The sequence below is a fragment of the Eucalyptus grandis genome, chromosome 3, assembly GCF_016545825.1.
Source record: "Eucalyptus grandis isolate ANBG69807.140 chromosome 3, ASM1654582v1, whole genome shotgun sequence".
NCBI classification, from domain to species: domain Eukaryota; kingdom Viridiplantae; phylum Streptophyta; class Magnoliopsida; order Myrtales; family Myrtaceae; genus Eucalyptus; species Eucalyptus grandis.
In genome coordinates, this window is record NC_052614.1 from 38,822,910 (window position 1) to 38,886,523 (window position 63,614).

The 63,614-nt window shown below is 39.7% G+C and overlaps 2 protein-coding genes across 2 annotated transcripts; both read right to left on the minus strand.

The window, feature by feature from the left end:
* Window positions 1-15,434: 15,434 nt before the first annotated feature.
* Window positions 15,435-15,911, minus strand: LOC104440014 (cytosolic sulfotransferase 5). Its single transcript, XM_010053007.2, has one exon. It carries the CDS (start codon window positions 15,909-15,911, stop codon window positions 15,435-15,437), a length of 477 nt encoding a protein of 158 aa, XP_010051309.2.
* Window positions 15,912-34,814: 18,903 nt separating this feature from the next.
* LOC104437404 (cytosolic sulfotransferase 5) lies at window positions 34,815-45,513 on the minus strand. Its single transcript, XM_010050344.3, has 2 exons — window positions 45,295-45,513; window positions 34,815-36,297 (listed from the first exon to the last, which is right to left on the minus strand). Exons 1-2 carry the CDS (start codon window positions 45,511-45,513, stop codon window positions 35,167-35,169), a joined length of 1,350 nt encoding a protein of 449 aa, XP_010048646.2. The 3' UTR covers window positions 34,815-35,166.
* Between the last annotated feature and the right edge of the window lie 18,101 nt (window positions 45,514-63,614).

The following is a 63,614-nucleotide window of genomic DNA, read 5'->3' on the forward strand; positions in this document are numbered from 1 at the left end:
ATTTTGGCTTTGTAAAAAGCTTAGAGTTCACTCTTTATGTCAAGAAGGTGAATCACGTGTTATAATTTTGTCACTTTATGTAGATGATCTATTAGTGACGGGGAATGATATTAATTGATAAAGAAGGTGAAGCAAGATCCATTTGCAGTTTTTAGATGTCAAACTTGGGAAAGATGACTTATTTTGGGTCTAAGTCAAACAAGTTTCATAAGAGATCTTCATCATCGAGGAAAAATACATGAAAATTCTAAAAGTTTTAGATGGAAGATTGTCAAAGTGTAAGCACTATATGGCTGTTAAAGAAAGCTGCACAAGAATGATGGAATCACGAGGATGCTTCTATGTATAGAAGTCTCATTGGGTGTCTCATGTATCTTATAGTAACCAACCAGATATTCTATTTCTTTGTGAGTGTTTTATCCAGGTTTATGAGTAGTCCTAGCTCGGTTACATTTGGTTGCAGGCAAAAAGGGTCTTGAGATATCTCAAAGGAACATTGTTCTTTGGTGTGAAGTTTAAGAAAGGGCTGGAAGTTTAATTTATAGGATTTTCTGATAGTGATTGGGCTGGTTTCAGTAGATGACATTAAAGGTATGTATGGGTATTGTTTCAGTCTTGGTTCCTTGTTTCTCTGGTGTTCCAAAAGCAGAGATTGTAGTTCGATCCACAATGAAAGGCTGAGTTTATAGCAGCTCTTGTGGCTGCAAATCAAGCTTTGTGGCTAAAAAAAGATCATGAATGATTTGTGGTTGAATTCTAGTGATTGCATTGAAGTTAATGTGGATAATCAAGTTGCTTTAGCAATATCTCATAATCCATTTTCCATGGCAAAACCAAGCATTTCAAAGTCAATTTTTTCTTTTTGCATGAGGTGCAACAAAGTGGCGAAGTTAAGTTGGTCTATTGCAAATCTGAAGATCAAACTTGCAGATATGTTCACAAAACCAGTTCAAGCTGAAGATTTGAGCTGTTAAGAGAAAATAGGAATTTGCAGAAAGCGATCAAGGAGGAGTTTGTTGGAATTGTCTCGGTGCTGCTATTTTCAGTCGTGCTTTTCCTCTGTTTCCCTCTGTTTAAAAAAAAAAAAACAGTCAAGTTCATTTAGTTATGCAGTTAGTGTTTTTGCTATTTTCTAGGAAGTTAATAGCACGTTTGTGTGCAGTTGTGTGTTTGCCGTATGTGAGCAGTTTCTGCTTTGTATTTAGTTGTGGTACTCGACAGTTTTTCTTCTGCACAAGATGTATGAAGTGCTATGCTCTGTTTTTTTTTTTTTATCCTTTCTCTCCATCAAACAACAGAGATTTTCTGTTTTGATTGTTATTTTATGAACTTTAACAGAATCGCCATTTTCTATAATTATTGAAAGTTGGTTAAAAATCTTATGCTTCTGGTGTCCTAGAAAGTCGTGCGGATGGAAATGCTTTAACATTGTACATAATTTGTCCAGTAACTGAGCTCTTTTTGCATATGGGTTTCCACTCCCTTGGTGTGCTTCAGTAATATTCTCTTTCACCTATAAAAATAAATAAATTTTTGAGAAATATCTGCAACAATCTTATTAATTTATTTCTAATATACACGATAGCTTATATATGAGATTATCAAATGTGCGCATAATACACTGTTAGTCGTCTTTTGCCCATTTTCTTATGAATGGGTCATTGTTGCCTAGGATAACTGGCAAAACCGAGCTAATAAAGTTGTACATATTCTGTATGTCGGTTTGCGTAAGAATCTCTCTCTCCTCCCCCTCTCTCCTCCCTCCTCTCCCTGCTCCTCGCTCCCCTGCTCCCCGCTCGTTTCGTACTCTTATGTGAACATTCTTTTGTGAGTGTTCTCATGTAAATATTGATTGGGACAATTTCTTTTCGTTTTGCTCTCTTTCCAAATGCAGGTTTACTATCTCTGCCAGGTTCTGGCCATAGAAGAAACATAAACTATATATAGTCTCTACTGTGACATCACAGGTGACCTTGGTTTTTTAACAGGGTGATATTCGGAACTGTAGCAACGGGCACTGCATTGAGTACCCAAAGTCATTGCAGTAGATTAGTTAATCCATTGGAGAAAAAAAAAGAATTATTTTCTTATTAGAAAATCTTACAAATAAAACTGACTACTCTAAATCTTGTGCTTGTACTTTGCCACGACATAGTGGACCAATTATTCCTCTCGAGCCCTTGACGACGCACCTATTGTGCCATAGGTGCGAACATGGTATCTCCATCACTTTATATTTCTCATCCATTACCTCTAAACAAATAGAATAGCATTAGAATAAGCTTCCCCAACAGCAGTAGCTCTTCTGCCGAGCTTTTCAATGGTGCCTGCGGAGACGCTCCGCGTGACTTGGTTGGGATATGACTTGTATCCTCAATTGAGGCTTCCTCGATGTCTTCTATTTCAATCATCTCTAGTGGCTAATGCCAAATTTATGTTCATGACAAACCCTCCACGGCCATTACCCAATGCCCAGAAACATCATATGCAAAATAACTCTTGTAATGTTAGCCAGCTGTGATGAACGCCCAAAGTATCGAGGGATTCTCTCTAGGTGCATTTGCATTCTATATCAAATTCACGAGAAGACTAGTATACTAGTATACCAAGTGAACGCCATCTTCAACAAGGATAAAGTAACTTATCATACATAAAAATATGGGAGAAGTACACTATCGGTGCCATAAGTTGTGTACGACGCTCACTTTAGTGCTAAAAGTTTCTATCGGATCACTTAAAGTGCCAAATCGGAGGAAAAGCGATCATTTTGGTGTCACCAACGAGAGATTCCTGCCAAAATGATTACGTGACTTTTATATTTTAAAAAAAAAATGACAAGCCTTTTAAATGACGTCATTTTCCATCTTCCTTAAGAAAACGATGTCGTTTTACCATCATATGTGGATGGCCTCACAAAATGACGCCACACAACTCATTTGGGATTGAAATTAGATTTTTTTTTTGGTTCAATCCCTCGCCGACCAAAGCTTGCTTGGCCACCGTGCTCAGCCACCGTCGCTTGGCCACCGTGCTCGGCCTCCGTCATAGTTGCTCGACTAGGTGAGCAAGGAGACGAGGTTGTTTCGGGGCAGAACCGATGGGAAAATAGGAGGCGAGGCGGAGGAGGAGGAGGAGGAAGGGGGGTCGAAGGTGCGGAGAGAGAGAGAAGATGAGAGTGCGAGGGAAACAATGAGGGCACTGATGGAGATGGTGGATTGGGCTCTGCTCCAGAGAGTGGCTAGTGCTGAGGTTGTTCTTTGGGAAGAAGACAACACGACCATGCCATCTCTCTCTCTCTCTCTCTCTCTCTCTCTCTCTCTCTCTCTCTTGATTTGAGGATTTAGGGTTTTGACTTGGGAGAAAGAAAACGAGATCATTTTGTGGTTTACATGCTGACTATACTCTCCTAGTGAGAGCCACATTAGCATAAAAACATTAATAAAAAAAACATGTCGTTCAGTTTCCGATCAATCTCGATCGAGTTGGCACTAAAATGATCGTTTTCAAACTTTTTGGCATTTAAGTGATTCAACAGAAACTTTTGGCACCAAAGTAAGTGCCGCACACAACTTATGGCACTGATAGTGTACTTCTCCCCAAAAATATGTTTTGTCATCTTGTGAAATGCAAATTATAATTTCTATACAAGTAGCATCCGTATCATGTCAACTTTGAACAGTACATTCGAAGGTTCTTGTTAATCCTTTAATAATAGTTAAAAGGTATCCCACTTAACTCTATTTTCGACTAAAAGCGAAGCAAACTTATTGAAATATTCATTGGTTGGCTCATATCCGTGCGTGGATGAAATTTCATAATATCGATCCAATATTGGATACAACACTAAATCTGAACTGGTGTTTTAAAATGAAGTCAATGATATACATGAGAAGTCGCCAAGCACACAAGGCCAAGTCTTTCAATAATATAAACATTAATCTGCCAATTTTCCCCGTGAAGAGGGATATATATATAGCAAATAAATAAATACTCCCAGCATTATTTGATGCTTTCATACGGCTTTTTTAAAAATAAAAATAAAAATTGATGATACCAAGGTTGGTAAAGACCGATATTTATCAGTGTATATGTCAAAACTATTATTGGATGCTTGAATGTATACGTCCTCCTTAATTTAGATACTCATTGGGATCTATTATTTCATCATGTAAATCAATTTTGTACACCAATCTTTATATTCTCGATATTTACTCATCGAAATTCATACTATATGATATTACATTTTGTATGTATCAAGATGAAAGAAATTAACATCCTACCAAATTCATCTCATGCGAAGAATTATTTCCTCTACGCATATCTCTCAGGTAAAAAAAATGATTTTCACTTTTATTCTCTACTCTAACGACTTATTCTGAGTTTTCTCTTTATTGGTGAGAATTGGTATTACAAGCCAGTTACATATTCTGTTGTTTCTTAACCTATGAACAATTAACATCATAGAAAATCTTTAGCTACCATAGTTAGAGCATCCAATCATAGTTTGACATGGCACACATTTCATTTTTAGTTAAATATGCAAGGGGGTTGTCTAATCCTCTACTTTGAGATTGGCTTTAGCAAGAATAGAGGAAAATATGTCTCTTTAGTTAGATATGCAATTTCAAGTTCATTTGGTGTTACATCTAATGTATGTGAAGATATTTGCATTTTTTTGTCATTTATAGGTATAGCGTAATGACATTTGTATATATAAGCATATCCATTTTTGGCTGTTCAAAAGTAAGTGGTACTTCACTCAAAATGAAGCATTATCATTCAATAGAAAGAATTATGGATAATTATTTAAAAAGTCATGGACCGATTATACGGTGGATTTAATTCGGCCCTAAACTTTTCAATTTGACCAATTTAATCTTAAATTTTTTTCGATGTTTTGTCAATATAGTCATTCAGTTAATTTTAACTAGTAATTACTGACATGAATATCGACAATTTTATGTGGCATTACTAGTTAGAAAAGGCTGGTGCAGATGTGGATGATTTTGGCAATTTTTATTAGTTTTTTTATGTGGACTCCAGATTTCACTCTTTTCACTACATAATGAGCTATTGACTACATGTCTTTGAATTGGATCCTCTCACCATGATGCAATTGGGCCACTACTTTAATTAATTTTTATAACTGAATAAAAATTGCAGGATTCTGTAAAGTTGGAGGGTAATTTTATTATGTGAAGATACCCAAAATGGAATGAGATTCATTACCTCCATCGATAAAATTATTTGGTGTTTCATCCATTAAAACTATTAAGTATCGTTCTAAATCACTTAAATTATAGTTATGATATGTTTTGTATACTTCTAGTCCCCTTTCATTTAAGAAGACCTTTGGAGCTCATCCGTTTGCCCCGATCAAACACCTTTGGAGCTCCATAAACTGAGAAGACGGGCGTTTCAATTTCATATCATTAACGTGTGCATCCCTGATCCATTAATTGCTGACGCTCTTCCACAACTGCCCGTCCATTTCTGTCCAATTGGTTAGGATAAGATATGGCCAAAAGAAACAGTAAGTTGGGCTGAGAGCCGAACTCTGGACCATGGCAGTATTCAGTCCTTTTTTTTTTTTTTTTTGAGCAAGTGGTAGTATTCAGTCCTTAGGCAGACCTTTGGGTTCTCTGTTGGGTCACCGAAGAGAGGGTTGCTTAGTTGCTTCGAGTTGGTAACCCCATATGTCTAAGCGAAATTAGTAAACAAAATAAGCTCCGATGATGAAGGAATCCACCAAAATTGGAAGACTCGACCCCGCCGTATACCTGTCTGCTGTTTTTTTTTTTTGGCGCCTGAGCTCCAATTTTCCGTGAGATGCGCTCAAGCTTTGTCTCTCTCTTCTCCGTTTCCTCTTTTCCTCGTTTTCTATCACCGTTTGCCTGCTTTTCATTTGGTTCGATTCCTTCATGCGCACAATCTATGGAAGGAAAAATTGATGGTAGGCTGAAGTCTAGCATCGAAAGAACGTGGGCTTGGCTAGGCCGTTAACACGCGATCAGCAAAAAGAGGACAAGATTAAAGCCGCGGAAGCTAAAGACATCACTTGGCAAGCAATTGGCAAAATAAATTAAAAGGGCATGACAAAATTAATTTTTGATTCTCATTAACACATTATAAAAAGGGGTCAACCAAACTACAAGCCGGTTTATCAAAACACTTAAAAGAGACATAAACAAGAGGAACAAATGAAAATTAATGAATTCTTAAAAAATAAAATGAAAGAAAGTTAAAAAAAAATAAAAAATAGAAGAAACCGCATGGTATGGCCACAGCCAACCATGGCCAGCTTCGCAAGGATCTATGCTGGTAGGATTGTTCACGAAAAACAGAAAAAAAAAACGATCAACCGAGCCGAACAAAATTGATAAGCTCAGTTTAGCACTTTAGGTTTTAATTTTGGTTTAGGATTTTTTTCTTTTTGGTTATTCGTTTGGTTTTAGTTTATGACTTTGAAAACCGACAATTTAAACCGATAAGCTTAATAACAAATTTATTTTCCATCTAACAAATATAATTTGTAGCTAACCTACGAAAACAACTGCTTTGTATTTAATACCGTATGCCACGAATCTTCACAGCCAAGAGAAAAGAAAAATGGGAATTGAAATAAATAACAGAAGATACATCCACAAGCTCCCAGGGAGCAGCTAGGGCAGCTCTTGTTTAGCCAGCTACGTACTGACCAAATAACTTCTGCCAAACGCCAATAGTACACAACACAGATGAAGACTAGAATCACAACCTTAAAGCATCTCACTATGGAGACAAGCCAGGACTGACAATGCCACTGAAGATCTTTCATCCTATAGCATGAGAAACACGCTTGCATTGGCCAACCAGACATTGACCCCCTAAAGTGCGGAGAGTCGAATCGTTTTTGCTTCTTTTTTCTTCTTTTTACACACATTTTTCTTTTCCACCATCGAACCAAACATCTTCGAGTGGGTCATATGTCTTAAAACTTCAAACCAGAACCATGCAACTTTTCTTCCATGACGCCGTCAATTCTCTCTCCACTGGATCAGGTGTATAAAACCAAATCCTAACCACTCTATCTATAACACAAAATACTCTCACTACCCCACACCTGGTTCACGATTTTCATTACATAATTAAGGCTATATATCAACTAACAAGGATTAATAATGCTAGAGTGGATACGCACACTTTCTCGTGGCATCCGTGATCAAATATACTTTTCAGTCATATTAATAAATAAAAACACACGCATCTCGTTCACGCGATTGACTAAAAAACCCATGCTCAAAAAAGAACATAAAGCATTACTTATAAAAAAAAAAAAAATAAGGGTTAATACCTCAAAAAACTCAAATTATACCAACTATGACACAATTTTTTTTTTTATTAGTAGAAATCCTAAACTTGCCAATTGTGACAAATATACTATGAATAGAACTAAAATAGAGAATAATTATGTCACATGTATAAATTTGGATTTGTTCATGACACGAAAAAAAGTAAGAGGTATTTGTACCACAGTGAGCAAGTTTATAATTTTGTTTGTAATATATATTAAAAAACTTTTCGATATTTGTGCCACAGTGCGAATAGTATGGGATTTTTTTGTGATATTTGCCCAAAAATTGAGCATTAGAAGTGGATGTGTCCACTTAAACAACTCAAAATTGTTTTTGATCAACGAAATCTAGCAAATTGTGCCACTTGACCGAGAAGTTAAAGACAGCGGTCGGCGGGCCAAAAAAATCGGAATTCCTTGTCTTTCGTCTCAAAATGTATCTTCTCCATGTCGTTGCTACCAAGAGTGTGGTTGAACAAGATTTTCACGGGTAACGTTAAAACCCAAGCACGAGAAACCTAGGAAATCTTTCGTGGAATCTTATGGAAGTATATCGAGAAACAGGATACATATAATACACGCCAATGCCTCGGAACTCTAAACTTTGCTTGAAATCTTAGCTAAGGTATTAAAAGTATTTTCTTTTATAAGAATAAAGACATGGTAGAAGGTTATCAATTAACTAGTTGAAGAAAACAAGAACACATGGCTTGAGCTTTGCTCTCTACACCTATGGACCTTCACGAACGATGTTCAGTTAAAAAATGAGTGCCGAACACCTGGAGTGCCAAAACTTAGCATGAAGGGATACTGAAGTGCCAAAAATTAGGAAAGCGACACTTAAGTGCCAAAATCGAAGTAAAATGGATCACTTAAGTGTCAATCCGGCCAAAATGCTAACATGGCAATTTTCCAACAAGGTAAATGCAAAACACACTGATGTGGCTAGAAAATGCAAAAACGATGTCGTTTTTATTTCTAACGTACTAACAAATTAATAAAAATTCAAAATTAAAAAAACTAAATTTATTTAAAACATATAAAAATAAAAATAAAGGAGGGGGAGGGGAGGGAGACGATTGAGGGCAGAGCCCTCACCCCCGTCGCCTCCCCGCCATCGCCGAGAAGGGCCGGCGACAGAGGGAGGAGGGTCGGCCAGGGTCACCGTCTCCCCGTTGTCGTCGGGAAGGGCCGATGACGGAGGGGGAGGATCAACCGAGGTCGCCAACCCCGGCCAATCAGCGGCGAGGGCCCGTGAGCCCTCACCGGATCCGGACGAGATCGCCGGTCAGCCGGGGCCAACAACCCCGGCCGACCCTCCCCCTCCATTGCCGACCCTTCTTGGTGGTGGCGGTGAGGGCTCGGCACCTCGCCGCCTCCCTCCCCCATTTTTTTCTTACTTTTATTTTTATTCTTAAATGTTTTAAATAAATTTAGTTTTAAATTTAATTTAATGAATTTTTATATTAATTTTTTACCATGTCAAAGACAAAACGACGTTTTTGCATTATCTAGCCACATCAGCATGCAAAATGACACCGTTTTGCACTTATTTCACCGGAAAATTGCCACGTCAACATTTTGACCATATTGGTTCTTAAATGATCCATTTTGCTTCGATTTTGGCACTTAATTGTCACGTTCCTAACTTTTGACACTTAAGTGTCTCTCTATGTCACGCCCCGATCCTCGAGCGCGCACCCATCCCTCACTGGTCGATTAAATAACAACGTCCCAGGACGCATCACCGACCCATTAATTTTCATACGCATGCGGAAGCAAATATAAAATCCCCAGACAATAAAACAATTCCCAAAGTATCAAAACTGTGATGAACGCCCAAAGTATCAAGGATTCTCTCCGGGTGCATTTTGCATTCTGTATCGAATTCCGGGATGACTAGTATACCAAGTGAACGTCATCTTCAACAGGGATAAAGTAACTTATCATACGCAAAATATGCTTTGTCATCTTGCGAAATGCAAATTATAATTTCTATACAAGTAGCATCCGTATCATGTCAACTCTGAACAGTACATTCGAAGGTTCCAGTTCATCCTTTAATAATAATTAAAAGGTAGCCCACTTAACTCTATTTTCGACTAAGCGAAGCAAACCTATTGAAATATTCGTTGGTTGGCTCGTATCTGGGGTAGCGTGGATGAAATTTTATAATATCAATCCAGTATTGTATACAACACCAAATATGAACTGGTGTTTTAAAATGAAGTCAATGATATACATGATAAGTCACCAAGCACAGGGCCAAGTCTTTCAACAATATAAACATCAATTTGCCAATTTTCCCTGTGTAGAGGGATATCTTTAAAAAAAAAAAAAAAAAAAAAACCCAAATAAATAAATATTCCCAGCATGATTTGATGCTTTCATACGGCTTTTTAAAAAAAAAGTGATTTTCACTTTTATTCTCTACTCGACGACTTATTCTGAGTTTTTTTTAGAATTGGTATTACAAACCAGTTACATATTCCGTTGTTTCTTAACCTATGAACAATTAACATCATAGAAAATCTTTAGCTACCCTAGTTAGAGCATCCAATCATAGTTTGACATGGCGCACATTTTATTTATAGTTAAATATGCAAGGGGGTTGTCTAATCCTCTACTTTGAGATTGGCTTTAGCAAGAATAGAGGAAAATATGTCTCTTTAGTTAGATATGCAATTTTGAGTTCATTTGGTGTACATCTAATGTAAGTGAACATATTTGCATTTTTTTTTTAGTCATTTATAGCTATAGCGTAATGATGTTTGTATATGTAAGCATCATCCATTTTTTGGCTGTTCAAAAGTAAGTGGTACTTCACTCTGTCAGGATGAAGCATTATCAATCATCATAAAAAATTATGGATAATTATTTAAAAAGTCATAAACATATTATACGGTTTAATTTAGTCCTAAACTTTTCAATTTAACCAATTTAATCTTAAATCATTCAATGTTTTGTCCATATAGTCATTTCAACTAATTTTGGCTGGTAATTACTAACATGAATATCAACCGTCTTATGTGACATAGCTAGTTAGGAAGGCTGGTGCAGATATAGATAATTATGGCAATTTTTATTAAAAAAAATTATGCGGAAGTCCATATGTCACTCTTTTCACTACATAGTGAGCTATTGACTACGTGTCTTTGAATTGGATCCTCTCACCATGATGCTATTGGGCCACTTCAATTAATTTCTGTAATTGAATAAAAATGGCAGGATTCTATAAAGTTAGAGGGCAATTTTATTGTCGCGACCAATTTTTTTCGGGGTGTGAACCACCTACGGTTTGGCTAATGGACTGTTAAGCCTAGACTTAACTCGGGCTCTCCCAAGCCCATACCAATTCGCGACTTAGGTTTGAATTGTTAACATGCAATTGAATTTTAACTAGGAGTCGCCGCTAATCTATTTTTGGTAGGTCAATTAGAAACCCTAGTAAAGTAACCAGAGATTTACTTTACTCCTACGAACCAAAGACTAAGGGTACGGGGACTTGATTACGTTAGATTTCTCTAACGCCCTTTCGGTACCTTTCTTTTTATTTTGAAAAATGTTTGGTAAGCAATTTGGATTGATTTTAAATCTATTTCCTAACATGTGGTGTTCAATGCAGTGCGCAAACCACCAATTTAACACCCAAGAAAGCAATTAAATAATGTAGGACTTACCTCAAAGCAACGAAAGCATCTGCAGTGTTAAATTAAAATCCACATCATTTTTAATTAACAAGCAATTACTCAATTGTTATTTTCTATTTTTCAACAAAAATATAATCCATATGCAATGCAATGCTTTTAATCTAATATGAAATGATATGACATGGCAATATGTTCTAAACTATATGAATGAATAAAAAATTTTGTGATTTCTTAATGAACATGCAATAATTAAATATGCAATCTAAATTAACCAAAATGACTTAATTCTAATGACGTGTGATGCAATGCAATGACGTACAAGATTATTTTAACTAAAATGACATTCGACATATAATTTAATATGCGAGCTATATGTCACGCAACATTTATTAAATGACATAATCTAATGACGGACAATTTCTAATTAGAAATGAACCTAACAATAATCACTAAATAACGTGCATTTCATTAACCTAATTCTGTATGACGTGCAAATGACATTTTTTATTTTTAAAATGCAATCTATCCTAGAAATTGCAACTAATTTATCATAAGACAAATTTTATGAAATTTGAAATGATCTAGCTAGATTAAGATTCTATCTAATTTAAACTAGGGGATTAAGTCATATTAAATCCTAATTTAAACTAAGACATTATCTAAATCAAAAATGCAATTTATCTAAAAAGATTATCTAAATTTAAAATGAAACATGCAATTCTAATCTAATATGCACAATAATTTTTTTTTTTTTTTTGTGTTTTTCTTTAAGAAATTCGAAATTAAAACTTCACATAATTAAACATGCAATTCGAATAAAAAAACTAACAACCTAAATGAATGCACTTTCTTTTTTAGATTTTTTATTTAAAAATTCGAAATAAGATTGCAATCCTAAATATGCAAGATAATAAAAACAAACCTAATCCTTATTCAGATTTTTTTTATTTTCTTATTTAAAAATTCGAAATAAGATTGCGATTTTAAACCTCAGACTAGGAATATTCTAAAACAAACTTAACCCTAATTCAATTTTTTTTTTTTTTTTCCTCTTATGAAAATAAAATTGATCCAAACACACGACATCTAATCAAGCAAGACATATATTGATATCCAAAATTGGCGAACCATATCTCGTGCATGAGATCGGGTTGTAATTTTAAAATTAAATCGCGAATCGAATCTCGAGCAGAGATTGGATTGTCGATTTTGTAAGTTGATTGCGTCGGATTTCGGGTCAAAAAATCGACCGTGTCAATCCCTAAACTTGAGGACTATTTCATATTGGGATATCAATAACATTTTAAGGAACAATTCCACTAAAACAGAATATTAAAGACATAATAATAAAAATGATAAAAAAACAAAACAAAACATAAAAGAAAAACTACCTAATCTGATTTTTTTCTTTTTCTCTTTTCTTTTTTTCTTTCCGCAAAAGTGGGCTTGCTCGTGTGGCTGGTCACCGGGCAGCGAATCTCGATCGTCAGAGGGCGTCGCGGTCGGAGCTCCGGCAAGGGGGATCGGTGGCAAGCAGACTGGCAGGTAGAGGCGCGGCATCGGCGGAAGCAGGAGCACGGTCGTCGGACGCGGGCTGCTGGCTTCGGGCGCTGGGCACTAGCGTCGGGCAGATCTGGCTCGGGTCAATCGGACTCGGGCAGAACAGCGTCGGATCGGAAGTGGTGCGCGGTAGGGCTACCAATCTGGCTCGGGTTGCAGACGAGATGGGCTCGCGGTGTCAGAGCTCCGTTGCGGGGACTCCGGCAGCAGACGGCAGGGCGTTTCGCGGGTCGGTGTGGTGGCACGGTACTCGCTGGGCATCGGAGCAAAGTGGCTTCAGGCGACTCACGAACAGAACAGGGAGGAACCGTCTCGAGATCTACTGGGGCATGAGCAGAACCAGAGCAGAAGTAGCATCACCGACAGCAACTTCGAACGGGCAGAACAGAGTAACGTCGGGTCGTCTGCTAGGGTGTTCGCAGACGGAGGTGCGGTGGGGCAGGACGGCAGATCTCGGCAGTGGGTCGCGCAAGGGAGACGAACCGGCAAGGGAGCAGCTGCGTGCGACGACGGCGGGGCCGGATGTCGTGGCGAGACTGGCGGAACGGCGGTGAAGACTCGTCGAAGGAGGACCACAACGGAGTGGCGGCGGTGTGGGCACGGTGGTGCGGCGTGAGGCTCCGGGTCGCCCGGCGGTGTGGACCTCCGACCGGTGGTGCACGATCGTGAGCAGCGAAGGGAAGGAGACAGTGAACAGTCACTGTCCCCACACTGTTCCTCCTTTTGCTTTTTGCTTTTCCCCTTTCTCCACGCACGGCTCTTCCTTGCTTTTTTCCTTTCTCTTTTGTGTTATTTTTTTACTTTGAAAACCGAGAATAATTCCCCTTTCAACGAAGAGAAACCTCGAAAAGCCCCCTTCTCTTGCCGTCCACGATTGCTTTTATAGGTAAAAATAGATGATCTTCGTAGAATATTTTATCTCGCTTTTTTCAATATACACGAAAATAATCTATAACCTCCCGATCACCCAAAATCCTCTTATTTTCCTTATCTCCTTAATATTCCCAACGATCTTATCACCTAAAGACTAAAGATAAGATTACAACCTGATTCTAAAAATCACCGTAATATCGCAAAAAATCTCAATTTCCCACGAGATAATTAATTTAAAAAATAACGGGCTTTGGCTAATTTGCTCCTTTCGTGGGCCTAGACCGGCCTGCCAAACTAGAGCTCATAAACATAAATTTAAACCCATTCACCACCGGTCCAATAAAATGCAAATAAAAAATAAATGCACCTACAACTAAATACTATGCAGTTAATTAATTAATATTTTTTATGGGTTAAAATTAATCCATAATTTCTTAATGCGATAAATGACTAAACGGGTAACCAAAATTTAGGTGTCAACATTTATTGTGTGAAGATACCCCAAAATGGAATGAGATCCTTTACCTCCACTAGTATAATTATTTGGTGTCTCATCCATTCAAACTATTAAGTATCGTTCTAAATCACTTAAATTATAGTTATGATATATTTTGTATACTGGTAGTCTCCTTTCATTTAATGTTTTAAATTTTATGATTTGGTATTGCTCTATGATATGAGAGCACATGTCAAATCTTGGGCCCCTCTTTCAAACTCATTGATTGTGGTGGGCTCACAACATTGTCGACCATTTCCATATAAATCCATAACTTAATAATTCCTTAATCACAGTTCAAAATTCACTTAAACTTCAAATTTGCGGCCTAATTCCCAAAATTATTTTGATTAGATGAATAACGAGTTCGATTAATTATTGGGCATTACAAAATGATGCTAACCTGGCTTAGCGTGGTTCCTGTGAGATGCGCACGCAAGCTTTGTCTCTCTCTTCTCCGTTTCCTCATTTCCTCGTTTTCTATCACCGTTTGCCTTCTTTTCATTTGGTTCGATTCCTTCATGCGCACAATCTATGGAAGGAAAAATTGATGGTAGGCTGAAGTCTAGCATCGAAAGAACGTGGGCTTGGCTAGGCCGTTAACACGCGATCAGCAAAAAGAGGACAAGATTAAAGCCGCGGAAGCTAAAGACATCACTTGGCAAGCAATTGGCAAAGTAAATTAAAGGGCATGACAAAATTAATTTTTGATTCTCATTAATACATTATAAAAGGGGGTCAACCAAACTACAAGCTGGTTTATCAAAACACTTAAAAGAGCCAAAAACAAGAGGAACAAATGAAAATTAATGAATTCTTAAAAAATAAAATGAAAGAAAGTTAAAAAAAAAAAATAGAATAAACCGCATGGGTATGGCCACAGCCCAACCATGGCCAGCTTCGGCAAGGATCTATGCTGGTAGGATTGTTCACGAAAAACAGAAAAAAAAACAAAAACGATCAACATGAGCCGAACAAAATTGATAAGCTCAGTTTAGCACTTTAGGATTTTAATTTTGGTTTAGGATTTTTTTTTTCTTTGGTTATTCGTTTGGTTTTAGTTTATGACTTTGAAAACCGACAAATTAAACCGATAAGCTTAATAACAAATTTATTTTCCATCTTACAAATATAATTTGTAGCTTAACCTACCAAATAACTGCTTTGTATTTAATATCGTATGCCACGAATCTTCACACAGCCAAGAGAAAAAGAAAAATGGAATTGAAATAAATAACAGAAGATACATCCACAAGCTCCCAGGGAGCAGCTAGGCAGCTCTTGTTTAGCCAGCTACGTACTGGCCAAATAACTTCTGCCAAACGCCAATAGTACACAACACAGACGAAGCCACTGAAGATCTTTCATCCTATAGCATGAGAAACACGCTTGCATTGGCCAACCAGACATTGACCCCCTAAAGTGCGGAGAGTCGAATCGTTTTTGCTTCTTTTTTCTTCTTTTTTACACACATTTTTCTTTTCCACCATCAAACCAAACATCTTCGAGTGGGTCATATGTCCTAAAACTTCAAACCAGAACCATGCAACTTTTCTTCCATGACACCGTCAATTCTCTCTCCCATCTCAGCGCTCATGTAATTCACCCAATCTCCAACCTCGCCTTTCCTGAAGAGCCTCTTGTTCTCTACTCCAGTAGGCAACTTGCCGCTCCTATTCACCTCCGATGCACTTAAATTGTCAAAGCTACACATCCTCAGTATTCCCTCCACGGTCCCGTTTCTCAATTCTTCTTCGTTGAATGGACGCCCGTTGAAATCGGCCAACCTCCTCACTTGAACGCTCGTGTCCGCTTTCATCTCCTCATACTTCACAAACAAAACCTTCTCGGGCATCTCCGAGCTCGCCTTGTGGTAACCCAGCACATGGTCCCAGTAAGGCCCGTACACGCTAATGCCTCCGCAGAACTTGTCGAGGCCCTCTAGGAGTGGAAGTTGGCCCTTCTCTTCGGGCCTGAACTTGTTGAAGTAGTGCCACATCGAGATGAAAGTGTCTTTAGGGTTCCTACACAAGTAAACCAGCTTGCAATTGGAATGCCTCACCGATCGCGGAAGCAAGGAATAAGGCAAGTGGGTGGCCAAGAGCCTTGGGGACGTAAAAGCAGTGAGATCGGGGTTTTTATTCAGGAGATAGAGCCCGAGCTCCAAGTAGGGCACAAGATCGTGGGGGGGTTTGTGTTAGGAGAGGGTGGCGTTGTTGTGGGTTGGAGTCAGAGTACTCGGCACGGTTCAAGAGAGCAAAGAGGATGGCCTTTAGCCAGGTGGTGCCACATTTCGGGCTGGTGACAAGGAGGATGTCAGAGGGGTGAACTTGGAATTGGTTTTGGCAAGCAAAGACGCTGTTCAAGAGCCAAGAGAGGAACCAGAAGCCCCGATACAAGCGGAGAGAGGTTTGGACCCAGCCCTCTTCCGAAGGGAGAGAGGAGAGCAAGTCTTCGCATTCTGGCGACTTGACGTCGTCTCGCAAGTAATTTTCAATGAGAGAAGGAGGTTGAGAGGGTTGCATGGTGGCGGCAGCGGCGGTGGCGTGTGGTGATGGTGGTGTTAGTGGTGGTGTAGGTGGAGGAGGAGGCTGATTGGAGTGAATGATTGGGTGTCTAAATAAAGAACATGAAGATGGTGCTGGGTGTCTCTTGCAATTTATACGTTAAACGGAGATGGTCCTCATAGTAGGAAAAAAAAAATCACTTTTAGACACCACCTGAACGGCCTCTTCTGAATTTTTTTATTTATTAGTGAAAATTGGTATATCGATCCAATTAAATCTTCTTCTTTTTCTTTGAATTTTGAGCATGCACATGAACAAAAATTGTCTAGCTTTTTTTTTTGACAGAAAATAAATATCATTTAGTTAAGGGCTATGTTATTTCCTCCATCCCTAATTAGAGGATCCAATTATAATTTGACATCGCAAAAATTTCAACTTAGTTAAATTTACAAACGGGTTCTATCCTTATTTGCAATCCTCTAATGGAGGTCTGGCTCTAGTAAGGATGGAGAAAGATATGTCGCTTTAGTTAGGTGGGTAGTATCAAGTCAATGAACCATTTGGTGGACATTTAGCATACGATATTGACGACGTCAAGAGCGTGAAACGTCATGCCCACATGTCGAATTCTTTACTCATTTATAGCGATAGCGTAAAGATACTTGTATGTGTACTCATCATCTATTTTTTGGCAGTGTTCAAATGCACGTTTAACGTGGAACTTTCATTTACACTATCAGATAAGGCACTGGATCAGGTGTATAAAACCAAATCCTAACCACTCTATATATAACACAAAATACTCTCACTACCCCACACTTTATTCGCGATTTTCATTACATGATTAAGGCTAGATATATTATCAACTAACGAGGATTAATAATGCTAGAGTGGATACGCACACTTTCTCTCAGCATCCGTGATCAAATATTTTCTTTCTCAGTTATATTAATAAATAAAAACAAACGCATCTCAATCACATGATTGAATAAAAAACCCATGCTCAAAAAGGCAAATAAAGCATTGCGTATAGATAAATAAAAAATAAGGGTTTAATACCTCAAAAAAACTCAAATTATACCAACCATGACACAAATACCTTAATTTTTTTTTATTAGTAGAAATCCTAAACTTGCCAATTGTGACAAATATACTCTAAACAGAACTAAAATAGAAAATATTTATATATACATTGGATTTATTTGTGACACGAAAAAAAAAGTCAGAAGTATTTGTGCCACAGTGGGCAACTTTATAATTTTTTTGTAATATATATATATATATAAGCTTTGGGTATTTATGCCACAGTGCGAATGGTATGAGATTTTTTGTGATGTTTGCCCAAAAAAATGAGCATTAGAAGTGGTTGTGTCCACTTAAACAACTCAAAATTGTTTTTTATCAACAAAAACTAGCAAATGGTGCCACTTGACCGAGAAATTAAAGACAGCGGTCGGTGGGCCAAAAAAATCGGAATTTCTTGTCTTTAGCCTCAAACTGTATAGGCAATAGACTATCTTCTCCATGTCGTTGCTACCAAGAGTGGGTTGAACAAGATTTCACGGGTAACGTTGAAACCCAAGCACGAGAAAACCCAGGAAATCTTTCGTGGAATCTTATGGAAGTATATCGAGAAACAGACGGAAAAAGAAGCTCTATAACAGGAAAAAAAAAAATCCGAGAATCGAATGAACCAACGATGGAAACAATTCCCTCTTGATCAAGTGAAAAAAAGAAAAAGAAAAGGAAACAAAACAGAGAAGATGGCCACATTTGGAAGCCAATTCGAGGGCACCGCCGCTGCTTTCTCCGGCGGTGGTTTTACGCCCCCTCTCAGTCCACTGCACAGTTCACCTATCCCTCTTCGGTCTCTTCCGCCGGAGTAAGTTGTGTCACACGCAATTGGGAAGATGACAGTTTGTGCTAATCAACACTCGCGAGTTGCTTCCCTCTTGAGTGTCGTGGTAGGGATGGAATGTTGGGGTTTTTGAAGAACCAAAATCTGCTCAGTGTAATGCTAATCACATGTATGCATGAGTTGCATTGCATATCTGTCGTCAAGAGTTATTAAAAGCGAAGTGGAATTCTGCTGGGTAGTATCTTTGGAGGATGTCGAAAAATGTAGCATGATTCAACGATTGGAATTCATATTAGTCAATTTATTCCCATATGATACTAATCGTAGCATCAATGTGTGATTGGCAATTTAGATCCATCGATCCATTTGCAAATCACATCACATAGTTCAAGGAAAAGTTTCTGCTGCTTTGATAAATGGATCTCGTATGAAGCTGAGATTGTCTTCACTACCCTGTCAAGCAGTGGTAGAAATTTATGGTGCGTTTGGTAACGTTTCTGTTTAAAAATTGTTCTAGGAAACAGAAATAGAAAAAAGTGTTTCTCTTCCAGGGAATAATTTTTGAACAAAAAAACGCGTTTAGTAACTGCATAAAATTTCTGTTTCTGGAATAGAAAAAGAACAGAAACACGTTTGGTAACTGCACAAAATTTATGTTCCATTTTTTTTTTCAAGTGTTTTTTTTTTTTTTAATAAAGTGTAAACTTGGTATTGAATTATCATTCTCATGAAATGCTCATCAATTTAATTTTGTTCATAGTAAGTGAAAACAAACATTCTAAACATGATCATATTTGCTTTCTTGGAAGAAAATTTTTTAAGTTTGTACCAAAATTTTCCCAATTGCTTTTTTTTTTTTTTTTAATAAAGTGTAAACTTGGTTTTGAATTCTCATTATCATAAAAGGCTCATCAATTTAATTTTGTTCATGGTGAGTAAAGTCAAACATTCTAAACATGGTTATAAGTGCATACTTTGAAGAAAATTTTATAAATAAACTTTGTACCAAATTTTTCTCACGTGCCTTTTTTTCAATAAAGTGTAAACTTGGTATTGCATTATCACTCTAATGAAATGCTCATCAATTTAATTTTGTTCATGGTGGGTGAAGACAAACATTCTGAACATGGTCATGTGCATACTTGGAACAAAATTTCGTAAGTAAAATTTGTACAATAAGAGCTGGCTAAAAGAAGAATATCTTATAGATCTCTACATAGACCCTTTCATACATAACATCACAATAATGAAGTAATATAGTTCATTGTTCAACTTCATCACATTGAATTTGATAAGTGAGTACTTAAAAACAAAATTACAAAAGTCGGAAACACAAAGTCATGAAATCTCAGGCATATTATGATCCGTCGCCATTTTATTTGCAATCCTTGTCCTAGCATGTTTATTCTAGGTGCATCATGCAATGTATCATCTGCAACCTCCACTTCTGTAGGTTCGCATGGATACTCCGGATCTCCATATAGGGAAAAGTTTCTATCCATCACTTCTTGATCACGAATGTAGTTATGGAGAGCACAACAAGCAATTACAACAAGTGCTTGCTTCCGAATTGTAAATGAAGGCATCTGTCTCAAAATGGTGAAGCAATTCTTTAATGCCCCAAATCACCTCTCAATTACATTTCTTAGTGAAGAGTGCTTCTTGTTGAACAATTCTCTTGATGTCCTTGGTCGTCCCCCATTCCCTCTATACTCGCTTAGATGATACCGATCGCCTCTAAATGGAGTTAAAAATCCTGGAAGTGCTGCATAACCCGAATCTACCACGTAATATTTCCCTATAACATGATATATATAAATTTGTTGTGATATTCAACCATAATATATAATCATAAAATTGTCTTCATAAACAAAGTAAGTATCAGGTGGTGGTCGGGGAAATTGTAGTTGAGGATTTTTTAGTGCTGCTAAAAGCACTCGACAATCGTTGGCAGATCCTTCCCATCCAGCATACACGAAAGTAAATTTCATATCAAAAGAGCAAATACACAGCACATTCTGGGTTGTTCTTCTACTCCTACCTCTAAATGGAATCTGCTGAGACACAGAGACGGTAGCATCTATATGGGTGCCATCCATAGCACCTACGCAGTCCTGTCAATATATTAACAATCTAATATCATATAAGATTATCAACTACATGTATTTGACGGTATAAAATCAATATAAAAATCATACCTTGAAGTAGCGTTTATGACTAGGATCAATAAGAATTTCTTGTGGAATGACGTCAAAGGACGGTGGTTTGATTATCTCCTTTGAAAGTTTGATCATTGCTTTCAACACTTTGTTGAAATACTTGCTGATCGTTTCTCCTGAATGTTGGAATCTCTCACATAAATCTCTATTTGAGTTATTGTGAGTAACCACACTTAAGAATATCCCAACTTGTTCATCTATTTGAACATATCAACTATCTTTCAACCAACCCCTTACCCTCATTAAGTCACATAAATTAAGAAAAATATGTCTCTCCATCCTAAATGTTTCATATATCCTATTTGAATGTCCATGAACAATCTCCCTTATCCATTCTACTCCTGATAATTGATTGTCCCTAATAGGTTCTCTCGTATGCAGGGACGTGTCCATCGCAGCTAAGCAGAACCACACTACCAATATGTTAATATCATCATCCAAGAATTGTTCAACTGGTTGTACCTGCTCATTAGACACACTATTTGATCCCCCTTCCATAGTACCTATACAATCACAAAAATGACCAAAACATCAATATAGATTTTGAAAACACATCCCAATAACAATCAATAACATAAGTCATAAAATCTCAATAAGATATGCCATTACATATAAGTACAAGAGTCTCAACATTAATCATATTTGAATAAACTAAAGATTAATAGATAATATAAGTTATATAGTCTAATGAAACTCTATGCAATTCATAATATATTTCCAAACATCTACTAAAGGAATTGAAGAAGTCCAATCCTCCTTGCAGATGTGGATATAATGAAAGCCTCCCTCCATTGACAACTGGCGCATTCTCGTTCCACTGCTTTATTGTAAACATCTTGCTCTATCTCAGGCATACTCAATAGAATATGGACTATAGCAGATATGGAGAAATGGTCTACAGGTGGTTGTGTAGTCCCTGAGCTCGCAGAGCCACCACCAGATTGACTTGATGACCTAACTTTCAGAAAATCTTGTATGGCTCTGCAAGTTTCAGCAATACCGGATTGGTTACTCTTTCTTCTCCACTTACTATTTGGAGTTCTATCCAATTTGTGCTTTCCATGAACTGAAGTTCCAGAATCGTCTGTTGTAAAGAGTCTGTCATCACTGTGGTGTCCAATGAAATCATTTGCATTGCTACCATCATAGTCACCACCTGCATTGACACCATTTGCATCGCCACTACTGTTGTCACCACCTACATTGTCATCACCATTGTCATCATCATCCGACACATTCACATCTTGAGCATTTCCTATGGCGTGATCCCCAGTAGCATATGTACCACCAAAAACAATACAGAGCTCATGATACTGAGGAAATCCATTCTTCCTGAATCTTGCCCACTCGACATTATCCTACAATTTTCACAATATTGACATTTCAACAATATAATCATACATTTTAAAATTGACATTTGTAATGATATCAAAATGACCACAAAGTTAAGAAATACCTTGATATGAGATTCCCATATACTTGGATCGTCGACAACAACTCTTTTGTTCACATTGTCCCAACCAAATCCGAACTGAGAAATGAGTTTGTGAAAACTGCCATACTGTTTTTTCAGTTTGTTTACCTTGTTCCTCAGCTGTACCATGGTAAATTGGAATCATGTCTGTCTACTGAGTTCAGACTGTACATTCCTCCACCCCGCTTTGTCGAAAGTGGAAGAGGTGTGGTTTCCCTTTAAATCGATAAGTATATTGGTTATAGACTCCGTCCACTTTGCATTGAATGAGTGTCTCTCAGATGCCATTGAATCTTCGACCGGTTGAGCATCATATGAGTTATGAATTAAATCAATAACATAATACCATAAGAACTACACGCCATACACAGAATCAGCATGGTAACCTATATGGATCCGTACACCCTATCCTATTTTGTGCACAGTCCAACTAAATTATAAGATCTCTAAGATTAAGACAAAGAAAAAAGAAGCCGAAAGGCCAACCTTAGCGTGCGGATAACTATTTCCAAAATCAGCAAATTGCGATTTATGTGGCAAGGACTGGCAAATTGCAAACAGAGCAAGGGAAAAAAAAATATTTCTTCGTGGATTGGCACCGGTAAGGCGGAACTTTGGATGGATCCACCGAAGTTCTCAAAGCATTAGCGTCGATAATGGATCCACCAACACCAGCATTGTTCACCTAGGAAGGAGACAACTAATTGAGATAGAGTGAGAAACAAGGAAAAGAGAAGGAAACAGTCACCAAAATGAGTGCAAATATGCAAGAGGCTTCCACAATACAGGATAAGTTTTAATTCCACATTGCAACAAAAATCAAATGATGGAGACGGACATTATCATTGCCAAAAATCATTGTACCAAGCCTATTTTGGCAAAAAAATCCTTTGAAAATGATTGTTTAAGTTTCACAACTTTTATAAAGTAATTAGTTAAATGATTTCAATGACTTAACTTGCCAGAAAATGTAACGTGTTACTGTAATAGAAGGGATGAGATTTTGAGAGGTCCTTTTCCTCTCTCTAGTTATGAAAAATGTAACATGTTACCTTATCGTTTGATCAACAGGATTGACACTAATACAGGAATTAACAGTATTAAGATGCATCCACCTATGCATCAATCTCTCCTAGTTGCAACACAATCCAAAGATCTTCAACAAGTTCAATAATCAATATCATTAGGCGCTCGTTGCTCTGCTCGCTCGAGCGTGAGCAATGAGCAAACGCTCGCTGCTCTGCTCGCTCGAGCGTGAGCAGCAGCAAGCGAGCAGACAAGCAAGCAAGCGAGACGCTCGCTACTCGCTCGCTCGCGCTGCTCATGCTCGAGCGAGACGCTTGCTACTCGCTCACTCGAGTGTGAGCAGCAGCGAGCAAGCAGAGCTAGGCTCGCTGCTCTGCTCGCTCGAGCAGAGAAGCAAGTGACTACTACTCATGCTCGAGCGAGCAGAGAAGCAAGCAGCAGACGCTCGCTGCTACTCACAGCTCACTCGAGCGTGAGCAGCAGCGAGCGAGCAGAGCAGGGCTCGCTGCAAGCAAACGCTCGAGCAAGCTACTCATCTGGACGAGTGTGCTGGTCCAGATCTTGGCTGCAAGCAAATGCTCGAGTGAGTTGCTCATCTGGGCGAGCGTGCTGGTCCAGATCTCGGGCAGCGTCTGCTCGCCAGATCTCGGCGAGCGTGCTCGTCCAGATCTCGAGTGAGCAGACGAGCCGCTGCTGCAGATCTAGCGAGCAACGGTGCCCCGCTCGCCCAGATCTACGAGACTCGTTAGAGCAAGCGTCTCGCAGATCTGGGCAAGCGCTGGCTCAAGCGAGCCCTCACGCTCGAGCTCCGAGCAGCCATCGCCCAAATCTGTGAGGGGTGGCTCTCGCTGAAGCCCTCGTCAATCGGTGAAGGAGGAGCAGTGAGCAGGTTCACCTAGTGAAGGAGCAGCGGCTGTTAGTGCCGGAGAGGACGACGGTGGAGAAGCCTAATGGTCTCGAGACAGAGGCGGCTATCGGCGCCGGAGAGGACGACGGTGGAGAAGCCGGATGGTCTCGAGACAGAGGCGGTTGTTGGCGCCGGAGAGTGGGAGGCGCCGGAGAAGATGACGGTGGAGAAGATGTAGGAGGAGAGGCAGTCTTCGAACGGCTGAGCAAGAAACAGAAAAGAAACACGAGGGCTTATGTTTTTGTTCATTTTTTGTTCTTAAAATGTGTTCCAGAAACAAGAAACATAATTTTTTTTTGTTTCTTGTTTCTATTCTAGATGTGTTTCTGGGAACAAAAAAATAACTTTGGAACAAAAACGCAAACAAAGGCATTTCTGTTCCTTTTTTGTTCCCAGGAACAAAAAAACAAAAAAACAAAAAAATTATTTAAAAACAGAAAAAAGAAATCAAAGCAAACGCAGCCTTATTCTCTCGCCTTTCTCATGGTTTCGAAATGGCAGTCATTGATGAGGCAGTGCATGCCAATCTGGTGGCAGTTATTCCTTCCCTTTCTCTTGGTGCTGCTTGATGTTTCTGTTTGTGGATCCGCAGCAGCTTCCTGCTAGTGTTATCGGACCTTGCTAGATAGCAGGAGACTTTTTGATAGATTTTAGCAAGCTGGATTGCGCAACAATGTTGTTGTCTGTTCGGTATAGGATGCATTAACAAATCCATGATGTCCCTTCCAAATACTGTTACCAAGAATGCCTAATCGATAGTGAGACTGGTGAAGTAACATGATTAAATATGTTACAAAGATCCATTGCTTAGGCCTTAATTTGTGATATTACATATGGTCAAGAATCCCACTGAGGTGGTTCTGTCTCTTACCACACGAAACCCATGTTTACTCGGTATATAGGAGCATCTAAGGTATGGTTTCATCAGCCCTGTTGTATACCTTTGTCTTTATGGCCAACTCCGTGTCCTGTTCATTTGTCACTTACGAGGACAGATTGTGATTGTTTTAGTGTCTTTTACTCTTATTAGGTAATGGGAAACGTTAACCTTTGATTCAGTCTGATGATTGGGCTGCGCGGAGTGCTGATGCTAAAGCCAAAAATTGTTACGTGGACATGGATTCTGTCCCCAGAGAGTTCTTGATACCTAAGGACTAACTCTTGCTCCCCTGCCAGGTAAGACTCCTTTAAACTTGAGGGGGTTGAGGTCAAGTGGGCCGAGGCATAATTGACAGATGAGCACACACAACCGAGGTCAGCGATGGTGCCATGACGAGAACTTGCCAGCATCTTTAATCCCTAGGAATAGAAATTTTTGGCCTCTTAAGCCACCCATTGAGAATTCATCGGAAGCTGTTGATCAGGTGGTGACAGATCCAAGGGTACCCTAGCAATACGGCGCACAGAGAAGCAGCAGACTTCCTCTGGACCATTGTGGAAGAGAGACTACTAACTGCTCCACTAGAGCTCAAGAGTTTCTTTCATTCTTTCCACGTAGTAATGAATGTACATAAGTCAACGCTATTGAGAAGCTCGACAATATACATACATACATATATATAAAGGGACTATCGAGAAGATGCAGCATTTGGGTCACTTTATTGTGTTTGTTGATGTGCTAACCATGAATTATTTCGGCAAGACATCGAAAGGGTTGTATTGTCGGAATTCTATTTTTGCGCAATGCTAGATTCTTGCACAAAAACAGGGATACATATAATAACACTCCAATGCCTCGGAACTCTAAACTTTGCTTGAAATCTTAGCTAAGGTATTAAAAGTATTTTCTTTTATATAAATAAAGACATGGTAGAAGGTTATCAATTAACTAGTTGAAGAAAACAAAACACATATGGCTTGAGCTTTGCTCTCTACACCTATAGACCTTCGCGACCGGTGTTCAGTTAAAAAATATTTGCATCACTTAATTAAACTCTTCCTAGAAATTTCCTTAACCATAGCTAAATTTTTCAATTGACATATTCAGGAAAATCATTTTCATCGGTATGTAAAACCAAAGATCTCAGTTGGTTGCACAAATTCTTTACATTCAAACATACTATCTAGGGGTGAGCACTAGTCCAATTCCTCGTTCCTAAAATTTGGAATCATTGATAATCAGTTCGGTTCTAAGTGCAGACTAAATCACTCAGACCTGATCAATTATTTTTTTTCCCTAATGGTTCTCTATTTTAGATGGAGCTTTGAATTTGAAAGATTTATTGACATAAACCAATTTCTCCATTACAGGTATGCATCTAGAAATTGTTGAGTACAATTAGTTGCTTCCTCTTTAAAGGGACACGTGCCTTTTTGGAGAAGCGACAAAAAGAAGGAAAAACATTGGTTTCAACATGGTTTAAGATGTAAAATCTATTAAAGAGCAGCCATTTTATTGGATTGACGATGATCAATACATGTTTATATCGTTATAAAAAGAGCTCACAAGTGCAAGAATCACCCTTTGAAAGCCATTTAACTTAAAAGAGCATATAGAATTCCTAGGTCAAACATATCTTTTAATGAGACTTTATCTTGAATTAGTATTTCTTTTGTTTGCTGACCAATGGAAAATTTTTATTTTATGTTTATAATTTTATTATTCTATGCAATTAGACTCTCTCTATTTCTCTCGAGAAATTCAATCCTTGGCGAGTGGTTCTTTTTAAGACCAGTCGTAGGGAATGTTTGGTAACCATCCCAATAATGCCAGATTCTGAGTTTTTGTTCCTAGGAGTAGTTTTGGAATAGAAAAGTGTTTGGTAAAATTTTTGTTCCCATGAACAAATTTCTATGTTTTTGTTCCCGAAAGTAGATTTGGAATAGAATCAAGAATAAATAAAAAAAAGTTGATTCTTATTCCCGTGAACAAATCTAATAATCAAGCCATTTTCTTCTTCTTCTTCTTCTACCCTTTTTCTCTTCTTCTTCTTCATCTACCGCCACCGCCGCGGTTGCCATCCGCCGCCGTTTGCCGCCCACCGCTGCCAGTCGCCGACAACTGCTATGGTGAGCTCATCGAAGGCTCGCCAGGCCAAGGCAAGGTCCGGTAAGCTCGACAAAGGCAAGCCCGGCCACCGGCGAGGCCCTCACCCAGCCCGGCGAGGCTCGCCCAGCCTCGCCGATGGCCAGGCTGGCCTTGCCCAACCCCAACGAGGCTCGCCCAACCCCGCCGATGGCTAGGCAAGCCTCACCCAGCCCCAATGAGGCCTACCTGGCCATTAGCAAGGCTCTGCCGACGAGGGCCGGCCTTGCCAAGGGCCGATGATGCTCGGGGAGGTCGCGGCCCTCTTCTCGCCGATCGCCGAATCGGCGACCAACCACTTGAAGAAGAAGAATAGGAGAGAAAGAAAAAGAAAAAGAAAAAAAGTAATAAAATTATTTAAAAATTAAAAAAATTGATTTGGAGTAGAAATTTTAAGCACAAGTACCCAATGGAATTCTATTCTAAAATCATAAATTTTGAACAATTACCAAACTACTTAAAATGCTTAGAAATTAGTCCTAAAAACAAAATTTAAAAGAATCCTTTCTGATCAGAAATTGTTCCCGAAAATAGAATCATTATCAAATGCGCCCCCTAATGTTTTCAATTGTTTTCTTCTTCTTCTTTTTTCATTTCTTTCTCCACTGTGGTTATATAGGAAATTTTCTATTATGTTCATGTCTATATTCGTATATATCAAGGTATACTTTGAGTGGGCAGAGTTGATTATGGTAAATTGATCCGTCATGCAATTGCGCGTGGATTACAGTTTTCTCTTACAAAGTGTGATTAATAATTATTACGCTCAAATATGATATATTTAGGGTGCGTTTGGTAACATTTCTGTTTAAAAATTGTTTATGGGAATAGAAATAGAAAAAAGTATTGCTGTTTCACGAAACAATTTTTGAACAAAAACGTGTTTGGTAAATCTGTTCTAGAAATATAAAAAGAATAGAAACACGTTTGGTAAATTTGTATAATTTTTTTATTTCTTTTAATCTTTTAATATTTTTATTTTATTTTTTCTATTTTCTTTCTTTTTTTTTCTTATTTATTTTTCCTTTTTTTCTTTTTTCTTTTTTTCTTTTTTCTTCTTTTGGCCACGCCGGCCTCGGACATTGCGGAGATCGGGCCGACGAGGGCCGCCGGCCTCGCCTTGGCTAGGCGGGCTTGAGCTCGCCCGGCCGGCGCGAGGTCGGCCTCACCGGGGCCGGTGATGCTCGCGAGGTCGCCGGCCCTCGACGGCCGGTCGCTGGCCATGGCCGAGGCTAGCGACCGGCCAAAGAAAAAATAAAGAAAAAAGAAGAAGAAAAGAAGAAGAAAAAAAGAGAGAAGAAAATGGAAGAGAGAGAAAAAGTGTTCCTAAATTTTATTCCGAAACAAAATTTTTTAGTTTCTTGTTTCCATTCCAGATGTGTTTCTGAGAACAAAAAAATAATTTTGGAACAAAAACGCAAATAAATGCGTTTCTGTTTCGTTTTTGTGTTCCTTTCTTTTTGTTCCCAGAACACAAAAACAAAAATTTGTGTTCCCGGGAACAGAAACACATTTAAACAAACGTGCCCTTAGTGACCAAAGTTGATTGTGGATGGACTAATCAAGGAATAAATCACGATAACTTTGTATTCCCTTTGTGTTCTAAATAGCATCGAATGATTCTCCCATCACTATTAGGTTTTAATTTCTTGAAACTCGCTATTTCCATAATAAAATTGGCTGTGAACAGAGCCAAAATGTCTAAAGACATATATAGTAGGGGTGTTAAATGGACCGGTTATAATATATAATTTCTCTATTAAAAAAAAAGAAGACATATATAGAATAAATATTTTATTTATTATTACACATTGTGAAATGACGAAATTATCCAACCAATTAGTGATAAATATATCACACGCTCGCCCTTCTCCGAAGATGCTCAACCATTGACCGACCACCCACGCCATCATCTTTGGCCTCTCTCGCTTCCCGTTCGCAGCCACATGAACTACGCGGCGTGCCTTTTCTCTCGTGTTCCCACTCACCCACCACCATTGTCTTCGACTTGGGAATCGGGATGATGAGTTTCTTGGGGGTACTTCGAATGTGGGAAAGCTGGTCTCTGTCTACGCCCGCCATATGCCCGCACTTCCACTGCTCTGGTCGGGGCATGGCGCTCGTTCTTCCTTTGCTTGGCCAACTTCACCACCGGGCGATGAAGTTCACGCGAGATTGTGATGCATACATGGTGGGTTCTCTGATAAGCATGTACCGGAGGCATTGGGCTGCGAGTGTTGCTAGCCACCCGTTTGATCAGAGTTCAATGCGGGACGTGGTTTGGTGGACGAGCCTTATCACTGGGTATTGTAGCAGTGACCTCTTGTAGGAAGCTCGAGGACCGTTCGATTCAGTGCCAGGGAAAAATGGTGTTTCCTACAGTGCCTTGATCTCTGGCTAATTTAGGAACGAGCGGTTTGATGAAACCATCGAGCTGTTTTCTGGGGTTAAAGATCGTGCAGACGTGAAATTAATTGGATCTCTTTAGGATAGCGTACTTAGTGCCGTGCTATTGTGGAAGCCTCTAAAGAAGGATAATGGGTTCATAAGTACAAAGATAAGAGTGGCATCGTTTACGAACTTGGGCCAGGCTTTGCATTGATTATTTTCTTGTCACATGTGGGTTCGTCGGATTCGCACGAAGAAGTGTTTGACCAAATGCCTCTAAAAGATGTTGACAACTAGGAGTGCGACGATATTGGGGTTTGCTGTCAATGGTAAGAATGAAACTGGGCTGCAGTTTTTCTACGAGATGGAAAATAGGGGCCCTAAACCAAATGCTGTGACGTTTATTGGAGGTCCAATGGCCTGCAATCGGAAGTGTCTAATCAATGGAGCATGGCGCTTGTTCGGACGTGTGAGCAAAGGTTATGGCACCGCTCCAACTAATGAGCACTGTGGATGCATGGTTGACCTCTTGGCTTGGATCAGACAAATCAAAGAATGATCCATAAGAAAAGTTCCCTGCAGAAAGTAGCTACTGTTGTGCTTCAACTTTGGTAGATTCAATTCTCTGTCTTTCCCCCTTATCTGCTAGTTAGACACCAAAAGAATGATCCGTAAGAATGACTTGTTATTAAGTGGATACTCAAGGGGTAAATTGTGCACATGAAATATTTAGAATTTGGGCATAGCTGGGTTTGAAGGACCGGTGGACCATAGCTTGGTGATACACCTTTTGTCATTGTTGTATTGTCTCCATACATTCTGATTGTCTTCTGTCAGTAATTTTGCATGTTATCATTCTTATTTCATAATCTTGTTACACTATCTGGAAATTCTCTGAGTTCCTACACTGGGTAACTTGGAATCTTTGTTGGTTTCTTTTCTGTAGTTTGTTGATTCTATATCTGTTTTTCATGTAGTGGTTATGCAACGCCGATAAGTCCTCTCAGGAGCCATTGTTAGGATTGAAGCTTCTCCCTTAGTATTGGATGGTATGATTGTCCGGAATAATCAAAAGATTTCTTCTTTTCTTCTTTTCTATCTTGCAGAACTTCTAGTCTCTATTTGGCTGGCTAATAATCAACATTTGTCTAGAGTGTTTTTAGGGCATTTTTTGGCTCGTCATATAGATGCTTGGCAAGGGGCGACACAAGCAGTTTTTCAAGTTTATCCAAAAAGCATAGCCCAGCAGAGTTGATTCTGAGCTCTGCCATGTGTGCTAGATTCACTGGTGGTGTGGTGGATGACTACCCGCACAGGTACCTATATTATTACCAGAACTTACGTTAGTGTTCAACATTGATGGAACAACAGATGTTGTGCATGTCTCTGTATATATTCTGTTGGTCGGAAGTCATCTGTTTAAGTTAAGTTTCCGAGAGCCGAATATGAGAGCTTTCATCGGAGAGGAAACGCCCTTTTCTGTAATTATTGAAAGTTGGTTAAAAATCTTATGCTTTTGGTGTCCTGGAAAGTCGTGCGGATGGAAATGCTTTAACAGTGTACATAATTTGTCGAGTAACTGAGCTCTTTTCGCATATGGGTTTCCACTCCCTTGCTGCGCTTCAGTAATATTCTCTTTCACCTATCAAAAAATAAATAAATTTCTGAGAAATATCTGCAACGATCTTATTAATTTATTTCTAATATACACGACAGCTTATATATGAGATTATCAAATGTGCGCATAATACACTGTTAGCCGTCTTTGCCCATTTTCTTACGAATGGGTCATTGTTGCCTAGGATAACTAGCAAAACCGAGCTAATAAAGTTGCGCATATTCCGTATGTCGGTTTGCGTAAGAATCTCTCTCAACCTCCCTCTCCCCGTTCCCCGCTCCCCGCTCGCTTGGTACTCTTATGTGAACATTCTTTTGTGAGTGTTTCTCATGTAAATATTGACTGGACAATTTTCTTTTCGTTTTGCTCTCTTTCCAAATGCAGGTTACAATCTCTGCCAGGTTCTAGCCATAGAAGAAACAGAAACTATATATGGTCTCTACTGGGACATCACAGGTGACCTCGGTTTTTTAACAGGGGTGATATTCAGAACTGTAGCAGCGGGCGCTGCATTAAGTACCCAAAGTCATTCCAGCACAATAGTTTAATCCATCAGGGAAAAAAAAAAATTCATTTCTTATCAGAAAATCTTACAAACTAAAACTGACTACTCTGAATCTTGTACTTGTACTTTGCCACGACATAGTGGACGCGAATTATTCCTCTCGAGCCACTTGATGACACACCTATTGTGCAATAGGTGCGAACATGGTATCTCCATCACTTTATATTTCTCATCCAGTTCCTCTAAACAAATAGAACAGCATCCGTCAGCTTTCCCAACAGAGTAACTCTTCCGCTCGATCTTTTAAATGGTGCCTCTGGAGACGTCCTGTGTGACTTGGTTTGGATCTAACTCGTATCCTCCAATTGAGCCTTCCTCAGTGTCTTCCATTTCAACTTCATCTCTGGTGGCTAAGGCCAAATTTATGTTCATGTCAAACCCTCCACGGCCATTACCCAATGCCCAAAACATCGTATGCAAAATAACTCTTATAATGTTAGCCCAAAAACTGTGAACACCCAAAGTATCGAGGATTCTCTCCAGATGCATTTTGTACTGACTTCGCGGGAAGACTAGTATACCAAGTGAACGCCATCTTCAACGGGGATAAAGTAACTTATCATACGCAAAATATATTTTGTCATCTTGCGAAATGCAAATTATAACTTCTATACAAGTAGCATCCGTATCATATCAACTTTGAACAGTACATTCGAAGGTTCCTGTTCATCCTTTAATAATAATTAAAAAGGTAGCCCACCTAACTCTATTTTCGACTAAGCGAAGCAACCTATTGAAATATTTGTTGGTTGGCTTGTATCCGGGGTAGTGTGGATGAAATTTCATAATATCGATCCAGTATTGGATACAACATTGAATCTGAACTGGTGTTTTAAAATGAAGTCAATGTTATACATGAGAAGTCGCCAAGCACAGGCCGAGTCTTTCAATAATATAAACATCAATCTGCCAATTTTCCCCGTGAAGATATCTTTAAAAAAAAAAAACCCAAATAAATAAATACTCCCAGCATTATTTGATGCTTTCATACGGCTTTTAAAAAAAAAATTGATGATACCAAGGTTGGTAAAGACCGATATTTATCGGTGTATATGTCAAAACTATTATTGGATGCTTGAATGTATACGTCCTCCTTAATGTAGATACTCATTGGGATCTATTATTTCATCATGTAAATCAATTTTGTACACCAATCTTTATGTTCTCGATATTTACTCATCCAAATTCATACTATATGATATTACATTTTATATGTATCAAGATGCAATAAATTAACATCCAACCAAATTCATCCCATGCGTAAAGAATTATTTCCTCTACACAAATCTCCTCGTCAGGGAAAAAAATGATTTTCACTTTTATTCTCTACTCTGACGACTTATTCTGAGTTTTTCTCTTTATTGGTGAGAATTGGTATTACAAACTAGTTACATATTCTGTTGTTTCTTAACCTATGAACAATGAACATCATAGAAAATCTTTAGCTACCCTAGTTAGAGCATCCAATCATAGTTTGACATGCCACAAATTTTATTTTTAGTTAAATATGCAAGCGGGTTGTCTAATCCTCTACTTTGAGATTGGCTTTAGCAAGAATAGAGGAAAATATGTCTCTTTAGTTAGATGTGCAATTTCGAGTTCATTTGGTGTTACATCTAATGTAAGTGAAGATATATGCATTTTGTAGTCATTTATAGCTATAGCGTAATGACGTTTGTATATGTAAGCATCATCCATTTTTTGGCTGTTCAAAAGTAAGTGGTACTTTACTCTGTCAGAATGAAGCATTATCAATCAACAGAAAAAAATTATGGATAATTAGTTAAAAAGTCATGAACCTATTATATGGTGGTTAAGTCAGTTATAAACTTTTCAATTTGACCAATTTAATCTTAAATCTTTCGATGTTTTGTCAATATAATCATTCCAGCTAATTTTTACTAGTAATTATTAACGTGAATATCAACTGTCTTATGTGACATGGCTAGTTAGGAAGGCTATTGCAGATGTGGACAACGGTGAGTTATTAACTACATGTCTTTGAATTGGATCCTCTCACCATGATGCAATTGGGCCACTTTAATTAATTTCTGTAATTGAATAAAAATTGCAGGATTCTGTAAAGTTGGAGTTGAATTTTATTATGTGAAGATACCCCAAAATGGAATGAAATCTTTTACCTCCATCAGTATAATTATTTGGTGTCTCATCCATTCAAACTATTAAGTATAGTTCTAAATCACTTAAGTTATAGTTATGATATGTTTTGTATACTTGTAGTCACCTTTCATTTAATGGTTTAAATTTTATGATTAGGTATTGTTCTATGATATGAGAGCACATGTCAAATCTTGGGGCTCTCTTTCAAACTCATTGATTGTGGTGGGCTAACAACTTTGCCCACACAAAACAGGACCATTTCCATATAAATCCATAACTTAATAACTCCTTAATCGCGTTTCAAAATTCACTTAAACTTCCAATTTGTGGCCTAATTCCGAAAATTATTTCAATTAGACGAATAACGAGTTCGATTAGTTATTGGGCCTTGCAAAATGAGGCTAACCTGGCTTAGCGAGTTTCCCGTGAGATGCGCGCTCAAGCTTTGTCTCTCTCTTCTCCGTTTCCTCTTTTCCTCGTTTTCTATCACCGTTTGCCTTCTTTTCATTTGGTTCGATTCCTTCATGCGCACAATCTATGGAAGGAAAAATTGATGGTAGGCTGAAGTCTAGCATCGAAAGAACGTGGGCTTGGCTAGGCCGTTAACACGCGATCAGCAAAAAGAGGACAAGATTAAAGCCGCGGAAGCTAAAGACATCACTTGGCAAGCAATTGGCAAAGTAAATTAAAGGGCATGACAAAATTAATTTTTGATTCTCATTAACACATTATAAAAAGGGGGTCAACCAAACTACAAGCCGGTTTATCAAAACACTTAAAAGAGACATAAACAAGAGGAACAAATGAAAATTAATGAATTCTTAAAAAATAAAATGAAAGAAAGTTAAAAAAAAAATAAAAAAATAGAAGAAACCGCATGGGTATGGCCACAGCCCAACCATGGCCAGCTTCGGCAAGGATCTATGCTGGTAGGATTGTTCACGAAAAACAGAAAAAAAAAACGATCAACCGAGCCGAACAAAATTGATAAGCTCAGTTTAGCACTTTAGGGTTTTAATTTTGGTTTAGGATTTTTTTTCTTTGGTTATTCGTTTGGTTTTAGTTTATGACTTTGAAAACCGACAATTTAAACCGATAAGCTTGATAACAAATTTATTTTCCATCTAACAAATATAATTTGTAGCTTAACCTACCAAACAACTGCTTTGTATTTAATACCGTATGCCACGAATCTTCACACAGCCAAGAGAAAAAGAAAAATGGAATTGAAATAAATAACAGAAGATACATCCACAAGCTCCCAGGGAGCAGCTAGGCAGCTCTTGTTTAGCCAGCTACGTACTGGCCAAATAACTTCTGCCAAACGCCAATAGTACAAAACACAGATGAAGACTAGAATCACAACCTTAAAGCATCTCACTATGGAGACGAAACCAGGACTGACAATGCCACTGAAGATCTTTCATCCAGACATTGACCCCCTAAAGTGCGGAGAGTCGAATCGTTTTTGCTTCTTTTTTCTTCTTTTTACACACATTTTTCTTTTCCACCATCAAACCAAACATCTTCGAGTGGGTCATATGTCCTAAAACTTCAAACCAGAACCATGCAACTTTTCTTCCATGACACCGTCAATTTGCTCTCCCATTTCAGCGCTCATGTAATTCACCCAATCTCCAACCTCGCCTTTCCTGAAGAACCACTTCTTCTCTAGTCCAGATGGCAACTTGCCGCTCCTATTCACCTCCAGTGCACTCAAATTGTCAAAGCTACACATCCTCAATATTCCCTCCACGGTCCCGTTTCTCAGTTCTTCTTCGCTGAATGGACGCCCCATGAAATCGGCCAACCTCCTCACTTGAACGCTCGGGTCCGCTTTCATCTCCTCATACTTCACAAACAAAACCTTCTCGGGCATCTCCGAGCTCGCCTTGTGGTAACCCAGCACATGGTCCCAATAAGGCCCACACCAGTTCACACCTCGGCAGAACTTGTCGAGGCCCTCCGGGAGTGGAAGCTGGCCCTTCTCTTCGGGCCTCAACTTGTTGAAGTAGTGCCACATCGAGATGAAAGTGTCTTTAGGGTTCCTACATAAGTAAACCAGCTTGCAATTGGAGTCCCTCACCGACCGTGGAAGAGAGGAATAAGGCAAGTGGGTGGCCAAGAGCCTCGGGGATGCAAAAGCAGTGAGATCAGGATTTTTATTCTGGAGATAGAGCCTGAACTCCAAGAAGGGCACGAGGTCGTGGGGGTTTTGGGTTAGGAGAGGGTGGCGTTTTTGTGAGTTGGAGTCAGAGTACTTGGCACGGTTCAAGAGAGCGAAGAGGATGGCCTTTAGCCAGGTGGTGCCACATTTCGGGCTGGTGACGAGGAGGATGTCGGAGGGGTGAGCTTGGAAGTGATTTTGGCAAGCGACGACGCTGTTCAAGACCCAAGAGGGGAACCAGAAGCCCTGGTACAAGCGGAGAGTGGAGGGGACACAGTCCTCTTCCGAAGGGAGAGAGGTGGGGACCCAGTCTTCTTCCGAAGGGAGAGAGGAGTGCAAGTCTTCGCATTCTTGCGACTTGACGTCGTCTCGCAAGTAATTTTCATTGAGAGGAGGAGGTTGAGAGGGTTGCATGGTGGCGGCCGCGGCCGCGGTGCGTTGCGTGGTGATGGTGGTGGTAGTGGTGGCGTAGGTGGAGGAGGAGGTTGGTTGGAGTGAATGGTTGGGTGTCTAAATAAAGAACATGAAGATGGTGCTGGGTGTCTCTTACAATTTATACATTAAATGGAGATGGTCCTCATAGTAGGAAAAATAAATAAATCACTTTTAGACTCCACCTGAACGGCTTCTTCTGAATTTTTTATTTATTAGTGAAAATTGGTATATTGATCCAATTAAATCTTCTTTTTCTTTGAACTTTGAACATGCACATGAACAAAAATTGTTTAGCTTTTTTTTTTGTCAAAAAATAAAAAATATTTAGTTAAGGGCCATGTTATTTCCTCCGTCCCTAATTAGAAGATCCAATTATAATTTGACATCGCAAAAATTTCAACTTAGTTAAATTTACAAATGGGTTTTATCCTTATTTGCAATTCTCTAATGGAGGTCTGGCTTTAGTAGGGATGGAGAAAGATATGTTGCTTTAGTTAGGTGTGTAGTATCAAGTCAATGAACCATTTGGTGGACATTTATTAGCACATGAGAGTCACAACGTCAAGAGCATGAAACCTCAAGCCCATATGTTGAATTCTTTACTCGTTTATAGCTACAACGTCAAGATACTTGTATGTGTACTCATCATCTATTTTTTTGGCTGTGTTCAAATGCACGTGTTTAACGTGGAACTTTCATTTACACTATCAGACAAGGCACTAGATTAGGTGTATAAAACCAAATCCTAACCACTCTATATATAACACAAAGTACTCTCACTGCCCCACACTTTATTCGCAATTTTTATTACATGATTAAGGCTAGATATCAACTAACAAGGATTAATAATGCTAGAGTGGGCACGCACACTTTCTCTCAGCATCCGTGATCAAATATTTTTTTTCAGTTATATTAATAAATAAAAACAAACGCATCTCAATCACATGATTGAATAAAAAACCCATGCTCAAAAAAGCAAATAAAGCATTGCTTATAAATAAATAAATAAATAAGGATGAATACCTCAGAAAACTCAAATTATACCAACCATGACACAAATACCCTAATTTTTTTTTATTAGTAGAAATCCTAAACTTGCCAATTGTGACAAATATACTCTGAATAGAACTGAAATATAAAATATTTATATATACATTGGATTTGTTTGTGACACGAAAAAAAGTCAGAAGTATTTGTGTCACAGTGGGCAAGTTTATTAACTTTTTGTGATATATATAAAAAATAAAAATAAAAAGCTTTGGGTATTTATGCCACAGTGCGAATAGTATGAGATTTTTTGTGATGTTTGCCCACAAAATTGAGCATTAGAAGTGGATGTGTCCAGTTAAACAACTCAAAATTGATTTTGATCAACGAAAACTAGCAAATGGTGCCACTTGACCGAGAAATTAAAGACAGCGGTCGGTGGGCCTAAAAAATCGGAATTTCTTGTCTTTAGCCTCAAACTGTATCCGCAATAGACTATCTTCTCTGTGTTGTTGCTACCAAGAGTGGGTTGAACAAGATTTCGCGAGTAACGTTGAAACCCAAGCACGAGAAAACCCAGGAAATCTTTCGTGGAATCTTATGGAAGTACATCGAGAAACAGACGGAAAAAGAAGCTCCATAACAGGAAAAAAAAAATCCGAGGATCGAATGAACCAACAATGGAAACAATTCCCTCTTGATCAAGTGAAAAAAAAATAAAAAGGGAAACAAAACAGAGAAGATGGCCACATTTGGAAGCCAATTCGAGGGCACCGCCGCTGCTTTCTCTGGCGGTGGTTTTACGCCCCCTCTTAGTCCACTGCACAGTTCATCTATCCCTCTTCGGTCTCTTCTGCCGGAGTAAGTTGTGTCGCACGCAATTGGGAAGATGATAGTTTGTGCTAATCAACACTCGTGAGTTGCTTTCCTGTCACATCCCGAACCCCGGGCACGCAACAATCCCTTCCTTGGTCGATAGAAAGCGATGTCCCAGGACTCATCGCTACCCCTTTCATTTTTAATCTTTCATTATGCGCAAGCGGAAAACGAACCATCTCCTCATCAACAGACAATCAAGCAATCAAATAGGGATAGTGAGATGAACAGCAGAAATACAACCTCTACTCATATATACACATTTTACATTTTCATATTGGATTAACCTACGGAGGATCATTTCTAATTTACAAGCCCAACAGAGGGGCCGATCCATCCTCTAAGCTAGACCAAAAAGAGACTAGTCTAGGCTAACCCAATCTATACACCAAAAAGAACTCTCGGGCTCGATCCTACCGTCACTCGGATCCAAAGGACTTAGACCCCGTCGATTCATAGTTGGAGCCACACGGGTCTGATGCTGGTGAAGCGAGGCCAGGATTCTCCACTGTGCTGTCAGGAGGGTCCAGCTCCATGAGATCCTAATCATCGTCCTCAAGGCCCCTACCAAGTGGCCTGTCAAAACCTTGCAGAGGACCGAATAACATATCTCCATTCCAGATGAATCATGCCAAGAACCTATGGGGTATCCATTGCCCTGGTTCCTCATCCACCCAGATGGTAGTGAGATACTTCTTGTACAGGTATGCTCGACCTGGGAAGCGGTGTCCATTGCCTTGGTCCCTCATCCACCCAGATGGTAGTGAGATACTTCTCGTACAGGTATGCTCGACCCGAGAAGCGGTGGCGCGTCACAAAGTATCCCAGTCCTTAGGGATACTGAACCTCATTGGCGGAAGTGCCATCCTAAGAACCTGAAATCCCTTAAGCCCTCGATTAGAACACCAACTCAACTCAGGGTATCTCTCCAGAACCACCCCACAAACCAACCACAACTGACAACCAACAATCAACAAATCACAACAACTAGGGTAACCACTAACTACATAGTCGGTTTGCATGCAACCTTACCTGGTATGCCATACCGTGCACGTTGAATCTCAGCACAAAACACGCAATGCACTTGGCCGTTAGATGATGCAGTTCATCAATCACATATGAGTCGCATCACAAGCAATCTCACTTGGCCATTGCCACACCTTGCATGTTATTGATTCATGCGTGCGTGCCATAAACAATGTGATCAACATATATAACCGAAACTAATGATGTCATGATTCTCATACGTTCTTGCACTTTAGTGCGCCACCTATCGTGCATCAATCAATCACACAGGTCCTGATTATAAGGTAAAATCGTTATGACACGTCTCATACCGCGCTACACAATTTTACCCCATAGTAAGGCCCAACCAACACAACTCTCACGAGTACTCAAGTTACTAATGACTTACTGGCCATAACTAACTTTCCGATTAGTGCTCATCCACCTCAACACTCATGCGTGCTCTAGTTATTAATAACCTCCCGGCCATTGCTAACTTTCCAATTAGCGATCATCCAACTCCCAACGACTACCGATAAAAAGATCGAGCTTCATCCTGCCTCGTCGGGCACGGCTACATCTCGAACTCCCGTTCAGACAGTTTTCCCAAAAGGAACATCGGTCCCCAAACTCCCGTTGGGTGAGGGTCCAACATTTGATCATGCGAACATGCCTCCTCAAATCCTTCTCTCATAAAAACGGTCCATCTCTAATGTCCCTCAGACAATCCATTATTCCTTTTTTGTGAAATTCACTCAATTGATACTGATGCTCATGCATGTATATACTCAAATCACATCATATGATTAAAATACATGCGATTAAAATACATGCAATTAGACACTTTTCATTCTCGTGTGAATAGTGCGCATGAACAGTGCGCATAAACAGTGTTTCATGTACAGTGCGTGTGAATTGTGTCGTGAACAATATATTCCAAAATTTAATAATTAATAAATTAAATCCAAAATTCATTAAAAACACTAATTTAAACAAGCAATTAATCCATTAAGGTTAAACAAGCCTAATTAAGCACATAAACCACATTTAAGCCAATAAAGTAAAATTAAACTAAACTAATCTTAGCCACTAATCTAACCACCTATATTAGGACTAATATAACTCAATTAAATCTTCTAAACTAGAATTACCACTAATTAAACCAACCCTAAGCAAGTTTAGGCACTAAACTGAGGTTTAGGAGCTACACTCACCCGTTAAACGTGCCGAAGACACGCACGCGGCGACAACGTCGGAGGCGATGCACCGAGACGTCAACAACAACGATCCAAGGTGGTCCCAAGGCTAAAACAACAGCCACAAGCTCGAACTCCCTCAGCAATTCCAAGAAACCGAACAGCAGAGGAGGAAAATGAGTGAAACGGCTTCATCGGAGCTCCGGCAAGGGGTTGGCCGGCAACCGGCGGAACCTAGGGGTCAAGGGGGAGTTGCTAGAGGTTGGGATGAGTGGAGGAAGGGTCAGAATGGGAGAAAACGAGCTGCAAAGGTGAAACAAGCGGAACCAGGCGGTCCGGCAAACGGGATGGTTGGCAGATCGTTCCGACGAGCGGCGGGGGTGTTTCGATACGGTCTAGATGTGCCGGTCACGGTGGTGGGTGGAGTGTGAGCTAATTCGCACGGGAATGTAACTTTTAACTTGGGTTTTCGAAGAAAGGTCAACTGGAGCAGAACATGACTAGACAGTCGGACTAGCATTGGCTTCTGGCCAACCGGCGGGTTAAACGACGGCTCCGACTGGCAAACAGTCAACTCCAGGCAGATGGTCTAGGTGTCCTTGACACAGTGGTGGGTGGCACGGGAGTTGATTCGTCCTGAAAGCCAACAATCAACTCAAATCTTTGGAGGAAGGTTTGCTAGAACAGAAGCAAGAAGAAAGGTGGAACAAAGGGAGAGAGGAGCTCGACAATTTGGGCTGAAGGAGGAGGAGAGAGAGAGAGGATTGAACTGCTGTCAAACCTCATCAAAGCCCCAAATCCCCATGCACATCACCTCATCTTTCTCTCTCTTGTTTTGCCTTTATCCACTTGCTTTTAGGGGCAAAATGGTAATTTCCCCTTGCACAAATTCCCAATTTTCCCTTGGGCCGAATTTGATGGGCGGGCCTAAGAAATGGGCTTGGAAATGAATAGTAACAGGCTCAAGAATTGGTTGGGCTCAAATGGGCTTAAGGTTTGGTAATGGGCTTGGAAGGAGGAATAGTGGTTTTTGGCCCAATGGGCTCACTTTCTTGCCCTAGGCCCACCATGGCTATCCTACGTTGGGCGTAAGGCCCACACTGGCTTTACTCGGCCCACGTCCTCATAGGTTTGCCTTCTCGGTTCTCAAGTCTTTTTTCTCCACACTCGGCTTGCTTGGCACTGTTGACTATCGAAGTCGCATCATCCAAAGTCCATCCAAACATTACCGATAATTCGAAGTCCAATCTTTAGTTCTCATGCCATGTCAATTTCGTCCAATGCCATTTTGGGTACAACTCAGACTAACGGGCAACTTTGAGGATTCACGCGTAACCGACTCGTGCCAAACCACGTTCAAGACATCTCGACACATGGACGTCCTTGACTACATGAAATTGCGGATGATAGATTCTTATTTCAAAGTATACGATTATTAAGGATCGAGATAGGGTCGTTCACGAGCTCAATAACAGTAAACGGAATCACCCGTCGTTCCATTATGTTATGTTCGCAAATCGACTTCTAGTCATCCTTGAAATTTAGCCTGCCTATCTACAGGATCGTTCTCACACAAGTCTCACGGTCAAGTCGTTTTCCCAAGTCAAGTTATTTAGTCGTACGAGTTCTGTCCTCATTAGCCTTTCCCCTCAAGGTTAGTATCTCAGGAGTAATCAATTCCAAGTGAGATCAACCAACAATGCATTGGCAAAATTCACATTCATTTCTCTCACAAAGAGCTCGAATTTCAGGATGTCACATTCCCTCTTGAGTGTCGTGGTGGGGATGGTACAGAGAGTTGGGGTTTTCGAAGAACCAAAATTTGATCAATGTAATGCTAATCATATGTATGCATGAGTTGCATTGCATTTCTGTCATCAAGGGTTATTAAAAGCGAAGTGGAATTCTGCTAGGTAGTATGAAAAATGTAGCATGATTCAACGATGAGAATTCAGATGAGTCAATTTATTCCTATATGATACTAAGCGTAGCATCAATGCTTGATTGGCAATTTAGATCCATCAATCCATATGCAAATCACATCACATAGTTCAAGAAAATGTTTCTGCTTCTTTGAAAAATGGATCTCATATGAAGCTGAGATTGTCTTCACTACCCTGTCAAGCAGTGGTAGAAATTTATTCTCTCGCCTTTCTCATGGTTTCGAAATGGCAGTCATTGATGAGGCATTGCAGGCCAATCAAGTGGCAGTTCTTCCTTCCGTTTCTCTTGGTGCTACTCGATGTTTCTGTTGCTGTTTCAGCAAGCTGGATTCCGCAACAATGTTGTTGTCTGTTCAGTATAGGATACATTAACAAATCCATGATGTCCCTTCCAATTACTATTACCAAGAACGCCTAATCGATAGTGAGACTGGTCAAGTAACATGATTAAATATGTTACAGAGATCCATTGCTTAGACCTTAATTTGTGATATTACATATGGTCGGGAATCCCACTGAGGTGGTTCTGTCTCTTACCACACGACACCCATGTTTACTCGGTATATAGGAGCATCTAAGGTATGGTTTCATCAGCCCTGTTGTATACCTTTGTCTTTATGGCCAACTCTGTGTCCTGTTTATTTGTCACTTACAAGGATAGATTGTGATTGTTTTAGTGTCTTTTACTCTTATTAGGTAATGGGAAACACAAACCTTTGATTCAGTCTGATGACTGGGCTGTGCGGAGTGCTGATGCTAAAGCCAAAAATTGTTACGTGGACATGGATTCTGTCCCCAAAGAGTTCTTGATACCTAAGGACTAATTCTTGCTCCCCTACCAGGTAAGACTCCTTTAAACTTGAGGGGTTGAGGTCAAGTGGGTCAAGGCATAGATTGACAGACAAGCACACAGAACCGAGGTCAGGGATGGCGCCATGACGGGAATTTTCCAGCATCTTTAATCCCTAGGAATGGAAATTTTTGGCCTCTTAAGCCACCTGTGGAGAATTCATCGGAAGCTGTTGATCAGGTGGTTATAGATCCAAGGGTACCCCAGCAATACGGCGCACAGAGAAGCAGCAGAGTTCCTCTGGACCATTGTGGAAGAGAAACTACTAACTGCTCGTCCTCTCTGCAATTTGATTTTTGCCTTGTTTTTATTATTGGCATGTGACTGGTTCGAGTAAAAACGAGAGCTCGACTAGAGCTCAAAAGTTTCTTTTATTCTTTTCACGTAGTGATGAATGCACATAAGTCAACGCTATCGAGAATGCACATAAAAGAGACTATCGAGAAGATGCAGCATTTGGATCACTTTATTGTGTTTGTTGATGTGCTAAGCATGAATTATTTCGGCAAGACATCGAAAGGGTTGTATTCTCGGAATTCTATTTTTGCGCAAGGCTAGATTCTTGAACAAAAACAGATATAGTAAACTCCAATGCCTTGGAACTCTAAACTTTGCTTGAAATCTTAGCGAAGGTATTAAAAGTATTTTCTTTTATATGAATAAAGACATGGTAGAAGGTTATCAATTAACTAGTTGAAGAAAACAAGAACACATATGGCTTGAGCTTTGCTCTCTACACCTATGGACCTTCGCGACCGGTGTTCAGTTAAAAAATATTTGCATCGCTTAGTTAAACTCTTCCTAGAAATTTCTGTAACCACAACTAAAGTTTTCAATTGACTTATTCAGGAAAATCATTTTCACTGGTACGTAAAACCAAAGATCTTAGTTGGTTGCACAAATTCTTTACATTCAGACATACTATCTAGGGGTGAGCACTAGTCCAATTCCTAGTGAATCATTGATAATCGATTCAGTTCTAGGTGCAGTCTAAATCATTCAGACCTGATCGATTTTTTTTTTCCCTTGATGGTTCTCTCGAGATTTGAATTTGAAAGATTTATTGACGTAAACCAATTTCTCTTTTAGAGGTATGCATCTAGAAATTGTTGAGTACAATTAGTTGCTTCCTCTTTAAAGGGACATGCCGTTTTGGAGAAGCAACAACCAGAAGGAAAAATGTTGGTTTCAACATGGTATAAGATGTAAAATCTATTAAAGCGCAGCCGTTTTCTTGGATTGACGATGATCGATACATGTTTATATCATTTTAAAAAGGGCTCACAAGTGCAAGAATCACCCTTTGAAAGTCATTTAACTTAAAAGAGCATATAGAATTCATGGGTCAAACATATCTTTTAATGAGACTTAATCTTAAATTAGTATTTCTTTTGTTTGATGACCAATGAAAAATTTTATTTTATGTTTACAATTTTATTATTCTACGCAATTAGACTCTCTCTATTTCTCTCGAGAAATTGAGGCTCCGTTCGTTTCACGGAAAATATCATGTTTCCGGAAAACATTTTCCCGGAAGTTGTTTTCCAGAAAATGACTTTATTTTCCGGTGTTCGGCCAAAATCTAAAATTTGAGTGGAAAATATTTTCCACTTTGTTCGTTAGCTCAAACATTTTCCTGAAAAAAATTATCAAAAATTGAATTTTAATATTTTTAATTGACCAAAAATTTATTTTATTTATTTATATTTTTTAAAAAATGATTTTTTTAATTATTTATATTTTTTAAAATAGAAATTTTTATTATTTATTATTTCTTTTTTTTCCTTCCTCCTTCCTCCTCCTTCTTCCTCCCGATTCCTCCCGAGCAGCTTCGTCCGCCGTCACCTCCTTCCTCCTCCTTCTTCCTCCTCCTTCCGCCGCCGCCGCCTCCTTCCTGCCCGACGATGGCCGGCTGCCCAGCAGCCGACGAAGACCCGGTGGCCAGATCCGGCGAGCTCGAGGCTCGGCCGATCTCACCCGAGCTCGCCGAATCCGCGCGACAGCTCGAGCTCGCCCGGATCGGGAGCCCGAGCTCGCCGCTAGATCCGGCGAGCCGCGAGCTCCGCCGCCGCCGATCCGGCGAGCTCGAGGCTCACCGGATCTCACCCGAGCGCGCGGATCTAGCGACAAAGCTCGAGCTCACCCGGATCGAGAGCCCGAGCTCGCCGCTAGATCCGGCGAGCCGCGAGCTCCGCCGCCGATCCGACGAGCTCACGGCTCGCGGCCGCACGACGAGCGGCCTGGACGGCGGGCTCCCCGCGAGCCTCCCGGCGTCGCCGCGGTGCTCCCTCTTGAGCCGGATCCTCACGAGCGGCTTCGAGCTGCCGGGGAAGCGGAGCGCGGCGGCGGCGGCGGCGCCCCGGCCGGAGCAGGCGGGCAGGAGCGGCCGGGGAGGGCGGAGGCTGATCCCGGAGAAGGACGTTGTCAAAGCCATTGCAGCAGGGAGAGCAAGAAAGAGAGAGAGAGAGAACGTGAACTGATGAAGGAAGGAGAGAGCAGCGGGAGCGCGTGAGAGGTGCGGAAAATGATTTCCTCTTTTGAAAAGAGGAAGTCATTTTCCGTGACTTCAAGAAGGATTTTCCGGTCAACGGAAAATATTTTCCGTTGACCGTGTATTTTCCGCCATCCGAACACCGGAAAATTCGGAAAATATTTTCCTGGAAGTTATTTTCTGCGAAACGAATGGAGCATCAATCCTTGGTGAGTGTTTCTTTTGAAGCCCAGTCCTAACGTCTTCAACTTTTTTTTTGTTTCATTTCTTTCTCCACTGTGGTTATATAGGAAATGTTTTATTCTGTTTATATCTATATTCGTATATATCAAGGTATACTTTGAGTGGGCAAAGTTGATTATGGTAGATTGATCCGTCATGCAATTGCGCGTGGATTACAGTTTTCTCTTACAAAGTGTGATCAATAATTATTACGCTCAAATATGATATATTTTGTGACCAAAGTTGATTGTGGGCGGACTGATCAAGAAATAAATCACGATAACTTTTTATTCCCTTTGTGTTCTAAATGGCATAAAATGATTCTCCCATCATATTAGGTTTCAATTTCTTGAAACTCGCTATTTCCATAATAAAATTGGCTGTGAACACAGCCAAAATGTTTAAAGACAAATATAGAATAGGGGTGTTAAATGGACGGTTATAATATATAATTTCTCTATTAAAAAAAGAAGAAGAAGACATATATAGAATAAATATATCACACGCTCAACCTTCTCCGAAGATGCTCAACCATCGACCGACCACCCACGCCATCATCTCCGACCTCTCTCGCTTCCGTTTGCAGCCACATGAACTACGCGGCGCGCATTTTCTCTCGTGTTCCCACTCACCCACCGCCATTGTCTTCGATTTGGGAGTCGGGATGATGGGTTTCTTGGGGGTACTTCGAACGTGGGAAGGCTGGTCTCTGTCTAAGCTCGCCATATGCCCACACTTCCACTTCACTGGTCGGGCCATGGCACTCGCTCTTCCTTTGCTTGGCCAACTTCGCCACCGGGCTATGAAGTTCGGGCGAGATTGTGATGCATACGTGGTGGGTTCTCCGATAAGCATGTGCCGAAAGGCATTGGGCTGCGAGTGTTGTTCATCGCCTGTCTGATCAGAGTTCAATGCTGGACGAGCCTTATCACTGGGTATTGTAGCATCGGCCTCATGTAGGAAGCTCGAGGGCTGTTCGATTCAGTGCCAGGGAAAATGATGTTTCCTACAGTGCCTTGATCTCTAGCTACGTTAGGAACGAGCGGTTAAATTAAGTGGATCTCTTTAGGCTAGCGTACTTAGCGTCGTGCTATTGTGCCGTGCTATTGTGGAAGCCTCTAAAGAAGGAAAATGGGTTCATAAGTACATAGATGAGAGTGGCATTGTTTACGAACTTGGGCCACGAATTGCATTGATTATTTTCTTGTCACATGTGGGTTCGTCGGATTCGCGCAAAGAAGTGTTTGACCAAATGCCTCTTAAAGATATTGACAACTTGGAGTGCAATGATGTTGGGGTTTTCTGTCAATGGTGAGAATGAAACTGGGCTGCAGTTTTTCTACGAGATGGAAAATAGGGGCCCCAACCAAATGCTGTGACGTTTATTGGAGGTCCAATGGTCTGCAATCGGAAGTGTCTAATTAATGGAGCATGGCGCTTGTTCGGACGTATGAGCAAAGGTTACAGCATCACTCCAACTAGTGAGAGCTATGGATGCATGATTGACCTTGTGACAGCCTGAATTTTCAGATTTCGTTTTCAATTAAATAAATCAAGCATTTCATCGACACACTGATAATGTTATTCTCTGAGTTGATCACTCATGAGATAACTGGACTATCTGGCGGAATAATTAAGGAATCTAAATACAATGGACTTGAGAATTCGACCAGGAATCGACTGCTCGACCGTGTTGGTCTACAAGAGTCATTATGGCACTGTCAGAAATCGATTAGAGACCAGAGATAGGTCGATTCAATTGAGATATGTGATCAGAGTGTGGGTGATTCCACCTTATTGCAAAATACTCGTTGATCGGCACTAGACCGATTTTTCTATCGTTTTGGTACCTAGTGTCTGTAATTCAAACCTCAAGATTTTCAAGCTAACCGAGAGTCGCCAATGAGTCGAAAATGTACTTTGTGACTCGAGAATAAATCGATCACAGGTCAATTTCACCAAAAATTCCTAAAAGTTATCCAGAGATTAGCTCACGCTAAAAGTGCGCCAGATTGAAATTAACCACGAATTTGAATCCGATTTTAGAAATTGAAAATTATGTGATGTCACGATCTATTTTAGGAACGATGACTCATCCTCCGAAAATTTTTCGATGATTTTGGGATTTTTACGAAAAATCGATTCGGACGTTTCGGAAAACAAACAGAAATTCGGATTGGCCGAATTGAAAAGATTTTTGACTTGCAAACCAAGCTATATGGCAAAGGGTGTAAGAGTTTTCCTAATGTGGACTAAATTAATTGATATTGTAATTTACTATTTTTACGGTTACCGTAAAACAAAGTTGGTCTAAGGTGAGATAGAAGGTTTCTTAATTAGTCTAATATGGGCTGGCTAGTGTGGGCCGAGTTGAGCCTGGCCCATAATGAGAGGGACTGGCTGGAAACTCTATAAATAGTGCTCAAGTCTCTCCTCTAACCCAAATTCTCACATGTATCATCACCTAAGGGGCATTTACCTAAAGCTGAACGTGAGGGGGCTGCCTCATTGAGCCAGTGATATGGAGAGCAATAGAGGAGAAGGACTTGATGAGTGGATCCCCTTGATATATATGGGTAATCCCTTTTCTGCTTCCGCTTTATGTTCGATGGATCCCAAAACAGGTGCGTTAATCTTTCTACTCAATTATGCATGTTCTTGTTCTAGTTATGGAGATCTTGGGGTTGCGCAATTTGCGTCCAACATGTGGTATCAGAGCAACCGTAACCCTAGAACTTGAACGCATAAAGTTTTTGCCCTAATTTGTGATTTTCAAGACTTTTTGTTAAATAAAAATAAAATAAAATCACAAATTCGGACTGGGCTCGACGAGACGAGCAAGACGGTAGGTGGTGCGTCGCCAGAGGAGGCCGCACGCACCCCCACGCGAGGCCACGCGCCGCCTGGGCATCGAATGCGCGCCGCACATGAGCTCCACGGGCGGCGCACTCAGGCGGCGCGTGTGGGTGCGTGGAGGCTCCGATCGGTGCGTGGTTGGCGGCGTTGGACTCGTATGGTGATTTCCTATCTCGTGGTATATATATTTTATATGTTTGATTATTTTATGGATGTGAAAATACATACAAAGCCCTAAATACGTGTATTTTTAGTGTATTTTTGCGTATTTTTCTTGTATTTTCTGTGATTTTGGAAATACAAGTGTTGGGTTACTGGTATATTATCACATAATCATTATAAATGTGTGATTCATCAATAAAAATCAAACTTTATTGTGAACTGAAGCTGGCTTAATGAGATATAACCATTATGGAATAGTAATTGAGCTATGTATTGAGCTGATGAGAAACAGTAAAGATTATAAAACTTTTGTTGCTCAAGTCACGCTGGTAATCTTTGAATGATGGACGTCTTAAGAACTCGTGACCAAACTGATTGTACTGATTAACATATCTGCTGTATGTGGGTAATGCATGTCGATTAAGTTACTGCATATTGTACATGAACTCATCTGGTCACTTGTTAATGTCTATCAAGTTGAATATTTTTATGGTTAAGGAGTATGACAATATTTATGCAGAGCAATAGTATCTACTGTTATAGTTTAGATATTTAGTTCTGTTGTTTGACTTAATTTATAGGCCACCGGTTGAAGTAATGATATTTGTTACCTAAAATTGATTAATAAATCAGTTGTTGGCCTTGGAGTCATTTTTGCCTTATGAACTCATGAGTGATAATAGCTGTCAAGCTTGTCGATTTGGTGTACCATGTATTACTATTGATGTTAATTTGTGAGAGATATTTTAGGTCAACATTCTTTTTATGTTGTTCTGGTAATATGTAATTGGGGTACATAAGAGATGTTTTATTCTCTGTTATGAGAAGTTTCTTGTGTTACTGTGATCAATGATCTCATTGGAATCTACCTTTCAGGTTCGCTGTATATATATATGATTAATTTTATTAATGAATAAAGTAGTGTAATTAGTATGATATGTGATTTTGGTGATATGATGCCCCTATCATTAAAGTTAAAATCACATATATATGGTGTATGTGATAAGTAAAGTTTATATCCCTAGTATGAGAGAATTTTAATGATTCAATTGAGTAGTGACCGCCAAAGTGGCACACTTGATTGGGTTTGAGAAATTTCGGTCTCATATAATGATTGGGATGTCTCTTGATCTAATTCGTAGTCATACTCCCAAAGGAGGTGATTGTGTATTAGTTCATGGAGGGATACATGATAGTGTGGTGGAGGAGTGACTGATTCTAGTGGTTCATATGCCCAAAGGTGATGAATTCACGAAGAATTGGAATATATTCTTATAACCGCTATCATGTGGGGAGTGTACAACTGCATGTCATGTATTCTACCAAAGGTGATTATATGATTATGCATGTAACTCTCTGGATGTGTACTTGTACGTCAAGTTACACAGTACTCACATGATGCTAATTATATACATTGTTTGATTTTCAGTTACATTTTCTGTAATTAATAACTTCATTATTATTGAGGTTTTTACTGCTTCAAATTTGAAGTTGTGAACATATGATTTGTTGCTTGAGAAAAGAGCAATTGAATTTGCTTACTGTTCATGAAGCGTTCCATTCTGGAACACTTGAAAAGAGGTTTGCCTGCGGACTACACTGCTATAAGATGATGGAAGCCTTAGTTGCTTAAAATTATGTCTTGTCTGATATTGAAATTAGGACACATCTGTAAAGATTGTGTTTAAGTCCTAATGACATATACATCTCGTATATGATTAAAAGATTGTTTCCGAAAGTTTTCTATTTAAGGAAAATGACCGAGATAAAAAATAAAACAATTACAATTAGTCTTAAATGGTTGTCAGGTTTAACAGTGGCCATGAGTATTTTGGCAAGTATGACGATGCGAAATAGCTTAAAGGGTCATTTGTCAAATACTTGGTAGATTCTAGAGTGGTAATTTAATTACTATACCCGAAAATTCTGACAAAAAGACTTGGCCGAAAGGCATAAATGCACCATATTGAACATGGTGATGAGTATGATTAGTAAGACTAATTTATCTGGTTTTTTGTGGACTGATATTATGAAAGCAATTTTTTCACATACAAAATGTGTATTTTATCAAAGTTGTTTCATAAACTTCTTTTAAGTTATAAATTGGACATAAATTACTTGAATCATATGAAATTTAGAAGTATCATGCAGAAGTGAGGTTATCTAATTCAATATTAAGTGTGTTGGAATTTAGATCCACTTGGAATTATTTTGTATCTTATTCAGATTGTTCAAAGGAGTATCAATTTTATGACCCTAAAGAAGGTACAAGTATTATGGAATCACATACTGTAAAGTTTATGCAGTTCAACGTAATTGTATATGATAGCTGCTCTTAGACTATTAAGAATAATAGTACGATGGAAAATCACTGTGTCTTTATCTTTGCCTATACAGATAATTGTGGTATAGACAATTATTGAATTTCCTATACCATAGACTAAACTTGTTGAGGTTTAAGGTACTATTTTTGATATAGTTTATAATGAAATTTTCTTAAACCTCTCAAGTGCAGAATAAAGTGGTTGCAGCTTTATTAAGGAGATTTGTTAGGGAAAGACGATCAGTTATATCATCATACTATATAGTCTATTTGTGAAAGCATGATTACAATATCTACGACATGGTTGTTTTAGCAACTTATATAAATGTTGTTTCTTGTTCTCAATTAAGTATGTGATAAAATGCCATAGAAAAAAAAAGATAATAATGTTTTCACTCTGAAATAGGGGTGTATTGTTTATAGTGAAGAAATAATTATTTCTTTAAATATTCTTTCAGAGTGAACGTGGCATTGATAATTTATTTTGATATAAAGTTATGCCAAATAGATACAAAATCTATATTGTCCAATTGGATGATTTTGCAGCAGATTCAAGTAAACTTGTGTATAGACTGAAAAGTTCTAATTCATGGCCTTAAGCAAGTTTCCAAACAATATTATTAAAGTTTTATAGTATTGTTATCTTGTTCAATTAGGAACAAAGCAATTCAATATACTACAAGGTCAATGGGAGGAAATTTGTTTTTTCTCATACTCTATATACATGATATTTTGCTTACAATTTGTGACCTTGAGACATCTTATATCCTTTGTACTGAGGTATGTAAGGATTGTTTTTGCCATATTATATTAGATTTTCTTGGAGGACATTTGCTTATTATATATTGGAAATATTCAATATACATCATTGCAAGCCGGGAATTGCTCCTGTTGTTAAGGGTGATGGACTAAATCTATCACATTGTCCTTATTTAGATATTGAGAAAATCTAATTAAATAGTGTACCTTGTGTCAGTGCACTTAACAGTATAATGTATGCTTTGATTTTGCACTAGATTAAATATCGCCTTTGCGATGGGACTTTTAGGCATATATAAGTTGAATCCAGGACGCGATCTGAGTTGCTGCCAAAAGGTTTTAAAGTACTTAAAAGGACAAGATAATATATGTTAATTTACAGACAAGTTTAATTTTTGCAGTGAGTAAGGTATTCATATGTTAACTTTGCTGGCTGTTAGGATGATATAATATCAATAACAAGATACAAATTTATGTTAGTAGGAAGTGCAGTAAATAAAGTTCTATGTTATCTTCTACTATGTATACAGTGTTGATAACATTCTTTTAGATTGTTACTTGGGCTATTAGGCTCCAGAACCTCATGACGGAGTTGATTGTTTTAACTTGATGAATAGACCCATACGGTTGTATTGAGATAACAAATTTGAAGTAATATATATATTTATTACAGAGGTCTAAAGGGGTCTAAATATATGGTGGTCAAATATTTTTTACCATAAAGAAACGGTACAGAAAGGTGACTTATAATATAACATATTTTCACAGATGATGTGGTTGCAGATCCATTAACTAAAGGCCTACGCCCATGTATATTTGAGTGACATGTCATTAGCATGGGCCTAGGAGTTTTTTTGGATACTGTTATTTAGTGGGAGCTATTTTGGCTTTACTTTGATAAAAGTTTCATATGTGTTCGTTACACTTTGTAACGGTTTGATATGTATCAACTTTTGCATTCAATAAAATATTTTTGAATGTATTGTTATTATGTTGAATACATATTAATAAAGTCTCAAGGGATTGTATAAACCTTGAGTGAAGGCTAGGGGCATCCGGGCATCCGGTTATTAACCTTGTGCATATGTCTTGTGATACATAAAGAAAGGTTAACCATAAGGACAAGACATATGTGGGTTCATTGGAACCATAAAGCATTCTCTAGTGGCACAAGTTTTTGTGACACCTAAGGTAAGAGAATGGTGACTAACAAATGAGATCTCTCTATGAGAGATGTTATTCATTTGACACACTACCATATTAAATCCATATCAATAAAGTTGAGAGCACTTGTGTCCATGGAAGGCTCTGTGTGTATACATGCAGTTACCGCCATGATTCGGTGTTTAAGACTTTATGGGATAGGATTGACTATTAAGAATTATTTCTAGACCAAATGTGCGCACATACAGTATGATTTCAATTAATATAGTCCAAGTGGGAGAATGTAAGAGTTTTCCTAATGTTGACTAAATTAATTGATATTGTAATTTACTGTTTTTACGGTTACCGTAAAACAGGATTAGTCTAAGGTGAGATAGAAGGTTTCTTAATTAGTCTAATATGGGCTGGCTAGTGTGGGCCGAGTTGAGCCTGGCCCGTAATGAGAGGGACTGGCTGGAAACTCTATAAATAGTGCTCAAATCTCTCCTCTAACCTGAATTTTCACATGTATCCTCACCTAAGGGGCGTTTACCTAACGCTGAACGTGAGGGGGGGCCGCCTCATTGAGCCAGTGATACAGAGGGCAATAGAGGAGAAGGACTTGATGCGTGGATCCCCTTGATATATGTGAGTAATCACTTTTCTGCTTTCGCTTTATGTTCGATGGATCCCAAAACAGGTGCGTTAATCTTTCTACTTAATTAGGCATGTTCTTGTTCTGGTTATTGAGATCTTGGGGTTGCGCAATTTGCGTCCAACAAAGGGGACTTGTAGAAATTATGTGGGCTTTTTCTACATCAAATTTGGATACCAATTGGAGAAAATTTCAAAGAAATTGAAGACAAAAAATGAAAATTCGGAGTTTTGCGAGGGGAAGAAATTTTTGGCTTCAAAGTTTGTTAATTCATGGAAATTAGATTGCTAGAAAGTAATTAGGGGACTATAGGATAAACATGAAGACTTTAAAGGCTAAGTTATGATGATTTTAGACATTTCTTGTGGACTTTTCTTCCTTTGCTCCTGCCGATCGTCCCATTCTGCCCATCTTCTTCCGCACGCTCGAACACTTCTGCTTTTCTTCATTCTAACCGTCGAAGCTCAGCCCTCTCTTCCATTTTGTTCCAAGCTTCAGCCCACCGAATCCATCTCTCTTACTGCTGCCACTTGCCAATTTCCCAGCCTCCACCAGTCAACAAATTAGTCCCAAGCTCACTGAAGTTGACCGCCCACTACCGCCTGCTCTCTCTCCTTCGAGTCTTCAATTTGGCCGCACAAAAAGAATCGAGCAAGCCCACTCACGAGCACCCTCCAGCAAACTTTGTCTCCCTTCGGTCAACAGCATCGTCCACCGAAGCTCCACGCGGCCTTCTGCAAGAAAAGTCCGCACGTTCCTAGCAGCTCTGTGTCCCGCGTCCCCTTCGTCTGCATGGTCGTCTTCAACTCCGTGGCTCGCGTCTCCATCTTCAGCTGCCAGCGAATCCACCCGCCCTTGGTCAACCAACCGTCTTCGCTCGTGGATCAGCCAAGCCGTGGAGTCCAGCATCTTCGGCCCATTCAAGCTGCAGCTCCACGTGTCTTCACGGCCCATCCCCCAACGTCTTCAGCCACGATCAGCAACCTGCAGCAGTCCACGGATCCAGCGAAGGTTCACGGCCCAACAGTTGGGCCCATCCACGAGCCCAAGCAAATTTCGCTCAGCCTAGCGAAACCTTCAAACCCAGATCAGCCCATTTGAGGCCCACGAAGCAGCCCAAGCCCGAAGCCAAGCCCAACATTTTGCTGTGGGCTTGCAAGGCCTTTTAGGCCTAGTCCATGTGTCCGTCAACATTGCCGAAAATTCGGATTTCAGCTGCCGTTGCGTCGTCATCGCGGTGAACCAATTTCCGCAATAAACTAGTGAGTTTATGCACTAAACTCTTCTTAGTAGGCTAATGACGTCTAAGGGGTGTTTAGTTTAATTTAATTAGGAATTATGTGGTTAGTTAGATTAAATTAGTGATTTAATTAGTTAATTGTGCATGTTAGGTGGTTAGATTAAATTAATCAAGGCCTAGATAGGATGTGCTATTTATCTAGAAGGGTTCGAGAATTTTCTGGGTCCATATCGATTTTTTAATTTAGTGATTCTAGCCTAGGTTAGTATTTTTAGAATTTAAATTGATTTATTTAATTAATTTCAGTACTATTTAATTATTAAATATTTTCTGGAAATTAAAGCGGGATAACCGATGACCAGAATTTCGTGCTAATTGCAATGGTGTGGTTACTTTTTGCAATTGAGTGTTCATTTCTACAAATTTGTGAATTTCCAATATTTATTCAGAAAATTCCCAGTGTCGAGTTTAGACACCGAAAATAGTTTTTAGTATTATATAAAATAGTGGGATTTTAAAAAGGAAGAATGTCAATTTTTCTAGATCAAGTTGACCATGTACTCACACACAACTAGTTTACAATTTATTTCTAATATAAAGAAAAATGCTAGGTTCACCATTTTAATTGAAGTATTTGAGTGCAATGCACGGTGCCCTGAGCCATATTTGAGTAATTGTGTGATGGTTAAGAGAAATCGTCCCAGGCTGTTAAGCTGGACGTTATCCCTATTTGGGATACCCCTAGACAACGTAAAGCCGGTTGCAATAGATTCTGAACCCTATGCTCCTTCAGGAAAGCCGTCTGAAAGAGACGTGCCATGCTCAATGGATGAGACGAAGCCTAGCAATGCCAGAAGACCACCGAACAGAGAGTAGGCCGTGCTATATGCCGAGATCAAAACTAGGAACGCATGTTTAATTGAGTTGAATGCGCCGGATTATGGGACAAAATTGTGTGGCATAGTATGGGACGTGTTGTGACACCCCGAACCACCTAGGGTCGCCACAGGCACTTGACGTTACACCTAATGGAACACTAGCTACATCTCTCAGAAGAAGCGTCGTAAATCATAGACATACATTTTTTTTTAAAAAGAAACGGTCCCAGCGCGACTCATTAGCGGAAGCAAAATATAATATCGCCATCTCTCCCTCCAACAACCATGATGCAATTGCACACCACTAAACATCATCAGAAAAGATAGAGCCCAGACACTTTTATTTACATATTTTCATGATGGATTTTTTTCTTGGGTCGATACAACAAAAGAAAGGCCAAGATTTTTAACTACACTCGGCCACAACCCCAAAAAGAAACACTCGACCCACTATGTCTATCGTGCAAGATCTCCCATCAGCTAGTGTCGGCTAACATCCCAAAAAGTTGCAGCTCCTACTCCTCACGCACGGGCCCTCACACCCATCCCGGTGCATCAGGCGATGGCGGCGGCAACATCCCACGCATCACTCCGTCTCGACGAACGTGGACGGATATAAACTCCTGAATGACAAGGCCCCCAGCCAGGCCCACGTCGTACATCACGAAGGCGCGCACTCGAATAAAAGTCAGTCCAGGAATGGTGGGACAGTCGATCTCCACACACTCGACCTCTACATCTGAAGGAATGCCGTAAAATACGCCCCGCGTGACAGCAGGGAGCGGCATCCTACTAATCTGAAATGTTGGTCCCCGAATGGGTGAATACAACCACTCAGCAGGTAAAGGAATCCAATAACCACTCAATGCATCATACAATACAATCATAACATCATACATGTCACTCATGCATCCAAGCATACTTACCTTGAAGCCATACATGTACCATCATACATCTTAATCACAATCATATCATATATGCATATCATCATGCCATAGGTGATCATCATCATATCATGTCATATATGCATATCATCATGCCATAGGTGATCATCATCATATCATGTCATATATGCATGATTCAATTTCCACTTTTAATTTTCAATTCGATCACCACATCACTCTTTCTCAAGATCATCAATTTCATCCCATACTTTACACTCGCACCCCATCCTGGCATCGCGAGAAAACCTCCGGCATCCAGCCATTTAAGGCCACCGGGCATCCGACACCCCCACACTCAGGGCATCTCACATCCCAACTAGCATCACAAGGCATCCCCTCGGGCAAAGACCTCCGAGGCTTCCGGCACCCAACCATTCCGGGCATCTCGAAACTCCCGAGGCCATCCAGCCATGTATCTCTATACATTCCAGACATCCGGCACCCCCCATCCCGGGCATCCTAATACTCCCATGGCATTACCATCCGCCACAAATAGTTTCCTCATTTATCATTGATCATATTTACCAATTTAGGTCTCAACTCAGCATGGCACATGATGTAATGGCAAACAAAATCACTTTCATCCTTTGATCTATACATGCATCATCAGTCATCATCATACATGCAGCAAGACGCAATCATTCATAAAAATAAAGTTTATGGAATTCGTACAATTTAAAATAGTTCATTTATCATGCCTTTTTGAAATTTATTTAAATTCCAGCTTGTACCATTTTTGAAAATATTTAAATTAAATATCCATATGATTCCCAAAAATCATGAAATTAAGGCATGTGATAAACAAGACAATACGATAATTATTTCATGCAAAACACATGGCCAATAAAGTTCCACACAAAAGATATAATTTACACAAATACAGCATGCAATTTCGGATAAAAACAGAATGTGCAGTTTTTGAAATAATTCGATTAAAATACCTGAATGACCTCCGAAAATTATGAAATTTTACCAGGTTATATTTAAGACGCTAAAGTAGATTTTTCATGAATACTTCTAGGCCAGATTCGTTTTATAAAATGTCCTATAGTCGTCCGAAGCTTCTGGTTCTCATACCGAAACATCCAGTGTAGTCATCTCCGAAATACCGAGTTTTTACCCCCTTATTCTTCTTCTTTTCCTCTGAAATTTGGATATGTTTTACTTAAAGTGGTCCTCTACAACTTTCATTAAGGGATATAAGTCCAATTTTTAAAGAAAAGTCACCACATACGTCCATGAAGTCTCGGGTGTCCAGTACCGCGTCTCCAGATTTACCGTCTTCAAGAGTAAGTCGATTCACTAGGATATACTTGTTCATTTTACTTCAAATTTGAGTATGTTATTCTTTAAGATGTTCTCTATAAGTTTCATGAATAATTCGAAGAGAGATTCTTGATAAAAATCAACATGCAACCACAAATCTACCACAAGGTCAGCAAAACAGTTCCAGATCTAGTGTCTCTGTAGGATGAGAGTTTGACCCCTTAAATCTCCACAATTTTGCACCAACGTTTAGTATGTTGTAGTTTAAGATGTTGGCTACAACTTTCATGAAGGAATAAAAGTCAAAATCGAACTCAAAACATGCATGCAAGCTCTCACGAGATTCTGGCTCAGGCGGTTCATGCGAAAACAGCAACATCACACAAGAACAAGTCATTCTAGCTTCGGTTTCTCCCTCCTAATCGCCCAAAATTCGACACTACTCCAAACATACATGCAACACACATATGCAATAGTAGTAAGAGGATCCTAACTTGCCTCTAAACCGAGCTAGCGACGAGCACACGGCGGCAAACGGGCGGCAAACGGGCGGCGACGGCTGCAAACGGGCGGCGACGGCTCCTCCTCCTCCTCAGTTCCTCTCCTCTCGGCACCCTTCTCTCTCTCGCAACCCTCTCTCTCTCTCTCTCTCTTTCTCACTTGGCCGAATACCACCAACCGGCCACTCTCTCTCCTCCTCTTCCTTTTATTCCCCAAAATCTCCATCATTGGTAATGATTACTTGCCACTCCAATGGCCAATGCATGCAAGCTCTTCTTGCCACTTGGCAAGACCCATGCAATGGGCCGGCCACTCCTCTTCTTGGGCCTCACTTGGGCCGGCAACAGCCCCTCTGTGGGCTTCTATTGGGCCGGCCAGCTTGGCCCATCTTAGGCCCATCCATCTTGGGCCTAAGACCCAAGCTTAATTAGCCTAAGATCAACCCTTTTAAAATTACTTAAATCCCTATTAAATTGAAGTACTAAATTACAAATTAAGATGACTATACACTTGAAATTATAATTTCATAAGTTCCAATTTATCACATACACATGGCCAAAGATAAAACTCCCTTTCCCAAAATTCATCCATTAGAGACTTGGCCTTACATCCCATTGCAACTCATGGACTAGGAGGCTACAAAATACAATAGAGGTACTTCTATCGCCTATCCATAGCTCATGGCATATTTAGGGACTTTTTATGAAATTCCAGGATGCCACATGTGTCATAACGATTTGGCCCTATAATCAATACTCATGTGCTTATTTGAGAATTTTTGTATGGCGTTCTAGTTAATTGAGCTTAGTTGTTGCTCATGCTTTCAAGTTGTTTGAGATATAAAATGTACTAACTTGCATGGTGGATCTGAGATGAGGTAAGTCTCATTGATTGTGTGATTGTGTGATTAGAACACTTCTAGGCGTATTTCCCTCCTAATTGGGGTTTAGATCTTGGACTTGTTGAGACATTGTCTCACTGGTTATTGTATAACCATTTTCAGGGTCGTCGAGTGGAGGAGCTGGAGTCGAGAAGAGGTGATCGAAAGTGTAGGTCAGTTAGGACCACTTCTATTTGGAGGACTAGTCTTTTGTAGTCTTTTGGCTACAGACTTTGTACATGACTCGGTATGTTTATAAAGGCATGTTTGTTTGTGAATTTGTTGTCCTGCTTTTCTATCCCGAGATGGTTACTGTCAAGGGATTTATTATTCACCTTCGCATGTGCAATAAAATGAAAGGGTCGGCGACTCGTCTTGATAAGTCGCAAAATATTATCGACCAGAGAGCGATGGGCATGTACTCAAGGATCGGGGCGTGACAACCCTCTTGGCTTGGGCCAGACAAATCAAAGAATGATCCATACGAAAAGTTCCCTGCAGAAAGTAGCCACTGTTGTGCTTCAACTTTGGTAGATTCAACTCTCTGTCTTTCCCCCTTTATCTGCTAGTTAGACACCAAAAGAATGATCCGTAAGAATGACTTGTTATTAAGTGGATACTTATGGGGTAAAGTGTGCACATGAAATGTTTAGAACTTGGGCATAGTTGGGTTTGAAGGACTGATGGACCGTAGCCTGGTGAGACACCTTGTGTCATTGTTGTATCGTTTCCATACATTCTTATTTCGTAATTTTGCTACACTTTCTGGAAATTCTCTGAGATTTTACCATGGGTAACTTGGAATCCTTTTTGGTTTCTTTTCTGTAGTTTTTTTATTCTATATTTGTTTTTCATGCAGTGGTTATGCAACGCAAATAGGTGCTCTCACGAGCCACGCTTAAGATTTAAGCGTCTTCCTTACCATTGAATGATAACTAGATGATTGTCTGACAGATCAAAAATTTCTTCTTTTCTGCCTTTCTATCTTGCAGAACTTCTAGTCCCTATTTGGCTGGCTTATAATCGACATTTGTCTCGAGTGTTTTTAGGGCATCTTTTGGCTCGTCATATAGATGCTTGGCAAGGGATGAAACGAGCAGTTTTTCAAGTTTATCAAGAAAGCATAGCCCAGCAGAGTTGATTTTAAGTTCTGCCATGCGTGCTGGATTCACTGGCGGTGTGGTGGTCGACTACCCGCACGGGTACTTGTATTATTACCAGAACTTATGTAAGTGTTCAACATTAATGGAACAACATATGTTGTGCATGTCTTTGTATATATTCTGTTGGTTGGAAGTCATTTGTTTAAGTTAAGTTTCCGAGAGCCGAATATGAGAGCTTTCATTGGAGAGGAAACGCCCTTTTCTGTAATTATTGAAAGTTGGTTAAAAATATTATGCTTTTGGTGTCCTAGAAAGTCGTGCGGATGGAAATGCTTTAACACTGTACATAATTTGTCGAGTAACCGAGCTCTTTTTGCATATGGGTTTCCACTCCCTTGGTGCGCTTCAGTAATATTCTCTTTCTACTATAAAAAAATAAATAAATTTCTAAGAAATATCTGCAACAATCTTATTAATTTATTTCAAATGTGCGCATAATACATTGTTGGCCGTCTTTCCCCATTTTCTCACGAATGGGTCATTGTTGCCTAGGATAAATGGCAGAACCAAGCTAATAAAGTTGCACATATTCCGTCACACCCCGAACATTGGGCACACACATATCCCTCGACGATCGACTAAATTGCGACGTTCCCAGGACGCGTTGTCAACCCAAACGATTTATGCATATGCGGAAGCGAGTTAAACAATCTCTAGACAACAACAAACACAAGGGATAGAAAAGCAGGACAGTCAGATAACACAAAAAATATTTTATAAACAAACTAAGTCAGCCCTATAGAGTCATGTACAAGAAGGCCTGGACTCAAAAAGAGCTACTAAACTAACCCTGCCCCAGACCCAATCTAGTTGGGATCTAGGTCTACCACGACACCGTCAAGGATGTCGATGTCTAATGGGTCAGCTATCTTTGCTACGGGCTCCTCACCCTCAGGCAATTGGTTCGCCTCGATATCAGCTATAATATCAGCGTTGAACACGAGGTCGAGTATCTTCTCCAACTCGACACCTTCGACATGTCCGTCAAAATCGTCCAAGGGGCTCTCCCAAACCCCGTTAGGCTCGTGGCGAAACCACACCTTGAAGCGATGAGATACCAATTGAGGTAGGCTCTCATCAACCCAGATAGTGGTCACTACGAGTTCATGGGTCCGGGTAGTCCCTAGGAGGGGGAAGACAGTATGCTTGGTCTCGACCTCTCGCGACCACCCAAAACGGACGAGGCGCACCTCCATCTAAGGACCTGTAAATATTAAACCACGACGGGGTGAAATAATGTCTCAGCGAGTCTACACCCTAAACCTAGATTAGGAAGATAATTCACTTAGAGGCAGCCTAAACACCTATCAAATAAGACTTACCTCGCCTCAGCACCTCCTTGCACGTTAACACATCTCATATACATATGCATATAGCAAACATATTTAACAACTGGGACATTGCACATCAATCATCAAATATTCACAGGGGTCCCAATTATAAGGCCAAATTGTTATGACACGTCCCATTTCATGCCACACAATTTTGTTCCATAATCAGGCACGGTTATCTCAATCATTCACATGTGTCCATGTTCTTATGACCTGGGTCATTTCCAACTCAATAGTCGGTAGTCCTCCGGCATAATCGGGCGTCGTCTCACCCCGTCGAGCACGGCAACGTCTACCTCTAGACGGCATTCCCGAAGGAGCATCGGTTCGGCCTCTACCACGATCCGACATCTGTTGATGTGGGGTATTCCATATAGAAGCATCGCCCACCCGACTTTCATTGGGTGACGGGTTCTCATAGCGATCACACACACATCCAATCTCAACCAAGGATATCGTGCTTTGCACTCAAATGCCTCAATTTCAAATAATGTATTTGGCCTATTTTCTTCATATTAAAAATACCTGGTAAAATAATTGTGCGTGGACACACTGTCAAATTGATCCACAAAGCGTGATACTCTCCCATTTAAAAAAATTCCACAATTTGATATAGCACTTAAAATATTTTTTGCATCAAAAACTGATACCTGGTATTTTTCTAATTAAATACCAAAATTTCCTATTTTTGAAACAATAATTCAAAAATCATCAATCAGCATCCAATTGCATAAATTAGCAATCAATTGCACAAATCAACTCGCACCACGATGATCAACACAAAAATCGACAACCGGCTATCCCAAAGTATAATTTCCGCTAATTAATACAAAATTAAATAAATTACAAAATAATTAAATAAATTGCAAAATAATTAAATTAAACCACTAATTAATCTACCTAAGCTAATCTAACCACCTAATTGGACTAATTAACTAACCTAGCTTTGGATAAATACATTACACTAATTAGACTAATCATCTAAGCTATCTAACCACCTAATTAATTTAACTAATTAACTAAATAACTAATTAAACTAACTAAATTAATCATCAATCCTATATAGGCCTAAACTAATCCATTAATTAGACACTAATCCACTTTTAAGTGTAATTAGCATCCTAATTAGATATTATGAGGTAAATTCACCAGTTTAGCGCAAAAATCAGTTCACAACGACGGCGACCACAACTCGGGTCTACAGCGACACTAAGGAAGGCCCGGATATGGCTGAAAACAGCCAACAAGCTCTCAGCTAAAGAGAGAAAACCGGTTCGGGAGGGGGCTGAACCGAGGGACTATAAGTGGTCGCACGGCTTGGCTGAAGGCTGGAGGTAGTGTCGGACGGCTGGAGCTAGACACAGCGGACACGGGGATTAGTGACAACGAGCTGGAGAGCTGTGGACGGCAGCTCAAGCAAGGATGGCACGAGGCAAACGGAGTTGGGCTCGTGGGGGGACCGCAAGGGCGCGAGCAGCTCGGACGGCGCAAGGGCAAGCTGGCGGAAGCTTGCGATTTCGGTGCAAGGGCTAGTGTTAGTCCTTTATTTTTGCTTCAACAATGGAGGAGGAGAAAGGATGAAGAATAAGGAAAAGGCAGCACAAGGGGGCTTCTACTGGGGGTGGTCGAGAATGAGGGAGAATGAGGGGGAACCAAGAGGGAGAGAGGGGGAACAAGGAGGGAACAAGGAGGGGACAAGAAGCAAGCAAGTCAACCACAAA

Excerpts from the sequence above, each read along its gene's own strand:
- LOC104440014 (XM_010053007.2), bottom strand. The coding sequence starts at position 15,911 with ATGTGGCACTACTTCAACAAGTTCAGGCCCGAAGAGAAGGGCCAACTT.
- LOC104437404 (XM_010050344.3), bottom strand. The coding sequence starts at position 45,513 with ATGGCTTTGACAACGTCCTTCTCCGGGATCAGCCTCCGCCCTCCCCGG. Across the intron at positions 36,298-45,294 it reads TCGTCGTGCGGCCGCGAGCC|ACACCCAACCATTCACTCCA; the intron begins GTGAGCTCGTCG and ends TTCTTTATTTAG.